The sequence below is a fragment of the Siphateles boraxobius genome, unplaced genomic scaffold (genome assembly GCF_051911475.1).
Source record: "Siphateles boraxobius isolate OS27281-9 unplaced genomic scaffold, OSU_SipBor_1 66, whole genome shotgun sequence".
NCBI lineage: Eukaryota > Metazoa > Chordata > Actinopteri > Cypriniformes > Leuciscidae > Siphateles > Siphateles boraxobius.
The window spans coordinates 9,316,614-9,384,197 of record NW_027509193.1 but is presented as its reverse complement, the minus strand read 5'-3'; the positions used below and the strand labels follow the sequence as shown (position 1 = coordinate 9,384,197).

The following is a 67,584-nucleotide window of genomic DNA, read 5'->3' as shown; positions in this document are numbered from 1 at the left end:
AATCGGCCTTCACTGGTCGCACTGCATTTTTCAGATGTAGGCCTACTAAAAAATAACCTGGCCCGTTCACTCCAAGAACGAGAACTATAAAGAAAATAATGATGACTATATTAGTGTCCACACTAGTGGGCGATATTATTCTGTTACTGTAACAAACAAGACCTGCTTAACCTTTCAGCTGAAATTGCAGTCAGCAGTGTTTGAAAGGCACAAGGCTGAAATCTATTCTGTTTTGAATGTGTGGTTCACGGTTTTGACAGCAGTGTGTTAGCATTTGAACAAAGTGCTGTAAATCCACAGTGTTGTGCAGGTTGTGGTTAAAGTCATGGGATAAGTGTGTAGAGTTTTGAAAACTGTGTTCAAGCAATGAAAAATGAACTAGAGTTTGGTCCACGTGAACTGCTGCTGTGCAGACTGTAGTTAGAGTTTTGCACATGTAGCTCCAGTTGTGCTCACTGTCGTTTAGCGATCGAAAAAAACTGTAATTATAAGCATGTGCTGCAGTTTTGTCATCTGCCGATAAATGCTCGACCTCTTTAAAGCAGGATGAATTCTGATTGGCTGTCACTGTTTTTATAGTTCATCAGCTGGAAAAAAATAACTGAACGGGATTCCAACCATATGGTTTCTCTGTGCCGTTATCGTTATAGATTTAACGTATAGTTGTTGTGGAGTCTGGTAGCGTCGCAAGAGTCATTCGTGCGAAAATCGTGGTAATTCACTAGTCTTGCTGAAGCCTATGTGTTTGATTCATAATAGAAAGGACTCATAAAAATAATTCGCCAGTGAATCTGATTGTACTTATCGAACTAGTAATCTAGGAAACTCTTTTACAGTATTTTAGTGTCTGCATTGGCGTAAGATGCATGTGCGCAAACTGTTAACGGAATCGAATGTCATAAAAAATCATTCGGTTCCGGAAGGGTAACAGCTTCTTATTTCCAAAACTAATAACAGCGTTTTTATTTTGGGGTGAGAACGGAGTGGGGGAAGATGGAAAGAGATGTATTGTAATCTGAGGTGAGACTTGCATCTCAAATGGTAACGCTAACTTCACATGAGAGAGTTAAAATGTTAATTTCCTTTGTTTTCTCAGAGAGTTGCCCTCTCTTCCAGTTCTTCCAGTCTTACAAGTAAAGTATTCCTTTTATAAACACGGATTAAATATAAAAAGAACATTATTTTTATGGTAGCCTTCTCTTTGAAAGAAAGAAGCAAAAAAGAGAGAGAGAAAACACAAGAGCCAGAAAGAGTGAGACTCCTTTCTTACACAACAATTGTGGAGAACAAGTGCATATTAGACACACACTCTCTTGCATTCAAGGGATGCATGCAGGTTAAAGCAATTTCCTTGGCTGTGATTTCACACCTCTGTGCTGCTCTCAGTTGTGAAGAGAATGTGAGAAAAAAGACATCATGAACAAAGAAAGTGAGGAAAACGAAAAGAGAAAAAATCAATCAAAAGAAATGACAGCGTGTATGGGTTTCAGATGCCTGAGTCACTTTTGATGTTTGTGTGAGTGAGCATCTTTACTTGAGCGTTATACAAATACACATCCACATCTCATTTCACATCATTTGTCTCAATGCATGGATGCTCCCTAAGTGCTCCCATGAATCATGTGAAAGTTTAATGACACATAAACACACTCTGTCCTGGCCCTTGCTGGGGGATGGGGACCCAAAATGACATCATCACCCTGAGAGACAGGGGGCTTTGTTTGGTTACTGTCACTCCACAAAGAGCCAGAGGGGGAGACCCCACCTCGGCCATGTGCATCTCTACTACAAAACAATGGATGAGAGAAGAGACACGTTAAATATGCAGAGACCACCAACTTAAAGCATTAAAAATGCACTGGTGACAAAAGCTCTAAAAGAAGGCTCACTAATTGTGCAGACTTCATGAGTTTTAAATGCGAGTCAGATTTCGGGCAATTCAACTTTTTCAAGGTTTTTCTGAGTTCTTCAGTTTGCCTGCATCTTTGAAATCCTAAAGTTTGGGTTCAGTTTAGGGCCATTTTCTATAGTTTACAAAGATTCATCCATGGCTAAGTTCTTCCATGAATACTAATAGGAAAGGTTTGTGCAGAAAATAAAATGCTATTGTAATTTATTCACCCTCATGTAGTTTTAAAACCATGTTTTTTTTCATAAACACAACATGACGATCTATCTATCTATCTAGACACACACACACACACACACACACACACACACACACACACACACACACACACACACACACACACACACACACACACACACACACACACACACACACACACACACACACACACACACACACACACACACACACACACACACACACACACACACACACACACATATCTATATATCTATCTATCTATATATATATATATATATATATACACACACACATACACATATACACATACATACATTATATATACACACATATATACATTATCTCACATAAGTCACTACACCCCTCACATTTCAGCAAACATTTTAGTATATCTTCTCAAGGGACAATACTATAGAAATGAAACTTGGATATATTTTAGAATAGTCAATGTGCTGCTTGTATAGAAGTATATTTACTGTCCTCTGAAAATAACTCAACATATATATACACATACATACATATACACACATATATATACACACAAACATATATATACACACACACACACACACACACACACACACACACACACACACACATATATATATATAGATATATATATATACACACACACACACACACATATATATTTACATACACAGTATACTAATTGTCTATAATATATACACTCATATATACATACATATATATAAATATTATATATATATATATATATATACACACACACACACACACACATATATACATACATATGTACAGTATAGTATATACTTATTGTCTATAATACACACATAAACAAACTTAATTTCGGTACCATTCAGTACATTCCAAAATATTTAACCTGAAATAAAAGTAAATGGATATTTTGATCTGTAGAAAAATAATAACATCTTTAAGCAAATATGGTCTTGCTTAATGTTTACCCCACGACAACTTGGAATGAGTTTGGGCTTGTGACTCTAAAAGAATCTGTGACGTGTGTCAGGTTTGTGCAGGTCATCTGCGGCCCGAAGCCAAAATCAGGCCACGTTTCAGTGAACTCAGATGCAGTGTACATACAAATTCAGCCACGTGATCAGCATCCTTCATGTGCTGTGGGAAAGCATTGGTCCGAGTGTGTTTGTAAACACTGCATCAGGGGCGGCAGTGGCTCAGTGGTTCATGTAGGTTGTCTACAAACCGAAAGGTTGGTGGTTCGATGTCCAAGACACCTAACTGTCGCTGCTCCCTATGAGCTGGATGGCGCCTTGCATGGCTGACACCGCCGTCGGTGTATGAATGGGTGAGTGGATGGGTGAATGTGTGGCAACATGTAAAGCGCTTTGGTGGCCATTGGGTCTATGAAAGCGCTATATAAATGCAGTCCATTTACCATTACCATTTACCATCAGTCCGGCAGGGAAATTATCAAGGCTTCTTGTTTGGCAAGAAAAAAAAAAGGGGAACCTTTCAGAACTTGAGGCCCCATCACATTTGGCTAGTCTGTGCAAGTCACTGCTGACAGAATGAGAGAGATTCCATACAGATGAGGAGAGAGGGAAATACGGTGAAATGCAGTGAATAACAGTGAAATACAGAAATGAGCGTGAAGGGAATGCACCGTTTCTAGATTTGGACCAGTGACCAGAAGATGAGACGGTGTCAACAACAAGGGGAGAATGAAATGGTGACAACACTGGCTGCGTTAAAAACAGGTAAGATGTATTTAGGAAAATGATAAATAAAAATAAAGCAGTGAAATTCAAAACATCATCACCACATAACACAAAAGAAAATAATAACCAGGATGGCAGTAAAGACTTGTTCCAAACAAATTAAATGTTACCTTCTTATAACCCTTATTTATATAGATTTATATTTAGTTTGAAACTATTATTAATTGTTTCTCTCTTTTTGACCTATTTAGATTCAAGCTAATACAGTTAATTGACCTTTACTATTAATATATGTATAAAATTAATTTTTACCTATTTATTCAAATTGTTTCTAGTTGGCTTATTTAATGTAGAGAATAATTTAAAATTTGAATACAATTCTTCCAAAAGATAACCATTTTGAAATACCCTTTTCACTCTTGTTCTCCAGGGGGGAAAAAACACATTCACGCATAATTCTTCCCATTTTAAAACAGAAGATATGCTGCGTACACGCGTAATTTTTTCTCTTCTTTTTATTTTATTTTATTTAAGATTTTATTACAGTAATTATAACATTTCCTTACAATTGGATGGTACCTGGAATCTTAGTCAAGGCATTCAACAATTGGGTATATTGACTAAAAATAAATAAAATAAATAAATAAATAAAAAACAGCAAAACATATTTTGTGAAACAGATATTACATCCAAAATTGTAAGAGAAAGAAAAAAAGGGACATAAAAGTCATCAATTGTAACATAAAATATGTTGCAAGGCAATGTCAGCCAACCAAATATTACAGCTTTTTTGTAAATTCAGTAAGCTATAGTTATATATTTATTACTCTACCTGTAGTTTGGGTACCAGATCCGATCCGTTTTCAAATTTTTTTTATTTTATTAACTATATACAAAAGAAAACATTTGAGGATGATGCATTTTAATCCAGAAGTACTCTCATTCCCAATATGGGTATTTATTTTTATTCCTATCATTACTTCTTTCATTCCATATCCTTCGTATCTCTTATTCAATGATCCGTAAGATTTCCCTTCTTTTCGTAAAATGTTTCAAAATTTCTACACTAGGTCTGGTCTAAGTGGGAGAATGTAGTCTATCCATTTTCTCCATAGCTTAATACATTTCTCGGACTGTAGCCGAAGATTCATTGTTAACCTCTCCATTGCGTAAATTTCATACACAATTCCCACCCAATCGTTGATTCCCGGTGATTCAGGTTGCAACCACTTTCTACTTATAGCTTTTTTGCAAGCAATCTTTTCTCTTCTTTTTAGGATTGCGCCAGCTGCTTCTATCTCTCTTGCAAGGAGTGTTGCATTGTCTGTGTCCTGTCTAATTGGACCAATCTTCATCTTATTAAATTAAATAACTTTTATAAATGAGTTTTATGGTTTTAATTTATGTATTTTCTTATTTTCTCTTCACAGATATTTAATCAAATAGAATAACTGTTTTACATATTCATGAGTGTTAGTCTTTTTCTTTTTCTTACATCAACAGGATTTTTAGTGACCTGGGTATATGTTTTATTCATACATGCACCTTGGTAAATTAAGAAATCTGGTTACTCAAAACCCTTGACTTCATGTTTTATCCTTTCAGCAGTGACAGGACTGTCACTCAGCAGTTCGTTTTGCAGCATGAGCCAATAAACAATGGCGTAAGTTCTACCCAGCATACATCGCAAAAGAGTGAATGCAGGCTAAACACTCTATAAGTAGGTCAGTGAGACTTCATTGTTACATTCAACTGCTGTGCATAATAATCACATTATGATTATTCACAAACATAAGGCAGAAGAGGGTATTTTCTGCTGGGGTGTTGCAGTCAAGATGATGCAGCAGCCATTGTTTCAACCAGTCGGATCATGATAATTTGATCGCTTTTAATATAATTGTTGCCTCAAACTGAGTCCCTTTGCAAGTGTGATTTGGTTTGGCGAGGTAGTGGTTTCAGAAAGCAGAGTGTGAATACAGGAGCTCCATGTGAGGTTGACACTCTGGTAAAGGCCATGGGTTATTCAGAAATGAGACTATATATAGACTTCTATTAATGATAACTTTGATGTAGAGTACAGGTCAAAAGTTCAAACCTACTCAGTTTTTCTGACATAGCCCTACACCTTGCAGAATCTGTGAAATGTTAATTATGTTAACAAAATAAGAGGGATCATTCAAAATGCATGTTATCAGGGGCCAAGCACTGAAAGTGCGTAGACACCTCTTGAAATCGTTGGCGTTCTTCTTCTTCTTCCGTTTCTTTTTCTTCTTCTTCTCCCGCCATGGAAGTCTATGGCAGCCTGTGGAACCTTTTGAGGGAAAGTTATGAGATTTGGCACACTGATAGAGGATAGTCTGAACTGTCACCATAGCAAATTTGGAGTCTCTAACTCAATCCCTTTAGCGCCACCAACTGTCCAAAGTTGCACACGTTTATGCTAATGACTTTTGAACCGTAAGGGCTATAAACAAAAATCTTGTTTCCTCTGATTCCTTAGCTCAAGCCGATTCGAATACTTTTCTCGAATACTCGTCTTAGACGGTTGCTCTGATTTTCACGAAAATTATACCAAATCATCTTCAGACCATGCCGACAAAAGTTATGGAATTCAAGATGATTCGTCAAACCGTTCTTGAAAACCGCGCAAAACAAACTAATTTTAAGTAGCGCTTGCAAAATCAGACTTAAGGCTGTATCTCCGCAACGCTTTATCGCATTCAGACCAAACTTGGTACATGTCCTCACAAGCATGACCTGAGGCGACATTCTGCGTTTCGGCACAGCGCCACCTACTGGTCCGAAGATACAACAAATGGCTACTTTTGCTTATAACTTCTGAACAATTTAACCAAAAATGTATTCAAAAGTGGTCTCGTTAGATTCAGGACGTCATGCCGAGTGGACTGATATCCAATTTTCCCATATCAGCCATTTTGAATTTTGTACTTAAATGCTGTATTTTATGAATGAATGAACATACCGTTACGAAACTCAGTATGGATCATCAGTACGATTCCCTGAAGGAGCCTGAGAAGTTTTGAACCAGCGCCACCTAGTGGTAAAATAAAAATGTCAAATACTTATAACTCTGGGTGTGGTTGATTTATTTTCACGGGAGTCATCTCCTTGCATTCCTGAATCATTGCCGATGCGGAGGCCAACGATACCAAACATGCAAGGTTTCGCCTTACGGTTTGTGTAGCGTTGTGATTTACTGCTTAAAAACATTTGCCAATATTTTCGAAACCGTTGGACCGATCGAGACGAAACCACTGTAAGAAGTTTGGAAACATCATTGGCTTATAATGCCCAAATGTCAAAATTTTAATAGTAAGTGGCATGAAAATGCAAACAATGTGAGGTGTGAGTCATTTTTAATGTGTTTATACATATAAATGTCTATAACTCGAAAAACGAAATTAGATATTTTCACCAAATTCGACACACATGTATGGGCTCACTGTGAGGACACATTAAAAAAATAGTGTGATTGTGTCTCTTTTTTGAACTCCTCCTAGACTGTTTGTCCAATTTTCAACAAAATCAAATCGTATCATCTCCAGACCGTGTCGACAAAAAGTTGTCGATAGACAAAACTGTTTTCGTATACCGCATCAGTAAAGTTGAGGCATGCTGCCAAAATGACTTCTCAGGCTTTATCTCTGCAATGCCTTGACATACTGACACCAAACTTTGTATGTGTAGTTGTCACCTCACTCTGACCACACCACATCAATTTCGTAACTGCGCCACCTTTTGGTCGAAAGTGATAATGCATTAAATCTTAGTTTTACTTAATGTATTTGATTGTTCATCCATTTTGCCTAAAATCATCTTTAAATGTTTTTAATTGCTCATTGTTGCAGTTGGTCTGACACTCCTTGCCATGTTGGCATGTCTTATAGTCTTCTTTGTGCTTGGCCCCGATAATTGCTGCTTGCAGCTATATATTTTTATTTAGTACTGTCCTGAATAAGATATTTTGGATAAAAGATGTAGTGGGTTACATGTAGCCACAAGACAAAAAATAGCTGAATTCATAAAAAATAATAATAATAATTACCGTTCAAAGGTTTACATATAGCCTACCCTTGATTCTTAATACTGTGTCTCGTTACCTGGATGATCCATGACTTTTTTTGTTTTATGATGGTTGTTCTTGAGTCCCTTTGTTGGGCCTGAGCAGTTAAACTGCCCAATGTTCTTCAGATAAATCCTTCAGGTCCTGCAAATTCTTCAGTTTTCCAGCAGTCACTATGATTTTGAGATCTAGATTTTCATATTGAGGACAATTGAGGGACTCAAACACAACTTTTAAAAAAGTTCAAACATTCACTGATGCTCCAGAAGGAAACACTATGCATTAAGAGCCAGGGGGATGAAAACCTTTTTCAATTTGAAGATCAAGGTAAATTGTACTCAATTTTTTTCCCGGGAGAATCTATGCAGATTCTGCAAGATATATGTATACTTTTGATCACAACTATTTTTACTAACTCACATTTAGAAAGATCAATAAATGCTTTAAAAATGTATACTCATTTTTACTTAATTCATAACATTTTACAATAAGGTGTCATTTGTTAACATGAGTTAAATACACTAAATTAAATGTAAATTTAATGCAAAGAAGAATATCAAACATACACCAAGAACCCGGCTTTAGATGAATAGATTGTTAGGAGCATTGACAGCAGTGTTATTTTAGTATTGATTAATATAATCATATAGTATTCATATTTTGAATTAGCTTTTATTTTATATATTTTTTTATTTAGATAAAACTTAAGTTCATTAATTTTTGCTTTTGTCATTTTTATTCATTTCTTAATATTTCTTATTAGCTTATTTCAGTTTTTAGTGATTTGAGTTCTTCAACTTAATTTGATTTCAGTTAGTTGCTTTTACGAGTTAGTTGTTTTTTCCCATTTTATATGTATATCATTTCAGGTTCATTTTCGAATAATGACAATTTTGAATATTTTGGTTGACAATTTCAACTTTCCATTTCATTGACAGACGGGACATTCTGACTATACACTACCTTACAAAAACTTATTGAATTAAGATTAACATTCTACAAAATTAATAAATAGAAAGTTATTATAGGCAAATATGGTAAAATATATAGGATTGTCTGAAGAGGATTGGATTTGAGAGGGAAAAGGGAGAGGCAGACTGCAGTATTTATTGTAGGTCTGATCTGAAGACTGCTGTGAGAGTGCGGTTTGTTTGTGTGTGGAGAAGTGTGACAGAAGCACTGAAGAATAAAGCCATTAGTTCCCTCAAGTGGACATTCTGAAGCACTGACTACGACACCACTCAACTTTTTCTGTTGGGGCAAAACTTCGGTTTGGTTTCACATTCTTCTGCTGAAATGGTCTATGATTAAGTCTTTCTCGTATATTTAAAAAAAAAAAAGCCTATGCATGTTTACTGGTCAACAGTCTAGGCAGTCTGATTTCGCACAGGCCTGAGGAAAACAAGTTTTATATTGTATTTCTCTAAACAACAGTTGCAAACGCGACAATGGCAAGTTAAATACAATAAATCCAGTGTAAAACGTCAAATGAACTCAACGAATATTAAAATTACTGTCCGACTATGGCTGAAGTGTAGTTTTAAGGCGCGCTGTTCTAGAAGTGTTTAAGCGGCGGCGGCGGCAGCGTCATTAACTCACTCACTCTCTCTTCTCTTGGCAGGGTTGGATGCGGCAGAAGGCGACGCTTCGCTTTTGGCAAAGTCAGAGTTTAGCACACAACCACAAGCGGGAACGCAGACAAACGCAGGGTCCACCATTCTCTGCATTTACAAACTAGAATGCTTTATACCACTAATAATATTGCTCATATTTGATTTTGGTTACACTTCATTTCAGGGTGTCATTGTTACATTATAATTAACTAGATACTTACTTATAGGATTCATAAGGATTAGGGTTCGGTTGGGGGTTAGTTGCATAATTTACCGTTATTACTATGGTGAGTACATGTAATAAGGACACTAAAATAATGTTACCTTGTTTTTTTAAATGCCGTTGAAAATTTAATGCAAAACGGAGACATTTGTCAGATGGGAGAATTTAACAGAAGCTGCATAAAGGAACAACTAGGCAAAACTATGTAGGCTACATTGATAATTATGGCCAAAACAAATAAACGGCTGATATTAAAATTGTAAAATGATTGTCCAAATAAATAAAGCAAGTGACCTTGTAATATTTAAAAATGATTGGTTTCTAATCTTTTTTAAATGCTACATGTGGATTTAGCTATTATACAATTTCAGACACTGCTTAAATTAAACCCTAAAAAAGCCAATATGGTATACAATATATTGTGCACCCCGAGCTACAAACAAATAAATCACGGTTAAACCAAATAGTCAGGACAAGTTGAATGTTATATTGAGTTCTTATTTAATTTCATCTCCTGACATTGCTCCACAAAACAAATTGAAAAAAATTCAAACATCTATGAAACATACAAGCCCTCACAGTGTTGTCAGGTCTAATCAAACAAAAACAGATATGTTAAACCAATGAACTCTTTAAGGCATAGAAAGTAATACAATATCTTCTAATAGTCTTTACAAGCCATGTCTAAACAACGCTGGGAACGACAACATCTCAGTTATACTGTTAGGTTTAATTTGGGAAACAATCATAAAGGGGACGACTGAAAAAGATGCATCCATAGCACTCCCACAGTGGGGCAAAGAATAACAGCTCACAGCCAAACTCATCATCTAGAGTTGCTTTCACAAAGAAATATATCTATAAAACCATGCATGCCTGTACAGTGTGCCTCAAAGGAAACAATTGCAAACATAACTATTTATAAAAAAAAAAAAAAAAATAACTACAAATTCATTTAAAAAAAAAATGAAATTCAAAGTCAAAGAGGCTTGGCTAGGTTTCCCTGCTTGCTTTGTTCATATTGACAGCATTTCACAAATGACTAGTTCTTAGTATTATTCACTAAACGACTGGCTTTAATATACTTTATTATGTACACTTACAATAGAAAGCTAATCAAGCAAGTTCCACCGTCAAATAGGTCAGTATCTGGCAAGGTCAACGGTTCGCTTCAATAGAATTACAGTAATGAATTCAACAGTACAATGTTAAAGATAAAAGGGACAGCCAGACAGATGGGGAAAGAGGAGGTTTGAGGGGTTCAGGCCCAGATGGAGTGGGACTAGCACCATCACAGCAAGTTAAGCAGTCAGAATGATACAGCAGTCTTAAACTGACATGCAAAAAGGGATTTAATTTGACCCAAAAAGGTCTTTATTTGTGCATTTGAAGGTGTATGACAGATGTCCGCTGGCTGATTTCAAACTCTCTTTATTAAAAGAATTAAAAATGCGGGTCCATCTTTTCACATACTCACCATACGTAGTTTGGTGTAGTGCTTTTCTCCTTATTTAATAAAAACATTTGCACAACAGAGCAAATGGCAATTTAAAAGTAAGAGAACCAACTTAACCACTCGATTCAAAAGTCCAGCCGCCTAGTACAATTTCAATTAGTCTGTCAGCATAGACATCAGCGATACAGGGGCTAATGAAAAATAAAAGGTCTCGCTGTTTAAGACTGCATATTTCATTCCTAGCTGAACTACGGTAAAACACTTTGCTGGTCATGAATGGAAGTACAACAGGAAGGAACCACTTGCAAACAGAACCTTGGATGAAGACAGTGAAACTAAGCAAGGCGGAAAAAAATAAAATAAAACAACTAAAGGTAAAACCTAAATGATGAATTCAATTTATACAAAAGCGGTGCTGGTCCTGACACGTTGCCTCCTCACCCCCTGGCAGCTAGGAGTGGATTTCCTCAGCGGGATTTCTGCTCTGGTCCTGATGGATGGAACATCAGCCGTTAATGTAATACTCTACAGAAATACAATGTAAAACTGGCAACCCTTACAATCACACTAATAAAAAACAGATTAGTAATTAATAAACATACATGGCATGTATAAATTGTTATTTTTTTTATTATTATTAGTCGCAGTAGTTTATATTTGTGCATGCAAACACAATTGTATTTTGTGACTGAAATGAACAGTATGAAAAACGTATATTCATTTTAGTTCACCTAAGCAAAGTAAATAATCATTAATGAATATTCAATACATAAACTATAATACATACAGCAGGCAACCAATATGGTAGCAATGTGCATCATTAGAAATCACCTGATTGAGCTCTCCTTGCTGAATGTAATATGCTGTTACCTCAGGAGGGGGAGGTCTGACTGTAACAGGATGAGAGGAACGTCGCGGCGGCGAGCGTTTGGGTTGAGCTTGCTGCTGCATCGTGTCGTAGTACGTCACACCACCGTATACCTGTGACTGTGCCTGAAGAGAGAGACGCACAGAAGGAAGCAGAGATATAGTGACACTAGGAGTATCACAGACAGTGCTGAGTAGTGACTGATTATATGCGATCAGATTACAAAAGAAAATACTTGTAATTAGTCTACGTTTTAAAATGATCATAAGACTAGTTACTTTATTGATTTAATATTCACAAATTGAAGTAAATTATTCAACTGATTTTATCTCCCAATTTTTTTGGCTTTAATTTTTCCTTTATAAAAAAAAAAAAAAAAGAGAGAGATCTTACATGTCCAGATAAGTGTATATTTATGTTTGAAATGGCACACTCAGACCGCCTCTAGTCAGACGGCTATAATTACACAATTGAGAAGCCACAGCATAAATAAAATATTTCATACTTTTAGTAAAGCATTTCAGGTAACGCTTCATTTTACAGTACGTTAACTTACGTAAACTTACCTAAGAAAATACTGGGTAATAATGCTTAATTTTACAGTGTGTTAACTTACATGTACTTAGTGTACTTGCCTAAGAAAGTACTGGGTAATATAAGGTAAGTACATGGGTTAAGCTTAGGTTTAGGGGTAGGTTCAGGGTTAGTAATTACTATAATAAGTACATAGTATGTACATGGGGAACAGGACTGTAAAACGAAGCGTTACCACATTTCATTTTGATGGTCTTATTCTAATTTATCATTTAAGATTTCATTTATAATAAGATTTACATCAATTTACAAACCCCCTGCTGTTCCTTCACAAATCCCAGTTTGGAAACCTGATGTTGTTAAAGAATGGAATAAATGTTCTGTCTCGTATTTTTATATGACAGTTTTTCTGAAATGCTAAAACACATCTCTCAAAACCTTAAACACAAAACCAAATCTTCAAACTACATCTGATTCTTCAGGCAAAATAAAACAATTGCCTCAAAACCATTTTATCTGTGCTCAAAATCAAATGATGCTTTCAGATCTTACACACAGCCAGTCAAAACTAAACACGACAGATCACTCCCTAGTCACTACATAAAATTTTAGAACAGCATCCAAAGCATGCAGTTACAGAAAAAAGTATATTATAACAGTAAACAAAATTTGCAATTTCGTAAACAACATAGTAAATCGCAACTTACAGTAGTAATGATAATAAATTGTATACTGCATGTACTGCAAGTAGTATTGTACTGAATGTCTGTATATTCAGCACTTGCATACTGTAAAAATATAGTAGTCAAACTGCAAAAACTCAATGAAAAGCATGTTACAGTACACTTAAAAGAATTATGCAACTACAAAATCAAAATCAGTGAGATTCATTCTGCCTTATGTGATAAGTTAGGTTAAAAGTAATATAAAATCAATCCAAAAGTAGTCAGATTATATTACCTAAAATGTGTTATAGATTACTCCAATTTGTCATCATGTAATTTGTATTCAGTAATGGACTACAATTTGTAAGTAATTCACCCAGCACTGATCACAGGAAGCAAATAACACTTATTTATAGTCTAACAGGCTCACCTGGGGGTTGGGGTACATTGGAGGTAGCGTAGCACCGGCTGGGTACGGGTAGTTGGTGTTCCCAAAGGTCATGACACCTGGTGGGGGGTAGAAGGGTGGGGGTAGCAGCTGCTGTGGAGGCGGTTGCCCGGGTGACATAGAAACGGGTGGGGCAGCATAAAGAGCCGGGTTGGGAATGGGCCCTCCCGACTGGTGCGGATGCAAGCCTGAAACAGAAAATATTCGAAACGTTAATGTTGAAATTACATCAAAGCTTCCTTTTGGGGTATTAAAATCAACACAAATGAGGAATCATACATAAATGACGGAGACAGACAAAACTAAATGAACTGGGTGAGGTGGGGCTTTAGTTCTTTGGTTGTATTCATTTGCTACGGTATGTTTAACATTTTTCTGTCAACTCTGCATATATCCTTCGCGATCGATATCGCACATTTGTCGATGGAGCGGGTTCTGACCATACTAAATGTTCTGACCACATTTGTGCAGGACAAAGCTCTGAGGACATCAGAAGTTACAGGGACTGATGGCAGCTGTACAAAGTACACAGGCTACTTTCAATTTGTATGGAGAGTAAAACAAAATGAAGAACACCGTACAATCTGATAGGTAGCATTATTTGACAGAACGCCGGCACAGTAACTTCATATTGACGACGGCTCAACAAAGGCAGTGTACTGTAGGCTTGGGCGGTATCCAAATTTTGATACCGTCAAACCTCCTCCCTATTTTACCGGGGTATACGGTAGTACCTTGACTAATTAAAAATTATGACATAAGGCTCAGACAGCGTCACCAAACTATTGGCTTGTGCCTACACCGTTCAGAAACTGAATACCAGATCGGGCACAAAAAAACCCCACAAAAAAATCAAGGCCAACCCGTGCACGTTGTGTCTGATCCCTGTTGACGGCATTAAATGTAATTATGAGCCGGAGCCCTATTTAGACTCGACTATTTTTAATACGTGGGCCGTTATAATATGGTGGCGCCAAATAATTGCTTATCCCAGGTGCTGAGGGGGTGGTAGATATAAATACTATTTATAAATGAGCAAAAATGGGACAATTAATAATATTTAATTATTTTAATTATGACAATTGTATTCATTTTATTAATTCATTTAAATTAAATTAACAAGCAACAAGCCAGAAGTGCATTTGTAAATCCGGTGACACGCGTCCATAGATTTTTATTAATACAACTTTTCTGTCAGTGCTGCAAAGATTAAGTTCTCCTAGTGAACGCGCATATATAGAGAGAAATGCAAATCATGGATTACATAATCAGAAGATATAGGCTAGCCTTTTTCTTTTCGTTTTGAATTGTTTCGTTTAAAGAAATTGACGATTGATATCTCCGTGGTGAACGCGCGTATAGAGAGAAATGCACATCCTGGATTAATCAGAGAGTATGCTGCCTATATTTCTTTTCCTTTTGAATTGTTTCGTTTAAAGACATTGATGAATCGCCATCTCCATAGTGAACGATAGAGAGAAATGCACATCATGGATTAAATAATCAGAGAGTAGGCTAGCCGATTTCTTTTCGTTTGGAATAGTTTTGTTTAATTTGATGATCGCCATTTCCGTATGAACGCGCATAGAGAGAAATGCACATCATGGATTAAATATTCAGCGAGTGGCCTATTTCTTTTCGTTTTGAATTGTTTCGTTTAATGAAATTTCAAGCTTTATTTAGATATCTGTCATGTCTGTGAGACATACACTGAGTTTCGGTTAATTTATGATGAGATTTCAATGCAAGTGACCGCGGCGCGCCAGCGCACGATCATGTCATGATTATGTTGTCTGCTATATTTGATTCTTATTTATTATTGGTTGATAAAAAAAAATTGTTAAAATTAGGATACAATTTATACAAAACGAAATTCACTTTAAAGAAAGGCCTTTTACAAAACTAAACTTAATTAAGTGGTCAATGTCTGACTCCCGATGCATCCCATCTTACTCGTGCTGTTCAGTTTTCATCATCAACGTAAAAAAAATAACATTATAATATTTTAACAAATATAAACTAATGCGCTTATTTAATGAACTCGGGCAAAATGCCTCCTCGCAGCAGTGAGTGGGTGGTTGTTTCGGAGATGCGACATTAGGTTAGAGGTGTTTCCATCTCTCGCGGTCACCTTTTTTATTGCAACATTTACAAATTGCCTAGTCAGTATTTACCGCCTCTCCCTTCTCTCTCTCTCTCTTTCTCCTCCACACTGTCACTTGATGACAACTACATAAGCATTTTTAGGCATTGCATAAATTATATTTATTTATTATATATAAGTGCCGGTAATGACGGTATTGAAACTGATACCGTTGCTATTTTAAGACCCCGCGGTATACGATATTACCGAAATACCGCCCAACCCTAGTGTACTGTAACTCAATATGAGCGTTCCAAAACAAAGCCAAAGAGCGGTAACTGGTGTTACGGTGTTCTGCCTTGGTTTCTCATGGGCTTTTGGAAGTTACGGTTAAGACAACCCATTATTTTCTCGAAAAAACAACAGAATTGACTCAAGATACTTATCCACATGATAAAGGAGGTCTTGAATGTGCCAAACATATCAATAACTAATTTCCAACCAAAAAACGAAGTTACGGTCTTTTGCCTTTGCACGGTAGTATAAACCAGATTAAAAAAAAAAAAAACTTGATTTTCACCACAGGGGAAAATTATCAAGAAATAACTTGGAAGGACGAATTGTTCCCAAAAAGATCAGTAACATGCATTTAGCAAAGAGTCAACTTCAAGCAGATGTTCACATCTCTCACCTGGGTGTCCTGGGTGAGTGGGGTGTGGCAGGTGCATTTCAGGTTGAACAAGCATGCTTTGAGGGGGCAAGGCTGCTGGACTCTCCCCATGTGTGTAGATTGGTCCCTGGAAAGACACTGAACGAAGACATGATAGTTATCTTGCTTGTATGATCATCATAAAAATAAAACAATTAATATTACTACATTCAGTAGGTGAATTTAGGACACACGTGTGACCCATTTAACTTAGAACTGCAGGAGTACTGCACTCACTGGGTTCATAATAATGACCCTCCATGACTCCTATGTGCATGGGCGCAGGCTCAGGAACTGGCCTCTGGCGCTGTGATGAATACCGCTTAGCCCGGCCACCACCAACACCCTGAGAACAAGAAATAACTGATGAAATGCAAGGCTGTATCTTATCTCTCTAATCAGCTTCCGTTTTTATTTTATAAAAATTATATTTGAATGAATCCCTCTGGACACACCACATTCAAAGTGTGCACTCACCCTGCGACATTCTTTTAATTGCACTATAATTTAGGTCCTTTGTACATTTCAGCTGTGCATTAAGCTAGGTGCGAATCATTTATGCACTTTGAATTTGCTAAACACATTTGCTGAATTGGCCTTTACAGAGGAACATCTAGGATCAGTGTTAAAGTGGTGATGAAACGGAAACCGAGACCGATCTTTTCTTCCGTATTGTGATGTTCATTTGAGTGCAACAGACATTTTGAAAAATAAACTAATTTTGAGATGTAGGCGTTGCACATTCAAAGCATAAATAGATTTATTTGCATTGAAACAAATCCAACTGTGTGCGCTTTGCACATGTTTTGTGTACTTGACATTAATTAGTAAACAAGTATTGGAATGCAAGTTGCAGCACCTTTAGATGATATGCAACTTATATTCCAGAAAATAAGACTAAATAGGATTAAAAATCCATGTACCATAATTAGGCAATTATTGATGGACCAGCTAACTCACTATATCCTCCATGTTTCCGTACTGTTGAGGGCCTCCTGCCATGTGCATGGGACCACGGATGCCTGTTAGGGACAACAACAAAAAAATGCAGGAAATGTAGAACCACTCTTCTTAAAAAATGGTTGTAAAACAATTATAGAAAAAGTAATTATTACCTCTCATCTCAGCCTGCAGGTAGGAGGGTTGGCTCTGGGCCCAGTTCTGCCCTGCCAGGCTGAGGCGGGCCAGGTCCTGGTCGAGCCCTGTTAGTCCACCTTGTGTTCCTGCTTCACTTTGCTCTTGCCACGACTCAGTCTTCGCTGGCACTGGGGTTTGCTGGACCGTGGGCGAAGAGTCGTCTAACGATGCCTGCTTGCTGAGATCAGACGGTCGCGTTCGCGTCGCCCTCCGCCCAAGCGAGTACGATTTCTTCTCCACCGGCCTCTCCTGAGGCGGAGATGTTTCTCGCACCTGACCGGCTGCACTGCCCCCGTCCATCACTGGGCCTGGATCTTGCTTTCGTGATGACGGAACCCTTTCTCTCTCCGTCTTGTAGTGGTGAGCAGTGTACGTAGTCGTGGCTGTTGGAATCTCACCCTCTTCATCTTCTTCCTCACTGCGGATGTCCTCCACCACCACGGCTGGGCTACGGTCAGCATGAACAGCATGTGAGCCGCGGCCCCTGAGCCTCGGGCCCCTTTCACCCTCCACAGGCTGTGCCCGCACACCTCGAGGTGGCGGGCCGTCTAGACTGGGCTTCGGGTATCCTCGTCCTTCTGTCCTGTGGGGGGCCGACGAGGCTCGACTGCCCTGGAAGCTGCGCTGCGGAGGTTGAGTCGAGGGTCGCCCGGAGGGTTTGGGTGCTGCATGGGGAGCAGGAGGTGGACCTGACTGTAGGGTAACAGACTGAGGGCTATTGCGGTGGCCAGGTGGAGGCCCCTGCCATGTTGTACGCAAAGACTTCTCTCCGTCACGGTGGCGCCTAGGCTCCCGACTGGGTGAAACAGAATATCTGCAATGAAAAAAGAAAAAGTTATATTGTGAAATTATTACAATTTAAAACAACTGTTTTTGTATACATTTTAAAATGTAACACATTCCTGTGATGTCACAGCTGAATTTTCAGCATCATTACTCTTCAGTGTTACATGATCCTTCAGAAATCATTCTAATATGCTGAAAACAGTTATGCTGCTTAATTTTTTCTTCTTTTTTTAAACCCTGATAGGTTTTAGGACAGAATAGAAAGTTTAAAAGAACACCTTTGAAATAGAAATCTTTTTCTAACATTATAAATGTTACTGCCACTTTACTTGAACAATTTAATGCATATTAAGTATTAGTAAGTTATAAAAAAAAGTAAAAAGTAATAAAAGTTACTTCATATTTATTTTTATAAAAATCTTACTGACCTAATTTTTGAATGGTAGTGTATGTACAAATGATATGTTTATACAATTGAAATATTAGTATATAAATATTAGGGGTGTAACAATATTCAAACTAAAACCGAAAAAACGCAATGCACCACCCACGGTACGCATCGCGATTCTCTCATGGCGTACCAAACGCAACCCTCCCGCCGCTGCCCCGCCCAGCCCTGGCCCATTAGGGGCTTTCGCACCAGATAGTTCTAGGAACTAGCCAACCGGGTGCTTTCCCGAGAACTAATGGTCCCCTAGAACGTTTTCCTGTTGCATTCACACCACCAGTAGGAACTTTAAAGTGACGCAAGCACCGCTCGTTGTTGTGACTTATTTTGATGGCGCTGAGAATGCCAGAGCGTAAGCAAACCAACAGTGCTCGCATTCTCCGTGTTCATTAGTTTACGATCTGTCTAACAGTCCTGTCTAACACGTCATTGGATAGAACTGTTATACATTAAAAAAAAAGTAGACAGTTTATGAAAAGTTATTAGCATATGGCGTGCGGTTGATGTCCAGTGTCACTAGCTGAGCAGAAATACATGATCATGCTTCGCTTGGTCCCCAAGTTGCATTGGGTTAAAGGTATAGGCCCATCTATCAGCGTAAAAGGTATAGACCCATCTATCACTGTTTTCCATGTTCGTATAGTTCGTTTCTGGAGTAAACATATAGGCTATAATCTGTGTTTACATAGCTTTTTTAAAAATGGCAGGTGCTGGCATTTCACGGTTTTGCAATCCTCGTACACTAACGTCACTGATAGTTCCTATTGTGCTGGTTTAGACCCCACTAGGACCTAAATTAGTTCCTCCAAAAGAGTTCCTAGTTCCTGCGTGCAAACGCGCCGACATCCAGGTACTTTCGCTAATAGTTCTAGGAACTATGAAAAGGTTCCTCCGGTGCGAAAGCCCCTATAGTTGAGGTTGACCTCACTTATGTCACAAAATGAATTTTTCCTCCTTGACATTTTATTACATTTTCGTGTCTTATGTACAAGACAAATACAGTGTTTAAGCCAAACCAACGCGCTTTATTAATTTCGTTAAGAAACAAATACAGCGTTTAAGCCAAACCACCGCGCTTTATTAATTTCGTTAAGAAACAATGTCACTTTTCAAATCATGTAAATTTTATTACAAAATTCAAACAAATGGTCTTTTGATGCTCTTTAATGTGGCATGACAGATCACTATATAGGCGCCTCAGTTTAAGCAGCAGCGCGAGTGAACGCGATCATCTCTTCCTAATAAACATGAATGAACATCTGAAGGTATGTTGAAAGATACAGTACATCTTACTGAAATGTATATCTTGCGTAATCGCTCAGTGTTTCAACTGCAGAAAGACATCAGTGAAACAGCTTGTAAACAATATCCCACGTATAATTATATTTACCTCAGGCAACTCATTCAGTGTCCACAGCTTGTTATTCAGCTAGAGAAATGAACTCTTTCGCTAAATACGCCCTCTATTAGCCCAAATATTTTACTTAACCTGTAAGTCATGTCTTTATTATTTAATGTACGTTTAAAATATCTGTCATAAAAATGACAGCCAGTGTGAATATGATTATATTTCAACAACAAATTGGAGCAAAAACATAAAATTTTTGCATTAATGCAAAAACTGCCTTATGTGCAGTTCACATGTTTGCATACAATTTGTTTTTTGAGTGATTAATTTATCTAAAAATAAACAGCAACTGAAGCAAGTAAGGGCTCTCTATATAGTTTAATGCATTAGCAGAGAATTTTTTTATCCTTAAGAAACTTTTAATTATAACTGAATTAATTTAAAGACAGAGGCACAATTTGTTCAGTAAACCACTGTTTAATAATAATAATAATAATAAAAAAGAAATTTTACCACCACATACCAAACGGCAAAGAAATAACCATGACCTAACCTGGGTTTTCGGGAGCGGTACGATCGTCCATCACTCTGCCCTGAACCGTTGCGGATGTCATAACCGTAAAGAGCGATAAGTTCTTCGCGTGATTTTGGCGCCTGCTCCTCTTCGCGGAACTTGTCGTGTTCCCATCGGCCCTCGTCCTTCCACAACTTCCTGTGTCTGCCTTTTGGCCTAGTGACAGATGAGTGCATAGAAAAAGAGAGAATTACCAACCATTTGTGTCAGATTCAACACTTGAAACTCATCTTAAACAAATTCCAATCATTAAAATATGATTTTATAGTAGCAAGGGTATATTTTCCCGGAGAGAAAATCCATCTGGTCTCTCACCTCTCCTCCTCTGTAGCCTGGCCTCTCACGTCATGCTCAAAGAAAAGGCCTTTTCGGGGGATGTAGGCTGGATTCTTCCGGTCCTCATCATCATCCAGCTTCAGGCCTTGACTTCCTGATTTATTCTCAGGGTCCTCTGTGCTTTCCTGTAATCATTTAGGAGTCTTAAGTAATTTACAATTAAGAACATCAGTGTGGCAGTGAGATTTAACATCATCTTGGTCCAGCCTGTGGATTTAGTTTGAAACAAATTAAAACAGTTCTTGCACACAGAGCCAGAGGTTCTTGCTAATACAGAGAGTTTAAATGTCATTCCTACCACAAAAACTGAAACTGGACCCTGCCAGATATTTAGTCTAGAAAAAGATAGGGCTGGACACCATGGCCCAAAAAAAACGTGTATCTCTGTATTTTTGTAGTTGATATACGGTATATCTCGCTATATATTCTCTAGGGGTGTAACAATACTCTCATGTCACGATTCGATATTGCGACATTCCAAGACATATGGTAAACGGTTAAAAAAATGTACAGTTGATTAAAATGCTAAATTTGGTATTACATTGGCAGTGGAAATGAATAGGCTTGCACTTGGTGATGGAAACCCAATGCACAGACAATAGTGACACCACAATAAAATCATTCATGATTCTGAAGCTGAAAATACAGAATTATTGTAGACGAATATGCTTGCACTCTGCCACTGACTAGATATATTTAAAATAATATAGGCCACTTTTTACAGGTAACAAGACATTTGGCATTATCAGGACCCTCAAATATTAACGCATGGCATTATATATAGTAGTTAAATGTAGTGCAGACATAAAAAAATGATAATAAAAAAAATTCCCACAACGCAAGTTTTCATTTTGGGTGAACTATATAATACAGATTCTCACTATCCACAGTACATGTTGCATTTTTGCATTGCTTTAAATTGTGACAATATATTGTTACACCCCTAATATTCTCCTTTTTCCTATTATTCAGATTAAAATAAAAACTATTTAAAAAAAAAAAAAAGTTATTTGACATTCTGCCCAATATTGTCTTACAAACAAGGTTTATATTGAAGGCTATATGTGAAAAAAGGGGTTAAAATCACATTACATTCTATTGTAACAACATTACAATCTAAAAACAAAAATATTGCATTTTAAAGCAGAAGTTAATCACTAAATTAAAATTGAAACTAAACAAAAACACAGACTAAAAGTTAACAGATAAGAGGAATACATTCACTCATCTGAGCTTAGTAATATTAGCCTAGTAATATTTCATTACATTAGTTACTTTACAGTTACTGCGGTCATAAAAATACACTTACTTGTAGGTTTACAATTCTACATATTGCACATTTAAATGTCTAATAACAAATATGGTGCTGGTTCACTAAAGTCTGTGAAGTTTAGTGGAGACTTTTACATTTAAAGATGGAGAATCTACATGTGAAATGCAAGTTATGCACCGAGGAAAACACCACATCTCAAACGCTTTGCACATGTATCTGTCAGAGAATCTGACGGGGCAAGCCACGTTCAACTATATACATTAACTACTAATTATTTTGAAGGCCTTGATATAAGGCATGTTTCATGTTAAGGACAATTGGATTGTGCACTTTCCCCGCAGCAGCTCACTCTGTGTCTTTCACTAGGCCACTGTATATCAACATAAACGGTATGCCTCATCCTATATCGGTCATAAAAAATGCAATGTTCTGTTCTTCCATACCTGTCCATCCCCACTCTGTCGCTCCCCGGCTAGATTCTCCTTCTCATCTGTTTTAACTTCCTTGACCCCTTCATCTCTTTCCTCCGCCTCAACAAGCTCTTCTGTCGGGGCATCTGCAGCGGGCTTCGGTTCTGCAGCAGGACGTGAGGCTTCGTCGTCACTAAAATGCTCTCCTTCCTCCTCATCCTCTCCTCCCTGAGAGGAACAACACCAAATAACAGCAAATTCCCAGGTCAGGAAAGACAAGCCAAAATGCTCACACTGCACATCAATCTCCATTAAAGTACAATCACAATTTTTAGAACCGCAAAGCTATAAAACTACAAGAACAAATGGTAACAGTATTTCACAGTGTGCTTGTCACACGTTACATGTACTTGAAAGAGAAACAACAGTAAATGATCCATAATTAAAAGCAACTAAACCTAAAAGAACACATTGTCAATTATATTACTCCCTACTTAGTGCAATTACACTGTAACAAGCGCAACCTTAAAATAAAGTATAACCAGAAAAATATCAGCATATTTGAACCAGAAACAAAATGCAAAAAAATTCCATTAGAAAAATGAAAACCTGTTTTTTGTTAACTGAACAAGGCTGAAATAAAATATAAATATAAAAAAACTCAATTAGAAAGATAAACAGATAGATAGATGTTTTTATTTTTCAGGAATTTAGTAAATTAAATACTTAAAACATTCTTGACATTCATAAAACATTCATGCGTTTATTTTCACTATTTATATAGTATCTGCACCACAAGACATGGTACACCGTATATTTACGAAACAAAATCATTCCCAACTTAAGAAAAAAAAAAGAAAAATAAATGAATCCACATTTTACATGGTTGTGCCAGTTTTGAAATCTCTCCTAAACACAGCATTCTGAAACCGTGAGCAGTCTGTGTTTGTGTGCAGTGAATTAAAGCCAGCTTTACGTAGGTCTGAACGAGCGGGTTGCTAGGACACCAAACAAAGTGGAGCAAACATCAGCATCCAAGACTGAACCCGATGAGCCGAGATCTACAACCCCATCCAAGTGCACTCGGCAGGTGCCACAAGCAATAAACTAGCGCTCTCTAATATGCCTAAATTACCTGATGACAAGTCCTGCAATCAGGGCCGTAGCTAGAGGATTCGGGGCCCCCTGAAAATATATTGATGTATATATCCACAAATAACTGAAGATGGTGATGTTGTTGTAAAACCTTTATTTTAAAAGTTAAATGTGCATATATAAATTACAGCTAATAAAAACTAACAAAAAGCAAGAAATTGTTAAATAATAATAAAACCAATTATAAAAAAGTAACAGCAAAATAATGTTCTTTTTCCCCATCAGTCTGTTATAATTCATAAATCAAAAAGTAAACATTTAGAAATTGACAAGAAAATAAAGAAATAAAGCTAATACATTTATTCATTCACGTGCAGTGTGTTGTATTTGTGTTTTCTTGATGTAATAAAATACATCGTCAGCCGGAAGGTCATGTGCATTATGCAATGCGTCGCGACTCGTGTCTTTTTTTTTTTAAAACTCTATTTACAATAGTGTAAAAAGACAGGGATTTTGAACACGTAATTATTCGGTCGATTGTGGTGCTCACCGATAATGAAAAGCGACAGTAGTACCAGGCGAGGCTGTAGACGGTAGTGTTCTTATTCCCAGCGAAATAACAGTACAACCCGTCTTTAAGAACGTCTTGATCGACTGGGATACAACAACTGTCCTGGCCTTCCTCTCCTTCTTTTCATGGCGTTTCTGTTACCCTGATTTAAGTTTTCTTTTCTCCGACATTTTTCAGTCAGTCAGTCACCTGCTCTTCCACTAAGTTCATCGTTAACTTCAGGCAGCTGCCGCCTCAACTCTGATTGGTTCTTTTCACGAGCTGGGGTGGCACTTACAATTGTATTGGGTCAATCTGATGTCTGTCACTGACTGAATAATTAATAAATACTTTAGATCAGACTATACCATTTTTAGGGAGGTAAGAGAAGCAGATATTTGGAAAAATATATTTAACCAAATTGCGTGTTTTTGTGGTTTGCATTTAAATCTCAGGCATACAACTAAGATAAATATTAGAATTATTTATACAACAGGGGCCTATATAGTATAACTGCTGGATTTTGTGGGGCCCCCTATAATTGTCACCACCTTTCACCCCACTAGCGATGGCCCTGCCTGCAATCATCAAAATGCTACTTGCATAAGGAGGAAGAGTAGCAAAAAGTGAGGATGGTGCATCATTCCAAGTCTACTAAAATTAGACGAGGACTACAGATGCACTAACAGCGTGGGACTCGGTATTGGCAGCACTCATAATGCCCGAGAGGAGCAAACCACATTTAATGCTTACGAAAATCTCCCCAGCTGAGTCTCTTCTAAATCAGTCCTTTCTAAATCATAAATTAGGCAGGTCCATTTCAAGCTTGACATTTAAAGCGACTAAATTAAACCATAATTACACTCTCAAATCCAAATTCTCCACAAAGAAAGGGTAGTGCTCTCACAACGACTGAGCAAAAAAACAGATTGCCTGTAATGTAGACATTCTGTACCCCCACACACACCCCAGCAAGCACCAGTCTGGATCTGTACGGATTCATCGCGGCATTGTCTTTTACAGAACTGATTTAGCCCCCCCCCTAAAACTGTGTTGCCATAGAGACTTACCTCCGTGTGCGATCCATTCTCCTCCAGATCAGCACTGTCATAGTCTGATAGCACTGCTGAAGAAAAGAAGTCAGCCATTTCAGCAAGTCTGTTCATTTCTGAGAGCATGAAATCACACATCCACACACTAAAGTGGTAGCAGTTCATGAACCTATTGGACTACAGGAATAATTTTGAAAGCAGATACTTGCGAGCTTGTGGTCACAAAAAACAAAACAAAAAATAACAGTGAAAGATATACACTCACCTTCACCAACGCCATCTTCACTTTCCTTAATAGAAAGAGATCAGAATCAAATAACCAGCCAAACAAAGCACACTTAATCAACAAAAGCCTTGTCTACATCTCCAACCCAAGAATTAGCAACAACGGCAAACTTGATAGTTCATAACATCCGGTTTAAAAACAATAATGAACTTCCTCTTGACGGTCAGCAGATCTTTCTCTTCCCATTGCGGACTGGCACAGTCAGAGTGACAGACCAGATCAGAAGCCAAATGTCATCTGGTTTGCTTATCAAAAAGCTAAATGTCTTATGCAGCATCTTCAAGCCAACCAGATGTATTTGCCATTACTCGCAAGTAGTATCAGGTTAGATCAGTGTTTCTCCTGGAGGTCCTAGACATCTCAGGGGTCTCCTTAACCTGACACACCCAATTCTGTTCAGGGAGCCTACTGAGCTGATGAGTTAAGTTAGGGGTGTAAGATCAAATGAGGAGAGACATCTAAAACATGCAGGGCCAGGGAACCTCCAGGACCAGGATGGAGAACCGCTGGGTTAAATCATGGAACGCTGGTCATTTTAAGGTCAAAAGAGCTCAGCACTAAATATACATTTAAACAGAACCACAGACACATCAGGGATAGTACAGGATCCCTGTAAAATTACTATGAATAGGCGACTGTTACACACTTGAACATCTAACGTTAACGTCCCATCAAGGGCTGAAGACGAATACCCTAAAGCTAACGTTACATCATGAAATGTCTACGGTTATATCACGTCTTAACCCACGTTTAAAAGTGTTTAGAGCGATTGAAACATTATAGCCCGCACACACTCAGATCGGCCCTGATTATAAAAGCAGATTTATAGCCACACACTCACACACTCCGACTCATCGTCTCTTTTGGTGGCGACGCGCTCCACTGGCACTTCGACCGGCTCGGGGTCTCTTCCGCGAGGCTTCCGGCTGGCCGAGGAAGATCTCCCGCTCTCGGAGCCCGAGGCGGACTCGTCCTCCTCCTCGCTGTCCTGAGAGGCGCGCCGTCTCCGTCGCCGCCGGTCCGCCATCTTAACTCTCAAGGAAGGGAAAGCGGATCTGCGCGGGGAATTGTGGGTGCTCGTAAGTTCGTCATATCCTCTTGTGAGTCATAGGAGGACACGCGCGCAAGTGGGTAGTTCCAGGGTAGTTCGGTCTGTGACGTGACGAATGAGAAATTAATTTCTGCGCGGTTTCGTTTCTGTGAACTCACGGGCTGTAATATAATAACCTAAACCTGGTAATAACAAACACAATGCGACATGTTAAATCACTGTTTTCCTTTCATTGTAAAAAATGTATTCACTCATTGCGCTTTTTTGAGGTAAGTACATGATAACAGTAAAGTACCATCTATTTTCAGTATCTTGAAGTATCAAGGTCAAAAATTATGATAATTCAGTAGCTAGTAGTAGTTTTTTTTTTGAGACAAGAAAATACGAACAAAATACACCACGGCAGTGCCTTGATTTGGACTATTGACATATAGTTCAGTACGTAGCACATGATTTTAAATACCATTGTAGCCAGCTTTAGAAATAAAAATCATAAAATACTATTTTGGAAAGATTCCATTGTGCTCTTTGAAGTTCATTGGAGCACCACAGTACACAAATATGGTTACCATTTAGTATGGTATATTTTATCATGCATCATGGCGGTACTTTGTTTTTTACATTTACAGAACTTTTACATTTATGAAAAACTGACCTATTATTTCCAAATTTCTCATACAAGGTATAGGTTAATACTTTTAAAACTGATGACTGCAGTAATGTAATTTGTTTGCATCAGTTTTGTATTTTTAACCAAGACACTGCAGCTGAGCATATGAAATTTATGGAAAAAATGTAACATTTTCTTCCACATAATTTATTGCCTAAAGAACAGCAATCGTTTAAAAATAAATTCAGTGGGTGTCTGGAGTCTCTTAAACTACAAGAATGTCTCTAAAAAGAGGAAACCGCATTGCACCCTTTCTGATCTCATTCCACTGGCTTCTAGTTGCATCCCCTTCCAGTACACTTTGCTCTAGCAAAACATAAAGGTCAATTAGAATTCTGTAATTTAGCAATCAGAACAATGAGTCATTAAAAACAAAAGACATGAAGACACAGCACATCCATATGACATTTTAATATTTGAAATAATTTCTTTAGCTACAAGTATCTTACACATTTTCTTAGAACAAAACCTTATATTACAACAAATGCTTCAGTAACCAGTTTCGCAATTTTCCCTCTTTCATTCTCTTTTTGGGACTGAGAGAGCTCACACACAATCAACAAAAATGCAGCATCTACAGTTTTGATATGTTTTACGGTAGCTCTTGATGTGTTAGGGTAAGCTTTGGTCATGAACGTGAAACACTGAAGTGCTTCATTCAGCATCATGATCAAGGGTGTGTGGTTGGGAGAGCTTGTTTCTCAGGCATTATAGAGCAAAACACATTTTCTCATAGATACCAAGCAGAGGATTTTAGGAAGACCTCCAGAAGATCCAAAGTGCAATCTAGGTGAGTATGAGAAATGAGAGCACAAGGGCAAGATTTTGCTTCAGTGCACAGGACGGTACGAATGACGCAGCTTCCTTGTGATGTTTCATTTGCGACATGTCCGATGAGGCGTCCGTTTCTTGGTCATCTCTGCTCGACATCGACTACGCTCATCCAACCAGGGCAAGTCAAAGTTTCTGTTGAAACACAGCCAAATAATTACTTTTATGTATTGCAATTAAATCAAGATATCAAAATAAACATCATTAGCATTATGCAAAACAAAAACAATTTTTAACTTACTGCTGTTTCAGGTTGGGAAGAGGTCTTCCAAAAGCCACCACTGGCAAAAAGGGTGTCACCATAACAGACTCCACTGAGGAAATACACAAAAAATAAGCACATTAAAAGAGAGGACCAAATACTTTCAAGGCACATGGGCGGGGGGATCCATCTGCTGAAATACCATCTTCAAGGTCTGGATAGAAGGAGAGCAGCTCTGGTTCCCTTTCCTGAATGACCTTCCTCCTGTTCATCCTCTGTTGCAGGCGCTGAAACATCCTCTGCTCCCGAATACGCTGGATATCCCACCTGAAAAAGAGAAATGAGATTAAAGGATAAATAGATTCACAGTGCTCTTGTCTACTGGACGCTACACATAAGAACAAAAAAAAACCGAAACAAAAAAACAAGCATCACCTCTTCCTCCTCTTCTCATCAAGTTCAAGCCTTGAATGTCTCTTCAGAAAGACGTTATCATCCAGACACTGCACAGAAGAAAGGTATGAGTATTTAGATGCATTACTAGGGCTGAATGATTAATTGAAAAAAATGAAACTTGATGATTTGGTGTTTTCAGAATCTCACAGCGGATTGGTTCACAGAAAATGCAGCTCCATTTTCATCTGCTCTGAGTTTGGGTTGCTTACAATGTGCATTTGGGAACACAGTGCCACAAACTAAAGCGAGTGAAAACATGAACACACTGGAGAGCTGCTTTATAGTGGAAAAGGAAGTTGTACTTTGGTCAAATGAGACACTGACACTGATTAAAATCAAGCTGCTTTACCATATTAAACATGAAAAACAATCTATAGTATATAAAGTGCTATATAAATAAACATGATTTTACTAGAGTGCCGATTTGCAGAGCTCGTGCAACACATCCATATTGCTATGATCAGATGCTTTTCTAATGCTTTATAAAAAAAATGCTTGCTGGCAAAAATTTTGTTGTGTGTTTATTTTGTTATTGAGAGGAAAGCGTGCAGCATATATTTACATATTAATCTAAACGTCGCTCTCAGCAGAGTAGGTGGCGTTGGATGTTCGCTAACAGTGTATCACTGATCATGTGTTTCTAACTTTGTTTAACCCCTAAGCGAAGAATGAAAAAGAACTTTGCCGTGAGTATATCTCAGCGTCAATGTTTAAAGTTTGAAAATTTAAAGTCTGGGACAGCCATACCTATTAGTATTGTAATTTTACAGTTGTGCTGTAAAATATAAAAACTGCTGTAACCATTATTAAACGCATTATTATATTATTATTTTTAACATTGAAATAGCATTATTGCAATAGTATTCTACTTTTTTTTTTTCTTTTGATGTACAGTATATATATATATATATATATATATTTTTTTTTTTTTATCGAATAGTAGTGATGATGATGATAATAATAATAAATCTTTATTATTTTATAGTCATATTGATATATAATTTTAAAAAATCTGGACAAATTATGCAGCCCTATAAACAAGTAATTATACCCCCCCCCCCTCCCCAATTTGTGCGGCCACTGAATAAAACATTGCATATTGGGGTGCTCACAGTTCTAACTAACCTCAGGGATGTCTGACGACTCTTTCTGTCCTAAAGGCTCTAAGATACTCTCCCGCCAGGATGGAACTACATACAGAGAATGATACATTTGAACATCTTTAATATACTTTAATTTCAACATATAATTCAAATCATTTACAGAGAGATTACATAAATTTCTCCCCACCTGCAACTGTGTCCTCGTGTACAGGTGAGGATTCTCGCCACGGCGATGGTGGCGGCTGATGCCAGCAGCAGAGGTACATCTCTGTGGTAGCCAGATAGGGCAGTTCCTCCGAATGAGACAATTCAAGCCCCATCTCTTCCTGGGGTTCCTCCTTCAGATCTGGGCCCTCCTGTGGTGGTGGTGGTGGTTGTGGTGACCTGGGCTGCCCACGTCGTGACCTACCCATCCGAAAGTCTTGGAAAAGAAACCTCCTTCAAGAGGGGGAAAAATTAGGATGTATTTAGTTTTATCAATTAAATGCTAAGAACTTAATTAGGTACAGCACATTAGTTTGAACAAATGTTAAAGAAATAGTTAACCCAAAAATGAAAATTCTGTCATAATTTACTCACCCTCATGTAAAATAAGATATTTTGAGTAATATCTCAGTGTTTTTTTGTCCATACAATTGAAGTCTATGGTACCCAAAACTGTTTGGTTACCAATATTCCTCAAAATATCTTCTTTTGTGTTCTGCAGAAGAAAGAAAGTCATACAGGTTTGGAACTTATTCAAATATTTCAAAAAAAAAAATGCATGATCATACCTTTTCAGGCTTTTTCCTCCTCTTCCAAAGTGCATTTGCTTTGGAGTTTGGACCCGCCCCTCAGAATGCTGGACGTCGTCTGAGGCAGTGACCTCAGCCTCAGGTTCCCTACGACGAGGAGTCTGAGAAGGACGGGATTCTGCTCCATCTTTTTTCACCATCTGCAGCCGGCGCTCCATGCGTTCGATTCGTGCCATTAGCTACAAACACACACCTGTGTTAGGCTGTGTATTAAACATTGGGTTTAGCTTAACAAGTGTTACAAAACTATGAACATGCCCACTTTAACATTTAAATATGCACATGATTTAAGCATTTATTTCATAAAAGGAGAAGAAAAAGTGCAATACTATTAGCATACCATCTCTTTTTCAGCTTTAAGGTCATCAATCTCTTTGCTCTTGTTGTGCAGTTGCTTCTGCTGCTGTTCAATCAATTCCAGTTGCAGCAGCAGGATCTGTCGGATGCAGCTGGTCTGCGTGTCCACAAGGCCTGAGCCTTTCCTCACATTCCTACGCTTCCCATCGGGACTGCTCTCTGGTGAGGGGATCCCCACGACCATCCCCACTTGCCCTCGATCTCTCCGCTGATTGCTGCCATTTGATTCCATAGGATCCATATTCCCTACGTGGTTGTGTTTGCCCTGACAAAACAGTGATTTGTTCTTGACCGGGGAACCTTCGGCCCCCATCTGCTTGGTTGACGCGAGTGTCAAGGCCTCCGGCTTCTCCCAGTTCTCCTCCTGCCCGAGGTTCCCTGCTGGAGATTGGTCAGGGCAGCTCAACACGCTCTGACGACTGATCTTTGCTTGGCTGTGTAGGTGATGCTTTTGATTTACACTGTTGTGGTTTGTGCTCAACACATTGGTGGCAATGTTGCGGCTTTCCTTCTCCGGGCCAGCCAGGGATTCGTGGGCTCCAGGAGGTTTCTTGCTGAGGCTTGTGTCCAGTCTGTGTCCTCCACTTGTGAACGCACTGGATTGCATAGTCTTTTCGACTTGCTCCAGTTGGAGATATTTTACCAACACCCACCTCTACAGATGAGGAGGATTTGTGACAGGCTTGATATGTGTCTTTGAGGCCCTTTTTCTATAGCCATTCTAGGGGAAAATAACAAAATAAGGTATTTTATTGCAGAATTTGACCATGCATTTAACTCAACAAGGTAAGACATCATATTGAATAAGATAAATAGGCTGCAAAGCAAAATGGAAAGATAGGCTTACAGTGAGTGATAAAGGGCTGACGTATTGCTTGAATGTGCTTTAATGGTTCTGATAACTTGACATCCAAGAGTAAAAATGTAATTTAAAGAAACATTATTTCTGATCATATTTTCAAAAAAGGAAATGCATACTGTTAGGATAAGCTATCCTTCTGCACCATCTCTTAAATGTGCATTGGTGTCTGTAAATTCATCCCATGCATTCTGTTTACTGTTTAGGGGAGGGCATTTTCCAGAGTCATGCATGAGCAATTATTTGGGCACAGGCACTGTCCAACATTTTATATCTAACGTTACATACAGCAAAAAAATTACAATCAATTTCAGCTGTTCCTTTCGTCTGCTCTTGAGGGACGGTGACGCCATTTTAAGTCATGCAATCATGCTGCATATTTAAATATAGGGAGCTTATCGCAACCACCGACCAAATAGTTCCTTATCATTTTGCATCGATGTTATTTAAATTGTCCCGACCCCGCCCGAACTCACCTATCGCCTTCCTTTGGCCCACTGGCACTTTCCGATTTGTTTGAATGTACGCACTCAGCGCATGCGCGGTGCGTTTGGAATCTGATTGGACGCCGGACGCGTGGAGAACAACATTTCGTGGCGCGCGGGTCGGGATGATAGACTGTCGGGTTGGGTTTGAGCAGAGCCGTTAAATATGAGGTTTGCATTATGACATCATGCAGAGATTCTCTATAGATTTACATGCCAGTTGCAGAATTACGGAAAATATGAAAGTATGAACCGAGAGACTATAATGAATTCACAGACAAGATATAACAAATGTTTGTTTATAAGCTCATAGTTACATTTTCAAACAGTTTTTAAAAATAAAATAAATATACAGTACTACCTGATTAGATAAATATTGATGAGTTCTGGTGGCTGATTAGCTGGCAATACATTCTGGCAAACAGTCATGCTAAATAGCAAAGTTACATTGCATATACATGCAGTTATTAACATAAATCACATGCATAATTTTGTAAAACTTACAAACATTGTAAAAAATACTGAAGTATTCAATACTATAACCGACAAAATCTGGGTGTGATAAGAATACTGTGAAAATATGTTTTAAACAAAAAACAACCTTGCAAACCTAAATTAATAATTAAAACGTATGTAATAAATAAATATTAAAAAACATTCTCTCAAAATCAGTCTTATTTTCTTGTAAAATTTAATCAATGTTCTTCTCTGGATGCTAATGGATGTTTAGGGTGTTTTTTTTATAAATACTTTTTTTATTTCAGGTCAGTCAGTTTATCAATACAAAATGTGTCCATTCTGTAAATGTGAACAGATAATGTTGTGCCTCTTCAGATGTCACATCTGCGGTTGTTCTATTGTTTGGTCTGCTGCTGAGGAGGAGGAGGAGGGGGGGGGGGATCACACATTCATAAATGTATTTAATATTTAACTCACTTAATAACAAATAAGTATACTTCAGCAGATCACAACACAAACCTGAAGCTTGTATGTAGATGACCTGCAATATAGAGACAGATATACAATTATGAAGTATGGCCAGCAGATGTTATGCTTTATAAATACAATCTTATGTATTAGTGAAACAGTGTCAGTGATTCTGTACCTGCTCAGGCTGAGTATATCTCTTCCTCCATATTTTAAAGGCAGCCAGAGCTCCAAACACACACAGCAAAACAAGTAGTACAGAGGGAACCACAATTACAGCATCAGGAACAGGTTCTGCAATCAATCAATCAATCAATCAGTGTGTGTGTGTGTGTGTGTGTGTGTGTGTGTGTGTGTGTGTGTGTGTGTGTGTGTGTGTGTGTGTGTGTGTGTGTGTGTGTGTGTGTGTGTGTGTGTAAGTTTGCCCTATCAATTTAATACCTATACTGATGTCAAGTTTGTTCTCCAGGCCAAGGTGAGTCACAGTACATGTGTAGGTGTGCCTTTCTCTTTGCTCTTTGACACTGAGTTCCACACTCTTCCTCATCTGGTATTTTCCATCAGCATTGGGCAGCAGTTCTCCTCCCGTGATCCTCTCCTCATTAACTGGCTGGTCGTCTTGAAGCAGGGTCAGATTAATGTGACGTGGGTAAAAACCAGTTGCCAGGCAGGTTATCTGAACTACGCCTGTCTCACTACAAAAGCGTTTAATCACTCTCACTCTGGGCTTTACTGTCAGGGAAAGAGTGAACACATTAAGCAGGAAACGCATAATTCATATTTTCCAATCCAAATAAATTAAGAGTGCATTTGTGAAAGTTAAATTAACTGCCAGTTACCTCTTGCCATCACACGCTTCTCCTTTTTTAGATATTTCCTAAGCTGGCTAATGCACAAAGGGCGGTAAAAGTGGGCATACAGCCATGCATCATACTCCAGCTGTGCTCTACTCTTTATGACAGGCCATTTCCAGTGAGTGTGTTGGTCTCCCTGAATGTTATAGCGTCGTTCAAAGCCACTCTCACCATTAAAGGCCTCCAGAGTCATCATTTGGCCGGGCTCATCGTGGAGAAGTTCACATCCAACCAGCCGCTGCTGCACGTGAAGGCCTTGGAAAGAATTAGTCTCAGATGCACATAAGAAAGGATTGAATTCACAATTCTTGCAACGCTTGTTATGACAATAAAACAAAATTCACAGTGCAAAAAAGCTTTACTTAATTTTTCTGACAACACTATATTTACTGATAGAACAATAAGGTTTTCTACCAATCTTACCAATCAAAAGTTTAAGGTGAAAAATATTTGTAAATGTTTTTGAAAGAAGTCTCCTATGCTAACCAATGCTGATTTGATCAAAAATACAGCTAAAAACAGTAATATTACAAAATATTATTAAAATTGAAAATAAATTGTATATATATTTATATATAAACCAATGTTGAAAAAGGTTGTACTGCTTAATGTTTTTGCGGAAACCGTGATACAGCTTGTCAGGATTCTACCAAATTATTTGACCTCTTCCACTTTTAATCCGTTTAACACAAGAATGAATAAAAGTAGGCCTACTGGCTAATTAATTAGGTTAAAATCCAACTGACTACTTTTGAATGGTAGTGTATGAACATAATGGACAGATCTGAATGAAAATATTTATTTTCCAAGCAGTCTCAAGAGAATAAAACACAAGACCATTAGAGAATAATTACCTCTTGTATAATTTAAGTGATCAATTAAGTGGTATGCTTTGGTTTTCATGCCCTCCTGTATGCCTTTACAGACTGTTGATATAGTAATTTGCTCTGTGACATTAACAGATTCTTGCGCTGATTCCGAGACAAAACTTCTTTCATCTGCGTTATAGTGGCCGATGACAATATCATCCAGCATAATAACTGCAGTGAACTCTGGGAACTGGACTGAACTGTCTCCAGTCAAAAATGTAGCAAAGACCCATAGCGAATGTGACCCTGGGAGAGAGTAGAGATACGAGATTTTGGTTACACTTTAAGGTTAGCCTAGCTTGTTACAGTGTAATTAATTATACATTTAAGTACTGAGTAATAATAATTAATTACAAGCAGGCCCATTTACTTAAGGGTTAGATTGGTTTAAGGTTAGTTTAATTATGCATAATTTGTAGTTATTACTTTAGTAACTTGTAACAAGGACAATGTAAAAAAAATTGAAGGTGAGAGTGCAGAGCATACAATTTAGAAGCTTCAGATGATAATTATTAGACAATAAGGAACTAGAAAACGTGCTTCTTGGGTTAGTGCTGTAAAACTGTGCGAGTGATCTTGCTTACCCGATTCAGAAAATACTGGGGCTGACAGTATACACGCTGCAAAGATTAAATAAAACATGCCTTTTACAAGGTGTTAAGAACGGTTAAATATTTCCTTATTACAAAATTAGAAGACTTAGACATATCTAAGTTTCAGTCTGACTCTAAAGGCAACATTCGGGTAAATCTATGCTATAATTCAGCACGTCCCGTACTGACACTTCCTCATTGTTGTGCACGTCAGTTCATTCACTGTAGGCGTGGTTTCAACACACTAAAAAAAAAAAAAACTCCGGCCACTAGGGGGCGCAAATCAAGTGCCTCTAAACTGAATGTGGGACCTTGGAAGGCAGATTTAAAATATTGAGTGTAATATGGTTAAAAACTGGGAGTTTGAGATCTTGATGACAAAAATAGAACTGTAATTTTTATTATTCTAGAAACAACAATTCTAAAAAGGTGCCACGCAAAAAAAAATATGACCAGTCCTAACTTGATCTTGGTTTTATTGCCTGCGGACTCCAGACGCTGAGGAAGTCCCTCAATGTCTTTTATGCTTAGAAAGGTTGGCCAGTGCTAGCATGAAACCCTCAAAACTTAAACGGCACCTCACAACACGTCTATAACGTGAATACAGTATGCTGTATACTATATAAATAGTTAGAATGTGAACTGGGAGTTTGAGATCTTGATGACAAAAATAGAACTGTAATTTTTATTATTCTCCACTAGATCGCACTCTTTGCCAGGTTAATGCTATTGTCATTCACAGGTCTACATCAAGTTCCTCACCTCACACGTGTACTCAATAGGACTCTTTAATATCGTGTAAACAGCAAGATTATGATTCATTAGTGTAAAGATTTGTAAAAATGTTAATAAACAAGGTGTTTTTACTTCATAGGACCGTGCTTTTTTGTAACTTCCCACAGGGTAATTAAGTAGTGGATAGAAATCCCTGGAGCAGCAGCTACCAGTATATCATGATAAGACTTATCAATATTAATGGTGAATACAAAACAAGCAATGTCAAGGCCATACGGGTTTAGTTAGGCCCGTGTGATATAACTGACCGTGACAATAATAATATTACAACAAAACACCCTGCTTACGCCAACAAGGGGCGATCGTATTTTCTTCTTCAAAAAAAAAGAAGTTCGTCAGCAAAAACTGATTAAAGGTAGCCTACAGCCAGCATCCCTGAGAAAGTGATGGGAGCCAAACATCCCTCTCATAGCTTTAACATAACCATTAGGCTTCTGTTTTGACATCTGAATGGTTAGGCTATAACTTTCTGTATTTCTTTCAAGCCTTTTGGTATTGCAATCAATTATATATTTCATTCCTATGGAAATAAATTAAATTAATAGGAAAATAAAAACTGTTCTCTACTACTAAATGAAGATTTGTTTTTTTCCCATATTTCCATTTAAACACTTTATGTCTTGAGATTGATTATAGGCTACTTCTCTAGGTGGGCCCTAGAATGGAAAAGTTTGGGAACCCCTGGGCTAGCCTATCTTGTTGCCAATGACATGCATTATTCCACGAGTCCACTAAAGAAAAAATATTTTGGGAAAAATATTCTAGGCTACTAAGGATAGTAGCCTAAAGATTAATTTAAAAAGTCAAATTATGTCTATAATACTATACCGTATCGTGTCTGTATGAATGCACGTTTAAACAGATTGTTTTCCTCAGACCGCTGAGATGTTTACATGAATGGTTGACCGAGACTACCCGCTTTCCACGAAAACAGAGCGCCGGGTCAACGCCCACTTTACTGTTCCACTTTAGTCGTAACAGCACCCCCGCACGTGGACCAGCCTGGTGATCGCGCGCATCCGCAGCAGTACATTCGGTGACGACACACCCCTATCACGCTCCTGTACGTGCAGCGCTGTCCTAAGTGTGGGACAACTCACGGGGACCCTGCGACTGCAGCGAGCAGAAAAACAGGGAGGCATGCCTCTATGCGCATCGATGCATTCATCGATGCATTCAAGAGGTTTCGAATGTCGTTTAGACATTTGCTTGAGGATTGAACGGTCCAGCGCGAGCGTTTCCATCTTAAAGCCCAGGCACATGCCAGAGAAAACTGGAGAAGCAAATTACCAGTCGCTAGGCTATTTGAGTTAAGATATATGTACTTGCTGTTTGAAGACGTTCCTGTGGCTATTAAACTACTAAAAGTCGTTTAAAGTAGGACTATTAAAATATGTTTTCATCATGAAATGATATTTCGTTAGGAAATCATTTTTTACCTGCAGAACCAAAGAACTTCAGCCTTATGAGCCTCGTGAGAAAGGGATTTTGGCTACTCGAACACCGGATCATTCCAATTGAAGTCATTATTTAAGAATATGTGATTAAAGCAGCAACTGTGAGAAAGAAAGCATGCAGTCGCTTGAGCTTTATTGAGTCACGCGGACAGTAGGTTAGGAGGCGGCTCAAAGTGACCTACATTCATAACGCTGCAGTTTAGTCTTCGCGTTAAAACTTGATTGCAATGATGATATAGCCTTGTTATTATAGGTATATAAAGTATTTGTTTCCAGTAATTGTATTTATTGTTATAATTTTAAGAATTTATAACTGAATTTATATGATATTCTCGCTCAAGCAGGAACCTTTTTGGGGCCAATCCCCAAAATGGCTAAAAACTAAGCTTTTAATTGTCTTAACCACAAATTATTGCTCAGGAAATTAGACAAATTCAAGACATTATAAAGCCATTGTGGTCTCAGAGAAAAAAACATCAAATGACAGAATTGATTTTCGGGAGATTATGGGAAGTTGTTTGTGGGTGTGGAGTGATGAATCACAACGAAACACGAGTTGCATTTATGAGCGGTGTCTTCGAATAGGCTATCTTCTGAGAAATATGATAATAAAAGCATTGATTGTGTGGGGAGCCTTTTTAGCTGCTGTTATGAGTTATATAGCCTAGCCTAGCTATTTGTGCAATTAATGCTAATTTCCTGATTTGTGATTAAAATGGTTAAGATCATTAAAATCCCACTAAATATTTTCCCAGGACTGTTATTATATGCCTATAATGAAAGGAGTCTCTACCTAAAGGCTTTTTCATTAAATTCCAGTTAGATCCTGAGAGAAGTACACTAGCAGCCCACTGTTGCCATGGTTACCTCCTCATATGGACCCTTTGGCGAGTGTGTGTTTACCACGTGAAATAGGCTACGCGCTACTTTGCGAACGTTTGTGGTTATTTAAACGTTTAAAACCCCTGTTAAAATCTACTTATCTGTATTACATTATATGTAACATTAATTTTAAGAAATCAAACAGCTCTGTGTCAAGAATTCCTAAAACAGCTCTGAATGAATTGGTTGTGTGGCTGATTCGTGTTTGTATTCTCCGGGTTTGCTCACTCTAAAGACATGATGCATCAATATTTTACCAACACATTTAAACAGTCTTGGCTCTGCTGCCGCCTTTGGTGTTCCCAGATGGAGGGAAAGTGCAATGTTGAGAGGCTAATGAGTGTGACTTCCTCACGTGGTGGAGCACGAGCTTGCGCCAGAGTCAGACAACACGGAGAGGACGAATATCACACAGGGATAAAACTACAGTTGTGAGTCCAATGGTGATTATCATGCTGCGCGTTGTAAATCGTCATTGCTAAAAATATGCACGGCTAACAAGGTGTGGTGTTTTCTGGAGAGTCGAGATTAGGGCCTATTATTAAGGGTTTGACGGGTCACCTTCATTTTAACGAACGTAAATAATGTTCTTATTGCATAAATATTATTTCTTTATTTATTCTTAATCACTAGGAATAAATAAAATAGGCTATTAAATAAATATTAAGGAAAGTTGCTGCAATCGTTTTTGGCAGGCCTGCAATTCAATATGCCACCCACGGGTTTTGGACATCGAAAAGCCTATCTTTGAAGATTGTAGTAGCAGGTAAACCATGTAAATAGGACACCACCCTACAAAACGTGCTGTGACAGACAGTAGCCTACCAAGCTAATAATATAGCAGGCCTACTGAAATTCATCTGTTACGCTACGCATTCAGCACTTAATGCGTTTATCATTCAGTACCAGAATAAGAATGAGCTTTATTGCCAAATATGCTTACACAGACAGGGGATTTGTCTTGGTGAAAGAAGAGTCCAGACAGAATGACAGCGACAAGACACAGATAATAAACGTACAATTTGTATGCGTGAATAAAATTAAATAAACAAAATACACAATGCTTAAATGTTATGCAAGGGAATGTGAATAGACTACACTGTAAACAATTTTTTAATAAAAAATTACTGCCTTAAATTAAGTTGGATGTTTGTTATTTCAACTTAAATTACGTTAAACTGACTTTAAAAACGAATGGAATCTTGTATTATAATTCATAAAAAAGTTTAAAATTGCTTAATTAATTTTGATAAGCTAAAGCAAATGTAAAAACATATGATGTCATAACATTGATCATATTTTTTTTTTACAGTAGGCTAAATATGATACAATATGATATGCTACAGTTGGCTTTGCTATACCATCATTATAGGAACATCATGACTTCATAAAAGCCAAAATCATCATAAAACATTTTAAACAGCAGCTAAATCTAAAAATTCTGCTGTATTCAAATGCAGTTGTGCTTCTGCTCAGCCTTTGGCTTTAAAATTCGAATTGGGTGTGCTATAACTTAAAAACTAAAAAAACAACTTCTAAAACTTTTAAGATAACTTCAAAATAACTCAATGTTAATTCATACTTTGCATTATGGCACAGCCTAAACTCGAAGGTCACAAAAACAATATTATTGATATAAGAGTTAGGCTAGCTGGTATCAGGTCAGTTTATTTATTTTTTAATCCAGTAGCACTGACCAAGATACAACAGACCTGCTGGTCGGAATATGGTACACCTGTACGTTGCATGTGAGTTGTGTGTGCGCGCGCTCACAGAACGGGCACGGTGGGCGGACGGAGTGGTTCTGCATGCGAACTCAGCGACTTGTCAAACTCAGTTGTGCCTTTGCTGTGAGACGCGGGAGTCTGCGTGCGCAGCTTTAAGTCTACTCGTGCGATTAAGTCGAGTGGGCGCCCGGTCTGGTGTTTGGTGCAGGTAACGTGATGTGCAAACGTGACGAAAACTTCATCATCTCGTCTTTGCAGTGGCACTGTTATTATCCCATCTTCGTGATAGGCTATAGGCTACACAAACCACCACACATATTCAGAAAATTGGCATAAAGCTATATGGTCCAAGAATAGAAGCAACAGGCGTGGTCAGTTCACTACATCAGGCAACTCTTGGTACAAACAGCTCTCCACACCAATGAATCATCTGTTTATGTTTTCCACTCGCTGCGTTTTTTGTCACGTGCAGTGTTGATATACAGGTGAGAATGATTAATCACACCTGCAATAAGGCGCTCAAGAGATTCACGTGAATGCAACAAGCTCGTGCAGTGCCATAAGTGATGTTACGAATGCGACTCAGCTTATTGCTGCGAGATGGTCTATTTCTAAGTAGCACGATTTTATTATAAAACGCCAGAGCCTTCCAAAAGCCTTCCAAAAGCTGGTCAGTTTTTCTCTAGGGGAGACGCTCAATCTGGGACACAGTGATAACTAATTTTGGGGGTGCATGTTGTTTTTTAAAGTAAACTTAAAATAGCCTCAAAAGCTGAAAAACACAGGAAGTGCCAAAATAACTCTTCTAAACACGACTTTAGACGTTATGATCGATCGTGCATCGTAAACGTGGTGAGCACAAGTGAATAATTAGTTTATAGTATATATACATTATATAGATTGTGTGTGTGTGTGTGTGTGTGTGTGTGTGTGTGTGTGTGTGTGCGTGTGTGTGTGTGTGTGTGTGTGTGAGTAGTTTACCCTACTTACCTAAAACTCAGTGGTTTAAAACCCTATTGTACTGTATATGTCCATATATGTCCACATTTATTTAATCTCCAATTAAAATGTTATTCCAGCATGACAATTCTGAAAATAAATAGGATACATTTGTCACGAAATTATTAGGTGCATTTTCTGATATTTCTATGTGTGACAGAGGCAAAAAAAGTATCCAACTAAGAAAAATGCAGTCCCCTGCAAAAAACAGGCCCAGTCCCAATTCGCCTATTTATACTACGCACTAAAAGTATTTACCCTTTTTGTAAAGAAAAAGTACATACTTTTGAGTGTGTAGCAAAAGAGCAAGCTTTGGGACATACTATCACGTCATCTTTAACGGACAGCTCTGTCACGTGCATCCTGTCACCGTAAACTGCCCTGTCAATCATCTCATCAGTTAAAACCCTCCATTCAATCTAATTTGATTTCCTACCATTTCGGAGAGCACGTTCATCTGCCAGTCATGGGTCTTTCATGCGGAGACTCTCCTTATGTGTTTGCAATTTGAATAATGATGCATTTAAAAGGTAATGGCTAAACATATTTTTACAAAAGTTCACAATGCTGCTGCAGATGCAATATAATAGACAACGTTGAATAAATACATTTTCGTCAGGTTAGATACTGATAATTAATCACTCAAACCCCTTTATCTAAACCTCTCTACATAACCGCCCGACTCACGGACTCGGACCTCCATGTCTGTAGTTTTTTAACACTTTTCATTCATCTTTGTAGTTCTAACCGAATAGAGAGCCTAAGTCCCTCCCCTCCGCTTCCGGCTCATGGGACCTTATTTCGTAAAAAATATGTATGGTAGTCAATGGTGAGAGACAACTTATCTTTTTATTCCGTCTGAACTGTGCCCTTAATTACACATATAATGTTTGTCAATTAAAAAAATAATTATGAAAGTCAAGAAAGTCACAGTTTGTCATAAAACAGAAGAGTAACATTTAGATTTATGTGAAAATCGCTAAATGGACTACATCTATCGTCTCGCACTACGTACGTCGCCAAGCTCGTATGTGTGCAGTCTGGTACAAAACACACAGGCATGACGGTGTAATGTTACGATTATAACGTTAGACTATAGAAAAAATGACAGACGTTAGCTTCAGTAAAGTTAGCTTCATTCATTGAGAGAAAAGGTATGGCGTCACATGCGCGCCTTTTGGGTTTGTAGTCTTTGTAATTACGTATTTTCAGTCTTATACCTCAACAGTTTTACAACAAACTGCGACTTTAAAATGTATCTTTTAAATTAACAAACATCATATGTGTAATTCAGGGCACAATTCAAACGGGATCCAAATATTTGCTGTCTCTCGCCATTATACAATATTTTTCCGAAATAAAGTCCCATGGTGGTCCACCGGAAGGGGAGGGACTTAGGCTCTCTATCCCCATTCAACGCGCGATGGGTTGTGGGCAATATTAGCCGTTAAGGTGATGATACACACGGCAAATTTTTGAGCAATTTTGCTGGGCAATGTTGCCGTCAACGGGCCACCAGATGAGACACAGGGCCCACGACCAATCTAAATTATCCAGATAGAAATTTATTGCCCATTTTCAATGGGAAAGTGCCCAAGCAACAATCGCTCTTCAAGATTGCCCAGCAACATTGCTCAAAAAGTTGCCCTGTGTATCATCACCTTTAGAGTGTGCATCGATCTGCACTTCGGATTCTGACAGGAAATGGTAGACCATCCGGGTATCTTTGGAACACTCATTTCAACATACTACGATTTGGGACGTACTAATTCTATTTTCGAATACTATTTAGGACGGATAGTATGCGAATTGAGACTGGGCCATGACAAAAAACACAAGCACATGGCCAGTAAAACAAATCACAAGACATGTGCTCACACAAAACAACACATGAACACGCAGCCAATGAGAACACTCATAAGAACCAATGAGAACACTAAACATGACAACATGAAAGCACACAGCTAGTGAAAACACAAGTTGCGTGCTACCCAGAACAAGACAGAACAGGAGTGTCAGAGCTCTGTCACAAGATATACACTAGACAGAAGTGACAGAACCCTGACAGTTCCTTGTTATTTCGAAATGAAGAAATCACCATCCCCTCTGAGAAGCAAAAGCCAAATTCGTGAACGCGTTGATTCTTTCTATTCTTTCCTGGTAGGTTCACAAATCACACTGCACTATTCATTTGACATGTCTGGATTTGAATTTCTACTAAGTCTTCGTAATAAAATAAAAACTTTGCCTATTTGCAGATAAATACAAATTAAATGTCTGCACTAATCTTTCTTATTAGTGTTGTTGACTAATGACTAGTGCTGGCTAAATAAATGATAAACATTGTTAATCGATCAGTACTTTTATTTTTAATACTTATCAGTAAAAGTAGGCTACAGATACATTATTAGTATGAGTAGTTTACTTAAGTGTATTTCATCCAACACTGAAATTTTGTCATGAATTCTTGCATTGTTTGAGTAGTGGGAGCAAAGATCTTTCCACTAAGACACTGACACATTCAAAAAAAAAAAAAACCTTTCCAAAAAGTCTATATCCCTCGAACTGAAAACTTCTCCATATACAAAAACACTTTCACGCGTAAAACGCAAGCAGATACAGTAATACAAACAATTCACATCAGGCGATTTCAAACTCTTTAACTTGAGGCAGCCACGTGCGCGGGGAGTTTTAAAATTCGCACTGAAATGTGTTCTGGAGAAAGTGTGTCACTGGGCCACGAGGTTTTCGCCGAGGTCACATGGACACATTTCGAGCCTCGTGCAGCGGCGGTGAAATGGGTGCGCCTGCGCTCGTCTCATCCAAGCATGCTCCTTAGAACGAGGCAGTCTTAGAAAAACCGGGCCGACTTGACAGAACAGTTCAGAGCTACACAGATTGGGCGAGTGACAGGACAGACGCACCGTGCGGCTTATGATACATTTTCATTTAATGATCCGCATTTCACTGACGTCTTTGCGCAGCCTTTAACATCTTTTATCAGCATATAGCAAACGCGCACCTATTTTATGCGATTTAAGGAGAGTCATTATTGGCAGTTATGACTTTATCGTAAAGAACTGAGAAGAAAAACAGAAGTGCATCTAAAGAGAGTGCATCTCCACTCTGTGTGTTGTCAAAAACTTGCATGACTTTACTGGACCTCAACATGACGACAGCAGTAGACACAAACAACACAGGTAAGACTCTCTGGATGCTTTAAGAATCAGCCTTGTTGATCAGTCTGATTCAGGGATTTGTTTCACCTCTCTGCTTAATCATTATCAACTTGCATGTTCATAAAATAGCTGCATTACGCACCATCGACTGTTGGGCAAACGGTCCACAAACTAAATGTAGGCTATAATCATTGCTTGGTGCGGTGAAACGTCACAGATATCTATAGGCTATAATATTTATTTCTGCCGGACTTGAAAGTAAATCGACGTATCAGGGCTCGCCGAACTATCTCAATATTGTATGGTTCTGAAACAAATAATCACGAAGGAATGTTTAATGACATAAAAAATATTTCGAATGTGATATTTAATTATTCCTTGATAAAAGTGCCTTCATATGTGTGAAACGAATGTTTAGATATGCGTAATTTCTAGCGTGAGACAGGTTCTTGATATAGATAGAATGTAAATGTCAGACGAAGGCAAGGACATCACCGATTAAGATACAGTGTTCTCGTGAATTTCGGGGAACTAGGTCATAACTGAAACATCAGGTGTACGGACATCCCTGTGATGCAGGCGAGCGTCTAATATCCTCACTAGATTCACATGGACCGCCGAGCCTAGCCATGTGCTTTTTGTTTTCATTCTTCTCTCTCCGCCTACAGCTATTGGTAAGCGTAGGTGCTCATTACATAATTCCGGGTTGCGATCCGTGTCTGTCCTCCCAGCGCGAACCCATGTGTGACGCTGCAGTGTGAGCCATGTGCGCGCTGCGATTGGCCCGAAGAGTGAGACGCGGGGATGGGCATCACGTTGACAACGTGTTCACTTCAAAACTGGGACATGAAATTGATCCAGTTTAACGTAACAGTCCCCCCCCTTCCTCTGACATGAATACGTCAGAAAATATCCCCGTGGCTGCCTATTTCCTCGAATTAGCCGAGTGTTTAAACATATTTATTAGATTTATCTTTGATTATGAACAGAATAGTATGGCTAACTTTTGTTTATGATACAACAAAGAGGAAAATGTGTCAGCGTATTTTTTAATTGGTTTTATGTCGCTATGACTCGGATGTTTAGTCTTTAATCCAGATTAATTGAATCAAATGTGCTTATCCTACATAGCTGTGCTTGCGTTCTTTTCTCGTATCTCCCCAGTAAACCAATAACAATTGTTTATTTATCAAAAATAGCAACTATTTATAATAATTCATCGCTGTGTTGGAAGGGGTAAGTGGGGGGGAATTCGGGTTCGACTCTCACTCTTTACATGTCGTAAATTCTCTGCAACGCCAAGTTTTGAGCTTTAAGCGACAAATATAATTAACCTAATGTAAACACTGACAGCAGTATTAATGTAGAGCAAAAAAGCTTGCTCATTGCATGTAGGCGTGAATGAATTGTGAAGCGTTTTAAAAAAGTGGCGCGAGTGTGTTTTTGAGAGGCGTGCCTAATGAACGGAGTCTCGTTGTAAGGCTGTCCTTGTTTGGCGCACGTGGAGGGGAGGCGTGCTCCCCCAATGATACGCCTGAACAGCTCACACGCGCCCCTGTTGTGCTTACAAAAGTATTTCCTTTGACTGAACGTTTAGGAAAGTCTTAAGTGTTTAGATTCAAAAACAATTAGGAGCCAGAGGAAGCACGTTTTTGAACATAAGCAGGGTGAAGAAGATCCTAAACCACTGTTGCTATGTTACTATAACAGAAACATCCACAATGAACTCACTAGGTTAAAGTCTAAAACCGTCTAGTGGATCTAATGTAATTTAATTTGTGACAGGAGCGTTTCCATGTTCTTGCTCCACCTGATAGTGTCTTGATGACCTTTTGTGCTAGTCCTCCCCTGTTATGTAACTTCTAATTGGTTTCCCTTTGACATTTAAAATGCTGTAAAGATTAAACTTGCAAAACACTTTGATATCCACAACTTAACACTGAAATAAAGGCACTTTACAGAGTGCTTAACTCTTGCATTGTCAACACAAGATCTTGACCAAAAATTGAAGCACCTCTTTCTGGAAATAAATGTTGTGATGTTATTTCCATCAAGAGGTGCATCAATTTTTGGTCAAGATCTAGCATTGACAATCCAAGAGTCAAGCACTCTGTAAAGTCTCCTCCAGCACATCCCAAAGACTTTCACTGAAATAAAGGTCTGGACTCAGAGGGGCCAATTCATGTATGAAAATGATTCTTCATGCTCCCTCCCAACCATTCTTTCACAGTTTGAACCTGATGAATCTTAATATTGTCATCATGGAATATGGTCATGATTTGTCTTCCTACATGTAGTTTCCTAAAATGTAGTTTCCATCAAGCGCAGTGATTTGGTGTGCAGGAGAAAACAGTAAAACATGAGCAATGAATACTGAGTTTAACTTCAAGGGACCAAAGGTTAGGAAAGGCAGTAGGAAGTATTGGACTCAAGAGCAAAGTTGACTAATCTTATCTGATTTGAGCTGATGTTGTAAACTAATGAGCAGGATATAAGTTGAACAAAAATAGAGTTGTAAATGTTATTTATCAATGCACATGTCTGGGCATGTGCTACCAACACATCATGCAGAGTTGTGCATTGATACACAGAAATGTCATGAGTCAAATGTGTCTGGCTCACATGGTTTACCGGTGCCAGTGAAAATATAAACCACAAAAAAGGCCCTCTGAGACACAAGCTCAGGAAAAAAGGGAGCGGCCGCAGGATTTTTTTAATGTCCCCATCCAGTTTACAATAACAATTCCTAGAAGGTATCCCTATTTCCCACCAGGACAGATTCTCTCAGCTTCCACATTTCATCAGCACCATCTGTTTCAGTGAAACTCCATGTGTAATGGAGAGAGGTATTTTATGGGAACATTTTTATAAGGATGTACCCACAAGACTGTTTTAGGGAGGAGAACAAAAAATACCTGAGAAACAACTCCCTCTCGGTGGGCCTCTCACTTTTTTTCTTCACACTGTGCAGCGAACAGGGAGCAATCTAGTAAGTGTGCTTTTCTTTTTCATCACTAGGTGGGGTGATATCATACATCGGATCGTGTGGAGGCTCTCCCAACCGCACCAGCCCCGTGTCCATGTACAGTGAGAATTCCAACAGCAGCCTGCAGTCCTTTACGCAACCCTGCTTTGGCTCTTCATTCCCACCATCCCCCAATGGATCCCATGATTCCTCACGGATGTACACCAGCAGCAGCAGCAGCAGCTCGAGTTCTGGATCAGGAGAGGAGGGAAGCTCATCATGCTTTGGTGGATCCCCAAGAGGCCGTGATGATGTTGGAAGTGCACGTAATTCACCCAACAAATCAGTTGCCACCCTTACTAGTAAGTGATATAAGAACCATGCTTTACCTGATCAATAGACAGTGTGGTATCCAGGAGAACGACTATAACATCTAACTTTCCTTTCAGAGCTGAATGGAATGGTGTTGCTGTGCAAAGTGTGTGGCGATGTGGCTTCTGGTTTTCACTATGGGGTCCATGCCTGTGAGGGCTGCAAGGTAAGAAAATAGCATCTGTTTACATATACAAAAGTTTAATAAACATTGCATTTTTAATTATAGCTTTTGTTTAAACAAAAAATTAACATTATCTGCATGGTCCGCAGGGATTCTTTCGACGCAGCATCCAGCAGAACATCCAGTACAAAAAGTGCCTGAAGAATGAAACTTGTACCATTATGAGGATCAACCGGAACCGGTGCCAGCAGTGCCGTTTCAAAAAGTGTCTGTCCGTGGGAATGTCCCGAGACGGTGAGTATCTAGACAACCAAGCTTGGAGAAATACAGAGAAACAATAACAGAAAAGTTTAGGGATGCACTGATATTAATTCTGACTGTTATTACATTTTTAAATGGGTGGAAATGAGCATATACAATTTCAGCAGATATCGATAAATTAAAAAATCTAAAATATCGCACAATATCAGATATAGTACCTACCTACATCCCTCGAAAGGTTTCTAAATAGAACACTGGCATACATGCATCAATATGACATTTTCTGTACTTTCTTTAACCCCCAGCTGTTCGTTTTGGTCGTATCCCAAAACGTGAGAAGCAGCGTATGCTGGCCGAGATGCAGAACGCCATGAACAACATGGTGAATAACCAGCTTCAGAATGAATTCCAGCTGGCGAGCATCACATCAAACACCCCCTGCTCTTCTTCGACACCTTCCACCACTTCCTCATCTCCTTGCCCAGGCCTTACAGTGGGGCCGCAAACCCAGCCCCCCTCAGTGGCCGTAGAACCAGCCTCATCCCCCCCGGCCACAACATCGCCATCGGTGCAACCGGCTCAGAGCCCCCCACCTCCTACCTCTTCTCCACCACTGTGCTCCAGCCCAGGTGTAGACAAAACCATCGCCGCCATAACCCGGGCACACCGCGAGACCTTCGTCTACCCTCATGATAAGTTAGGTTCAGCGCTAATACCTCACAACGGCGAGCAGGACAACCGAAGCAGCAACCGCTGCATGGCTGGATACCACCTCAATGGCCACAACACCATCTACCACCATGATAATAATGTCGCTCATCATTGCAACAACTTCGAGGTGCCAACAGAAAACGGCCTCCATTTTCAAGCCTCCCAAGCACCTGGACAACATCAGCAGCACAATAACAACGGCCAGCGATCTCCAAACAGTAACCTCTACGGCGTAAGCCACAGTCAGGAGTTAAACAGCAGCTCACAGGGTCAGAACTGTCCGTGGAAAAAACGCAAGGAGATTCTGCTGGTAAGGGCTTTGGTATTCGAATGATATGTTCTTCTTAGTACCAAGTAAAGAAGTCTTGGACTTTTGATTTTGAACGAATTTCTTTTTTCCAGGCTTGTCCAATGAACATGCATCCTTACTCAGACCCTAACAAAACACACCAGGAAATTTGGGAAGACTTCTCTCTTAGCTTCACCCCAGCAGTGCGAGAGGTGGTGGAGTTCGCCAAACACATCCCAGGGTTTAGCACTCTATCCCAAAACGATCAGGTCGCTTTGTTGAAGGCCGGAACATTTGAGGTAAGTCAATGGTTTTTAATTTAAAACATCAGACTTTCGTCAAGTATAAAAAAGGCCACAATGCCAAATTAGGTTTTACTAAGTATGTTTTATTTTTGAATCTCTCCTGCAGGTTCTCATGGTACGCTTCTCCTCGCTGTTTAACGTAAAAGAGAAGACTGTTACGTTCATCTCAGGCGCCACCTACAGATTGGAGGCCCTGAAAAGGATGGGCATGGGTGATTTGCTGGGAACCATGTTTGACTTCAGTGAGAAACTCAACTCATTAGAGCTCTCAGCAGAAGAACTGGGACTCTTCACTGCAGTGGTGCTGGTTTCTGCAGGTAGGTTGCATATTAGTGTTAAAGGGATAATTCACTCTGAAAATTTTGTCATCCTTTACCCAACTTTACGTTGTTTCAAACAAATTAGATTTCACGTAATCTTATAATGAAAAATTAAGATATTTTTAATGAAACCTGAGAGGTTTCTGTCCAAAAAGGTCATGAAGGTATTATAAACCTAATCCATAGGAATCAAGCTGTGAAGAGATATGATCACCTCATATGATGATTTATCTTTATTAAGTTTTGGTTAAACTTGGACTGCATGACTTCCTTCCTTCTGTGTAAAAAAAAATAATGTTTTGAAATATTGTTCATACAATTAAAGTCAATGGTGTCCAAAACAACATCGGACCCCATTGTCTTTCACTGTGTGAACATAAACACTGAGGTGTTTTTAAAAATATAATCCACAGAAGAAAGAAATGCATAAGCGATGACACAATTTAAATTTTTGGGTCAACCATCCCTTTAATGGCTTGATAGTACATATCATATAGTAATAAGTACATTAGTTTGTTTCACTAATTAATTTGGTCTCTCATCATTTGTTTCTGTTGTACAGACCGTTCTGGGACTGAAAATGTGAATTCAGTGGAGATGCTTCAGGAAAGTCTAATCCGGGCTCTCCGAACCCTCATCAGCAAGAACGCCCCTTGCGACGCCTCCCGATTCACCAAGCTGCTCCTCAAACTTCCTGACCTGCGCACGCTGAATAACATGCACTCGGAGAAACTGCTCTCTTTCCGCATTGACGTCTGAGGTCGCAAACCACAGGCATGAGAAGCCAGTTAAAGTGGGTCACCGCTGGTTGACTGCAAGACAAAAAAAGGGTACAAACATTAGAACCCGTTCCAAGAGAACAAACCAGAAAACAAACCAATGCATTTGGCACTTAAAAGCACTTGATGACACATTTGAAGGGATGCTTTGGTGTCTAATGGTCGGTCAGTAGCCTTTATGGCTAGCTAACCATATTTAGTGCAGTTAAAAGGGTCTTTGAGCCACATGTCATTGCTTACTTGAAATGGGTGGTAATGATGAAGCAGACAAAAACACACACATTCAGACTGCATCTGCATAAGGAACAAGTGCAAAATGTCTCCTGCAAGGCTTCACAGCCGGGCCAGAAGGATATCCAGGCCACTTCCAGAGAGGAGACGACAGCAGCAGATCAGAGCGTCTCCTCATACCCAGGCCTGGGTTCCCGCTACACCCACAATCAGAGATTAAATCATCATTTTAGCTATGATGCAAATGACAAGCTAACCGTGGTATGAACCTTCATGCATATTCAAATCCATGTGACACTGTAAAATATTTGTAAATATTATATACATACTTTAAATGTTTTCAAATGTATAATATATATATTTTTTGTAAAGTTCACATGCTCAACGCAGATGATATATAAATATATGAGCACAGACATATAAGTAGAGTGTATGCATATTATAGAACTTCCGACATGTATTTCAGTTGTCTTTTACTTCATAAAGCCATTTTATGAAACAAGTGCTGCGTGTTGTCTTTTTTTCCAAGAAGAAAAATCTAATTTGTGTCGAATAAATCTTGGTTTACCTGTGTATTGAATGCGCTTTTTGTAAAAGAATAAAAATGTTGTTATATAATATATAAATTATATATACACAGTATTTATGTATAATATAAAGTATTATAAATAGTATACTACAATATATACTAATAAGTTGCTTTGAATGTATCATTTCTGTCCTCAATAGTAAACTTAAAGGCAGTGTCCTCTAGTGGGAGCTGATGTGTGAACAAATACAGAAGACAGGAAATTATGCCAATTCTTTTCCATACCTGCTGCAATTGAATAGGACAGTAGAGTTCTCTGACAATAGGTAATTAAAGTACAATAATATATGCTGTTCAAAAGTTTGGTTAGTAGGACTTTTTAAGAATAATTTAATATATTTATTCAGCAAGGATGCATTAAATTAATCAAAAGGGACAGTAAAGACATTTATAATGTTACAAAATGTTACCATTTCACATAAATGCTGTTCTTTTGAACTTCCCATTCAAAGAATCCTGGAAAAACTATAATGACTTCAACAAAAATATTAAGCAGCACAACTGTTTTCAACATTAATTATAATAATATTTTTTTGAACACCAAATTATTTCTGAAGGATCATGTGACACTGAAGACTGGATTAATGATGCTCAAAATTCAGCTTTGACATCACAGGAATAAATTAAATAAATAAAACACATTTTAAAATGTTATATTTACAATATTACAGTGTTTACTGTATTTTTGATTACATAAATTCCTCCTTGGTGAGCATATTAGACTTAAATTAAATAATGGAATAACATTGGAAATATTAAATACTGGAAATTTACAACAATGAATATGACATTTAATAATACTGCAACCCTAACAGACAATGGTATTAAAATAGCTAAAGCATCTAAAGGTTCTTGCAAATGGTTATTATATTATTAAAATATTTAATTATAGTAAATCAACAAGTAGAAAATGATAAGCAAGTGGGAAAAAAATACCTCATTCATCGTAAATATAAATCAACGTAGTACACTAACATGAATTAAATTTAACAATAAATAATGTTTGTAACATATGAAAGAATATGGAAATAATGAGGGCACAATATGGTTCACCTAGCTATGGAAGCAAATACCACTGACAAGATCTTTGTCATTATTTGCCAAGACCCGTCTTAGTTTTCCCTATTAGACATGTAGTTTGATCTACAAAAACAATTGTCAAAGCACGTGACAGAGCCCAGGCCCCATCTCATTACAGACAGCAGAATGAGCAGAGAATATGTGGAGTGCTCTCTCCACACACATGGACCCAGAACTGGGTCATTGTGCACTCATAATCAGTTTCACAGCTCCCTATTGGCCAAATCCAGAACAAACCTCACATCTTATTTGGCCAATAAGAGCATCTCCTGTTGTGTAGTGCCAGAGGGCGGATAACTGGTACAGAAAGTGGAGTCATGCTCTAAATGCCAAGTAGAGTATATCAGAATAACCATGGGAAGAAAAAAAATGACTGAATTTGATCTCGTTTCATAACGAGCTCGGGGGTGGCCAGAGGCCAACGTGACAGGAGCTTTACACGTCTGAGGTGGAAATGTAGACACTTTAAAAGTGAAAAACGATTCTATACAACTCGGTGTAGTAACAAAGGGAGGATTCAATATCCAGGCACCAGAAGAACAAGCTTGAGTCTAACTTGTTACCTAACCTGTTATGTCAGACAACAGCATTTGGAATGTGCATGTGGTGCTACTTACATAAATTGCTGCCATCTAGTGTTAAAAACAAGAGTAGAAGTGCAAAAGTCAAACTAGATGCCATTTAATACATTTTATTTACACAAACATGACATTTAAACTTAAACTATGCTGCTGCTTATTGACAGAATAATGCAGACCTCCTTTTTACATGAAAATGTGTAATGAGCCTCAAATCTAAATGCTCAATCCTTTGATACGGGTGAAGGGCAATTTCATGCAAAATAATTAGAAAAGTAAAGACAGTCTGGGTTGGTTAGATAAAGACTGAAAGCACTTTATAACTCAATACGTACACAGACACAATACAAATATTAATTTATATATCAACAATGCAACTAGAACTGTACAATGCAGAGAGTGTATGCGTTATGTAATAGACTCAGAAAGGAAGATCTCCATCACGTATGTCATGTCCTGAGTCAGAGGCATTTTGACGTTCACATCAGATGTTCGGATTGGAGGAGAGAAACTCAAGCCACTCTGTCAGGACCGGATGTTGCACTGCGGTCTGAAAAGAGTCACTTATGAATGAACAAACTGAACTCAGTAATTAGGAAAAAATGTGTTGCATTTTGACCTCTTATAATAGTGGATTTACCAGGGAAACATTTAGAAAATGCAATTCATACACACTATGGGTCTCATTCATGAAACATTCGTAAATATACGAGTAAATATGCGAGTGATTTGTGCGTAAAGAGACCTTCCCGAAAACTCTTCTCCTGATTCACATACTTCGTAAACGTCAGATGTGATAGTGAAATGTGTGTGTGTGTTAATGAATTCCAATCAGTCGGAAATGGGATGCGCGTGTACGTTCATTCTCAATTACCATAAATCCCGGCCATTAAATCCGACTGACAACTATATATGGGCATCATATTATGACATGAATGCGAATGAAAAAGAAAAATTTCTCAGATGCAAAAATTAAAGTTTTATTATCAGAAGTTCATTCAAAACGCCACATTTTATTTTCAAGCGTACATAGTGGCGTATGGGGTCCTGAAAAAAATAGAAGCTTGGCAGCATATTACAGATGCAGTCAATGGAGTTTCATCTGTTAATCGAACATTCCCACAAGTGAGAAGAAAATAGTTCGACATTAAGCTTGAGAGTAAAAAACGAATTAGTTCACTTCGGAAAAATCGTATTAAAACTGGAGAAGGACCACCATCGCAGATGCTATTTACTGGCTCTCATAATAAGAAAAAACGTATGTAATTACTATATATAATATTTTTTTTTCAAAATGCTGTGTAAATATGTACCCGATTAAGGCGAATTAAAAAGCAGCCTTATTAATGAGCAAAACGTTCGGGTGTTAAGCGCACTATTTACGCGTGGCTGGGAGCAGGTGTAGATTTCTTGCGTAGCCCACCAACTAACATTTGGAAAATACGAACATTTTAATGAATCCGAAAATTTACGCCAGAACCACTTTACACACGATTTACACAAAAATTCGTTCTGCTCGTGTTTCATGAATGAGACCCAATGACTTCAATGCATCTCTTCTATGATGAGTAAATTATATATTAAAGTCTATTTTGATATTGGTTGGGGAGTATAAAGTATAAATATTTCACAATAAAACTATAGTAAAATAATAATTTCAAAAAAAATTCTACAGGACGGTTAAATTAAGGAAATTAATATAAACAACATTAAGTAGATTGGTGTAATTTTACACTTATTTATTTGGGAAATAATTTTTATGTTTTTACAAAGCACGGCTAGTTCAGGTTGTAAAATGTCATGTGGTGTGACTCCCCAAAAGTGTAATGATATCTATAAATTAAAAATATTTTAAAAATATATACACTTGAAACCCTTAAAAAAAAAAAAAAAAGGATTTCAAAGTGCAAAGAAAATTTAAATAACGGATTTTCAAAACCAGATCAAGCCAACATGAACACAAACACTTCTAAGAACACGGCACAATATTTATAAAGTTTGAATATGGCGCAAACATAAGGTCACTATGCAGCAAAAACAATGACAGATATTTGCATATCTTGATGCTTTGCATCGCAATTATTAAAAAAGCAACATGGATCAGCAAATTGAAACCGAACCTTTTCACTCTTCCTTACCTGTAGATTGGTGATATCAAACAGATTGCCGTCTTTTCTCACAGACAGGAGAGTAGCTCGACCGTGAGATGGGTAACCCTCCTCAACCCTCAGGTGACAAACGGTGGTCGCAGTCTTGAGAAAGATCAGAAGCTTTTCAGCAGGACACCAATCAATCGCAAACCTGATGAAACAAACGAAAAATTGCAAACGAGATACAGGGAGAAACATTATTAATCATGTAAGATGAGTTTCCCCTTTTAAAGTTGTAAAGTAGTAATGCTGAGTTCCGGCGTTGTGTAAGGGTGCCTTCACTACAGGGGTTCAGGCTGCAGGATTGCTGAATGACTAAAGAAACATTATCAGAAAGATGGTAGAAAAATATACACCCACCCACTGCTACTTATACCAACGTTGGAAATAAGTGTAGTTATAATAGCAAAATATGTGGGAGAGCATTGCTATAGTTTGACGATATTGTATTTCAATAGATAGCACATTAATGTTAATATCAAATCAAAGCTATTTAAAACATTTGTAAGTGAAAGGGTTTAACGAGAGTGAGTGAGTGAGTGAGTGAGTGAGTGAGAGAGAGAGAGAGTGAGAGAGAGAGAGAGAGAGAGAGAGAGAGAGAGAGAGGACCCAAGAAAAGAGAACCCAGAAGAAGAGTCAGGACAAGTTACAATCTTCCTTTATTCCTTCCTTGACCATGTGACAGAAACACTGACCAATCAGAACATAACAAGTGACAACTTCCCCCACATACTAAGGGTGTGACAATTAGCAGATCCTGAATTTAAACACATCTTGGCCTACAGGCCTTGATCACTGTCAGCACCTCTTTGCCTCTAGAAATTCCAAATGGACCTTGGAGGGGGTTGGAATGGGAAACCAAAAGTCTTTGTTGATTTTCATCCTTAAACAGTTGTTAACTTAAATTAGAACATTAGAGCAGCTGAGATTAGATAAAATCAAAAATAATGATGAATCTGAGCAAAGGTCGCGCTAACCGAATATTTTCCATCATTGACTGAATGTTTTTAGCAGTAACAAAAAAATCTGAAGGCTGTCTATCATTTTGCCAGATTACACTGAGGGTGATCTATTGTAACTTGTAACTGTAATTCCCACCCTGCGAGTGGGTTCAGCCTCTAGAACTACATTAAAACTGCTGCGAGAAGTCGTCTGTCCGAGGCAAAGATGAAAAATCTAATGACAATTGCCTGTGTATCAGTCAACCTTGTTGCGTTTTATTACACACAGGAGAGCACCCAGTTTAAGTCGATGTGGACCATGAGGAAGACATGAGTTTAGGCAGATACAGAACGTTGATTAAGTTTAGATCAGTTAATTTTTTTTTTCATGTTTTGTTCATATTTGAATCGTAATTGTATCTTGTAATATTGCAGTTCATATTAGCCAGATCAGGCACAAAAGGTTGCGTTTTAAGGCCCGTTCACACCAAGAACGATAACTGTAAAGACAATTATATTATCGTCCACACCAGCGGACGACGTCGTTTGTTTTTTCTAAAAGCGTGCTTGTCATTCACTTTAAATGCACAAGCTTGTTACAGCAGGATGGATTCTGATTGGCTGTCAATATTTTTATCGTTCATCAGCTGGATAAAATCCTTCTGAAACTGATTCCAATGATATCTTTCTGTGCCGCTATCGGTATAGCTGTGGTGTGGGCTATATTTTATTATTAAGAACGAATTTTAGAACTAGGTAATATCTTTACCGTTATCATCCTTGGAGTGAACGGGCTTTAGTGGCACTCCGCTGTCATTGCGGGGGGAAAAAACAAACATTCATCTGCTTCCTGTGGCGTTGAGCATGAAAAGTGACTCACAGTCTCTGCTATCTTCATAAATAAATGTATAATCTAGCCTATATGCATGTCTTGTCAGTTCATGATTAAAAATTAAAATGTGAACAAAATCAAAAGCTAATAAACATCTTATTATCTTTAAATATTAAAAGAGTTTTTAGGACCTTGTCCGTCAAATAGTGTCTGTTTATCAGTATTAGGGCACTTGTATTTTGAGCAAAATTTTTCAAAACATGCTGAATGACAACAAGACTATGCAGCTGCCGCACATTTCACAGGTTACAGTATGAGGATTTTCATTTTGAGGATGAGTTGATATTTTGTCTTTGGGTTTTTATTAACCTTCTTCTTTATCAGCGTATGATATGATTGATTATACTTTAAGAAAGTGTACCTGGAGTGAAGAGCCTGAATCTCAGACAGCATCTCTCCTTGACTTATGTACCGCTCCATCACCTCCACAAGGGCGGCGCTCACTTGCCTAAGTGGGCCGTTCACAGCCTCCTCTACCAGGCCAGCGGTTCCCTGAAACACCTACAGACAGGAAAGAGGTACAGTCACAATAATGTAAAGAAACAAAATGAAAACCATGTAAAACTTAAAAGAAATCTAGTTCTAGAGCAATGGTTCTCTTCTCAAACCTGTCCTTAGGACCCCTCACCACTGCACATTTTGTATGTCTCCCTGATCAGACATACCTAATTCAAGTCTTGCAGTCAGTACTAATGAGCTGATAAGTTGAATCAGGTGTGTTAGGTGAGGGAGACATGCAAAATGTGCAGTGGCGAGGGGTCCCTAGGACAGGTTTGAGAAGCATTGAATTGAATCTCAAATTTTATATAACATGTTCTGCTTCAGAATGTCACAGTACATGTTAGAATCCATGTTTCCCTCAATGAAGCTCGTCTCCCCAGTACCAGCAGCACTCATGCAGCCCCAGACCATGGCCACCACCATGCTTCACTGTTGGCAAGACACAATTTTCTTGGTACTCCTTACCAGGGCGTCGCCACACATGATGGACACCATCTGAGCCACACAAGTTGAACAGTAATTTCATGCTCTTGGATAGGTTGCTTTCAGCAAACTGTTTCCGGGCTTTCTTGTGAGCCAGCTTCAGAAGAGGCTTCCTTCTGGGACGACGGCCATGCAAACCGACTTGTTGCAGTGTGCGGCGTACGGTCTGAGCACTGACAAGCTGACCTTCCGCTTCTGCAACCTCTATAGCAATGCTGGCAGCACTCATGCGTCTGTTTTTTGAAGCCAGCTTCTGCACCTGACGCACAGCACGAGGACTCAACTTATTTGATTGACCCGTGCAAGGCCTGTTCCGAGTGGAACCCGTCTTGGAAAACCTCTGTATGACCCTGGCCTGTACTGTAACTCAGTTTCAGGGTGTTACCAATCTTCTTATAGCCTTGGCCATCTTTGTGGAGAGCAACAATTCTAATTCATAAATCCTTAGAGAGTTCTTTGCCATGAGGGGCCATGTTGAACATCCAGTGGTCAGTATGAGAGAATTGTACTCAAAACCACAAATTTTAACGGCTCTAATACAAGATACTCAAATTTGTATGGTCAAGCAGAAAAAAACATGAAAATTATGAATAGGACATGTGGCTTTACATGGTTAAAAGATGTACAGCTATTATCACTTATGGTGTACTCACTTTTGTTGCTAGCTATTTTGACAATAATGGCTGTGTTGAGTTTTTTTCAGAGGACAGTAAATATATACTCTATACAAGCAGCACATTGGCTATTCTAAAATATATCCAAGTTTCAGTTCTATAGTATTGTCCCTTGATAAAATATTCTAAAATGTTTACATATATACACGCACACACACACTTTACACATTTATAATGCTATATTAACTAGAACAAGAATACAAAAAAAGTATCTTCTGCACTATGTATGAGTGCATGAACAAAGTATATATGTTTTATGATAAGAAGCATGTTCCTCTTATGAAATCAGGCAGCCCATCTCTTACTTCACATTTCACCGCCCTCATCATCACTTAAGGGAAATATATGCTGAGACACAGTACCTGAAGTTGGAACTCGTCACTGGCTGTCATGGTGACAGAGACACGCAGCGGTTCAAGTGATTTTTCGGCAGCACGAGGCAAGAGCTCAAGGCACAGCTCAGAGGGACTGACTGAGAGCAGCCTATACTGCATATTTCTGTGAGTCACTGTGACCAAGGTTTGCAGCCTGAGAGATAAAGAAAATAAGAGGAGGAAAAAGGGGAGTTTATTGTGTTGATATATTTTTGCAGCAAGTGTTAAAAAAAAAAAAACTTCTGTGAAACCAGTCACAACAATCTTTATAATCTTTGATCAATTTAAAAAGAACATTATTTAATCGAAATAGACATCTTTTGTAACATTATAAAATGTTTTTGTCCTTTTTGATCAATTTAATGAATCCTCACTGAATAGTAGTATTCATTTCTGTAATTAAAAAAAACGGACCCCAACCTTTTCAACAGTAGTGTACAGTGATGTGAATAAGTTTGTACACCCATGCTAAAGTTGCCTAAAAAGAGTAATAAAAAATGATCTTTTGGAAATTGATCTTAATGCCTTAATTAGAAAAATCCAACCTTTAAGGACACCAATTTCTTTGTGAATGAATAATGTATCATAAATAAATAAATGTTCTTCCTTAAAATACAGGGTGCATAAGTCAGGACACCCCTATGTTAAATTCCCATAGAGCCCGGCAGATTTTTATTTTTAAAGGCCAGTTATTTCATGGATCCAGGATAATATGCATCCTGATAAAGTTCCCATGGCCTTTGGAATTAAAATAGACCCACATCATCACATTCCCTTCACCATACCTAGAGATTGGCATGGCTTTATTTCCTTTATTATTTAGCCTAATAGCTGGTTTGATTTGCATTGATAGATGATCTTATGGAAAGTGCCCCATGCCAGTCTTTAGGTATGGTGAAGGGAATGTGATGATGTGGGTCTATTTTAATTCCAAAGGCCATGGGAACTTTATCAGGATGCATATTATCCTGGATCCATGAAATAACTGGCCTTTAAAAATAAAAATCTGCCTGCCTCTATGGGAATTTAACATAGGGGTGTCCTGACTTATGCACCCTGTATTTTAAGGAAGAACATTTATTTATTTATGAATGATACATTATTCATACACAAAGAAAATTGGTGTCCTTAAAGGTTGGATTTTTCCTAATTTTTCTAATTAAGGCATTAAGATCAATTTCCAAAAGATGATTTTTTATTCCTCTTTTTAGGCAACTTTAGCATGGGTGTCCAAACTTATTCACATCACTGTATATACAGACTCACCGGTCTCTTAAGAGAGTCCAGTCACTAATTCGAGCCTGCTGTCTTTCAAACTCATCCTTGAGCTTAGACAGATGCACATCACACACATTCAAGGCGTTTTGGGCTGCCTGGAGAGAATCTTCCAACTGAAAGCTGATTTGTTTCTGTGCATGAGAGAAAGGAATGAGAATTTAATTGATTTGATTCTACCAGTTTGTCCCACAGCTGCATTTTGGTGAAGAAAAGTTTAAATTATTGGAGCTAACTAGCCAAACCAAGAAGTATAAAGTAAATGGATGACTTACCTCAGCTCTCTGATTTTGTTTAGCTGCGAGTCTCTCCTTCTCTTTGCACTCGTCCTTCTGAACGAGATTTAATGTACAATACAACTGTATGAGAATGCAAGTTTGAAGCTCCATAACACCACATCATAAAAGTGGTCTCTCATTCTATCATTGTTGGAGTGTTTTTGAGGGCAACAATAATCAGCCCAAAAATTGGCTTTTTATCAGATTAATCTAAAACATAAATCAAATTAGTTTGATAAATCAGATAAAAAGCCAAATTTTCTTCATGTATTGATAAAAGAAAAAAAGTCTGATTACCTTTGTCTGCAGAGTGGACAGTAGAGTCTCCAGTTTCTGCCGTTTACCCTGAAGCTCTTCCATTCTGACCTGGAATGCACCTATCAGTCCTTCCACCTCCTGAACTCTCTCCTGATATTCTGCTTTTAAAGCCTTCCATGCAGAACGAGCTTCATTACCTGTGCACCCAAATCAAGGCATCATTTCACTGCTTGGCTTAGCAATGAACAGTCATGTACAATAATCCATGATGTGTGTGTTACCTGGGTTTTGGGGACATGGCTCATTCAGCAGCTGATCCACTGACTCCAGACCTGCCAGCAGCTGGATCATGTCATGCACCACACACAGCTGCCTGAATATATGCTTCTGTTTTCGCCTGCAGTCCTACACAAACAAACAAATGCCTTGAAGTCGGCATGAAACGCAATTTGCGACAGTCTTTCCTGTCCTTGTTGTGATGCATATGTGAGTGATATGGCAAGAAAACAAGAAAAATTCAGGGAGAGACTTGATTTTGTCCATATGGAATTGATTGGATGGTTGTAGTTTATTGCTATGATGTCATTTGTCACAGGTTGCCCCTCCCTCACGCCAGTAAACACTTCATCAGAAATAAGAGAGGCAAGAGGAAGGGGAAGTTGTTTTGATTAAAGATTACAGGGGCGGATGAATTTAACAAAAAAGTGATGTGCATGAGTAAATCATTCAGAATAAATTTTACAATATTCCATAAAAAAAAAAAAGAATTGTCTATACTGATTTCATGGTGACTTTAAAAAATCAATATTTTATTCCTTCATTTGAAGGAAATTGTATATTATTGTTTTATAGTAGTGAGTTTTTAAATGGACATCGACGTCATAAACTGCAGTTACCTATATAACAAAACTCAAAATTTACCATCAGATAAGGAGCCATAATTTGTCCCTCTCCTGTCTCCTGCAGTTCGGTGGTGTTGCATGATTTCAAGAAGGAAGGGTCAGTCCTTTCCAGAAGTCTGAAATCAGAGACTATTATTTAGTGTTTATTTATGTTATTTATTCATATACTCTGTCTTTAAAAACTACCATGGTAAAAAAAAGGCTTTCAGAATCTTCAGATCATTTAGGATCACCCTCTTTTAATTAGTATTTAATTAATCAAATGACCTTGTGAAATTTTCTCAGTGTATTTCAAATAGTGACGTAGCCAGAATTTACGCTGTCACGAATATAGATGAGTTAATAACGTTACAGAGTTATGAGAACCGGTGTTTGGTTGCAACACCAAACCCTGAATGGCTAACAGTGATCTAAATATACACGTAATGACGGCAGCGGCTAATACTAAATGGCCATCGCTTCACTGTAACAAAAATACCTGAAAGCTACAATTACAACGGTGACTTTGTAAGAAAGACACATTTTCAGGCCTTTGTACGTTTCACCACACACAAAAAAACATTTTCAAGCGAATTCTTGATTCTTATAACATCAGCGCAACTTAAAAATTATAAAACACCGTAACATTAGTTCCAATAAACGCCGTTAACCTTTTTGTAAGAAAATATGGATAATACTCACGCTGCGCCTCTCACCGTCGCCATTTGTGTTTTGAAACTTACCCGCCTAACGCTGATTGGTCAGAACTGCGAGGCCTTCGTCACACACATCAACCAATCATTGTCCATGAATGAAACACGTACTTGAATTTGCCATGTAACTTATATAGGCTATATATCTATGGAATGTACAGTAAAAAAAACAAAACAATACATTAGTGCATTTACAATATAATCATAACATAACATGAAATACATGTTTTTCATTTTGTACATTATATTTAATCTATTTGTTTTAATAATCAGTAAAAAAACAAAACAAAAACGTTTCTGGGTTGTGTTACATCTTTTAAATTGATTTAGGTTATTTAAATAAAGCCTTAAAGAAATACAATTTGAATGTGTATATCAATAAGTAGAATATATAAAATGCGTTGTCATTTAGTAGCTAAAGAAAGTTAAGCAGTTCTATTTCAGTCGCTCATCATTAGCCTACGATTTTTTAGCTGAATAAAACTTGAAAAATTAATAGGCTAAAATGCATAGATGCTGGACAAAAATGTAGCTATAATGAATTCTACTCCACGATTAAACCGGGGGAGCGCACATTAGCGTTATTAGCTACTGGATTAAGGCTCAAGTCTTAATTGCAAGTAATTGCAAAACTTTCAAAAGGTATTATTATTATGAAGAATACTAGCCTATAGAAGTTTTCTAACGTCAATGCATGTCTAATTTTTCAGATTAATAGGCCATAGCTGTCAGACTCCTGATAGTGGGAACCCGTTATATTCTTTTCAACAACATTTATACAATAAAACAGTTCTTCAAAAAAAGTCAATCATGTAAAATTTAACTAATATTATTTTTAAAATATCAATTTCCCCTGATTTCTAAAAAAAATATCCTTTGACATAATTTGACAAATTTGACATAAATTTGCTGCATTTATGTCAATTTTACACCTCAACTTTAGCATTAACATTAATTGTAAAATGTCTGCTTTTTTGTAGTGTTCTTTTATAAATTGAAGTGTCAAACTTTTATGGACAAAACGGTGTCTACAGTCCATTAGGCTTTATAGCATACACATTATGTATATCAAACAGTATGTTTTTATGAAATATGACAGACAGAGCTGTGCCCAAGTGAACACAAACACACACAAACAGTCCAGACACAAGAGGACACCAGTTTACTCATCTTTTATTGTCACATTCATATCTATGCTCTGTATTCTTTACAAGGAGTTCAAAACAATAGTGGATAAGAATCAAAGAAAATCAGGTAGGCAGAGGCTGAAAGTCCCGATAATGACTGTGGCACCTGTGAGAAGGGTGAAGGGATAAAGTCTCCTTCCTCTCTCATCCTCCTAAAATGTGCCCTATTTATTTTTAACCAACCTTCACTCTCCTGTTGCATTATTACAGGTGAAATGAAACAATAAAAATGAAAACGATTTCAACATCATGCTGCTCTGTGTGGCCTGAAAAGATACTATGTTGCGGTTCACAGAGAAAAAGAAAGCAGTATCTATTGCGAACATAAGAGATACAATCCTATGTCATTTCTTAAAAAGCCATCAGAAATAAAAATCAAATAGAAAGATGAAGAATTTGTAAGTTAAAAAAGTCAGTTTAATAATAATGGGGGGAAAAAAGAGAATGGATAGTGAAATTGACATATTTTTATGTTATTTCCCCTCCCACATATCTATTCCATTTCCAAATTCATCCTGAACAATTTCAAAAACAACTGAAGAAAAATCATCTTTGGAAGTAAAAGACTCCTATCAGTATATGGAGATGTTGCTACCCAGTTGCTTAAGTCATTTATTATTATTATTGATTCATTAAGCCTAACATTTTCAAAATTAACTTTGTCCTTTTTTTTTTTTTTTTTGATTTATGTCATGTCCTATGTCTTTATTCTAAGAGGTAGATCAACCAAAAAAGAACTTAAAAACACATGGTTACAGGCCTTTTGATAAAGGCCTTGAAATCATAAAATGATTAGGAAAGTTAGTAGAAGCTCCGGGCAGAATTGCCATTTTATTGCTGATTTAAATCTAGTTTCAGCAAAAAAAAGAAAGTGAAGCCGTTTTTAAGACCAGCGAGAAAAGGGCTTTTAAACAGGAAGGATTGTTCTTGGGGTCAAGGCTGCATGGCGTGGAGGTAGTGGTGGTGCCATCGAGGTGGGAAAGGACACAGAGAAGATAGCGCAACAGGCACAATTGTGTATTTCGTCTACACCGGTATCCTCAGTCACTCTACGAATGCTGGCCGAATTACATCTGTGCCATGATGTGGGGAGAATTCTAATTGAGCTTAATTGTGCACTAACCGAATTCCACAGGTTCCTCCTCCTCCCGTGCAAACCATCACACCACACATCCGTTTCCCGTCCTGCCACCTCGCCCAACTCGAAGCTGGAGTATAGGCTATTCTATCCAAACGTCTACAGAAATGAAAAGCTCAAAATAAATTAAAAAACTCAACAGTAAAACGTAACATGCACTTTCGCTCTCGTCTGCTTGATAAAAACAATCTTATGGCTAAGTCTTGAGGTAGCGTTCCTAGTTATGTGAGGTTTGAGTCGTCATTTGTAGCACCCAAATGTTTTCCTTAAGGAGAGGCCAGAAACTAACACGGTGAGATACAATAGGGGCATGCAACGTCGATATGAAAAATCACACCCAACTATAAGCTGCGCTTCAACCTGTGGTCTACGTGTAAATCTATGCACTGCAATGCAACTTTGCCCGGTGGACACTGAACAGTCCGTGTGACAAACGACAGCAATTCGTTTGACTCGTCACAGAATTGCATAAGTTAACAACATACTATCTTTTTTCCCTAAGCTCAAGTATGCTAGCGAAACGGTTCTACTGCTTGTTCAAGCCCTCACCACCAACAACAACAACGTGTGGAGGACCTTGAAATAAAAAGGATAGAAGAAAACATTTCTAAGTGCCAAACAGGAAGTCGACTCGCGGTACTCAGGGAACCGTGTATCTCACATATAGCACTGCATCCGTTCCTGACTGCGTAGCCTACAGTCTTAATTAGTTCCTTTTTTCTGGAGTACAACAACAAAACACAAAGAGAACCCCAGTTTGGCACAGGTATTACATGAAGAATGAATCATTTGTTAGTATTTCAAATGAACTAGTAGCAGTGTAAGAGGTGTCTGTGCATAAAGAACTCTGATCGAGTTGAAACCTAGCTATAATCCAAACTACATAAATGGAGACAATTTGAGAGAAGAAAAACGAATGAGTAAAAATAACATTTCAAAGAAATTCAACATCAAACGACTGAACTGAACAGAGAAAACGGTCACAAACGAGGCCAGCGTGAGAGAGGGCGTTCTATTCCAGAACGAATGTCTCTTTTGAATCGGATACTACTAACGCAAAACAAAATGAGCGGATGAAGGTGGTGAGTGGGGGTGGGGGTTGAAGAAGAAGGGGACAAATGTGACATCTAAAACCTTTACAAAATGTCCACTGAATCTGTCCATCTCATCGCTTATACCTTTCACCCAAAGAATAATAATAAAAAAGACAAAATAATAAAAATGCAATTACAATAACATATCTACTATTTCGTTGCTTTTTTTTAAAACTATGTTAGTTCTTGAAGATCTGCGGTTATGTTAATAATTCTCGCTCACATATTTTTATTTTACTTTTTTTATTTTATTGATGAAACAGTTCGCAACCAGATGTCATGTCCAAATAAAGCTTGCCGTCTAAAAGAAGAACAAAAAGGTAAAAACAAAAAGGCTGCTGCAGTCTGAACAGAGCAGAAGTGTGTGAGTGTGTCTTGGTGTCTGACAGAAATCTATGGGCTGGAACAGGACAGATGCTTCTTTCCTGCCTGAAGAGCAGTATGTATTGACAAGTCATTGACAAGTTCAAACATCAAGCAGAAATCAGAAGACTAGTGTGAAAAAGGGAAGCTTTTGTAAAACAAAAACAAAAAACTAAATTAAAGACCTTGATCTGTTAAACCCTTCGCAGATGTCTGAATGGAACCTGAAAGAACGCGGTCTGGCAGTGTCCATCCATCTTTAACGGCTAAAAGTCTTTCCTTCCTTTATCCAATTAGTATTTTATTCTAAAAAAATACAAACAATTATTTCCCCCCGATTGTTCTGTTGAACAAATTATTTACAGGTTTAAATTTGAGAGATGTGAATGCTTTCATTTTATTGATTTACTTTTTTGTACTATTTTTTGGCTCCCGTTTTTCAAAAAGGTACCTTTTGTTCTCTGTCAGTTTAAAAAAAATGAGTATGATCGAGGCCATAGAGTGTTTTTCTATGTTTCTGCCTTTTTAAAACACCCAAACCACTTCCCCAACAAAAAAAGATTTAACACTCAAACTCAATTAGTAAACGCACTCACGCACACTTGCACAGGACAATGGAGAAGGACGAGACTCCATCCAAAAGAAAAAAAGAAAGATGTTAAATGGTTCACATTCAGTGTCTTAGGGCCGATGATGGTCGACATGCTTTAGTTTTTTTAAGCATGGCGAGTAAGTCAAGCCCTTTCAAGTAAGCCAACCAATGATGTCAAAGTCCTTCAGTGCAGAATGAACAAGATCACACCACAGGTGCAAAAATAAAATGGCACAAGTTAGGAAAAAGGCCATTGTTTTGTTCTCTACAGTCAGCTTGTACAACAAACATACGCATTAGCGTCAAAATTTAATTCCTGTGGTTTGGCAACG

General features: G+C 38.1%; 5 protein-coding genes and 1 long non-coding RNA gene across 15 annotated transcripts; 2 read left to right on the top strand and 4 right to left on the bottom strand.

The window, feature by feature from the left end:
* Nucleotides 1-10,188: 10,188 nt before the first annotated feature.
* casc3 (casc3 exon junction complex subunit) lies at nt 10,189-27,114 on the bottom strand. 3 transcript variants are annotated; one of them, XM_077212095.1, is made up of 13 exons: nt 26,606-27,114; nt 25,744-25,768; nt 25,497-25,552; nt 22,815-23,009; nt 21,078-21,223; nt 20,742-20,918; nt 17,585-18,420; nt 17,430-17,491; nt 16,707-16,815; nt 16,452-16,568; nt 13,660-13,865; nt 11,994-12,155; nt 10,189-11,652 (listed from the first exon to the last, which is right to left on the bottom strand). In XM_077212095.1, exons 1-13 carry the CDS (start codon nt 26,789-26,791, stop codon nt 11,614-11,616), a joined length of 2,316 nt encoding a protein of 771 aa, XP_077068210.1. In that variant the 5' UTR covers nt 26,792-27,114; the 3' UTR covers nt 10,189-11,613. The 3 variants fall into 3 exon arrangements, with proteins under 3 accessions (XP_077068210.1, XP_077068212.1, XP_077068211.1); XM_077212097.1 differs by having other exon boundaries at nt 12,033-12,155; nt 26,606-26,860; XM_077212096.1 differs by lacking the exon at nt 25,744-25,768 and having other exon boundaries at nt 25,497-25,565; nt 26,594-26,821.
* A 767-nt stretch (nt 27,115-27,881) lies between these two features.
* msl1a (MSL complex subunit 1a) lies at nt 27,882-32,702 on the bottom strand. Its single transcript, XM_077212100.1, has 9 exons — nt 32,564-32,702; nt 31,212-31,949; nt 30,851-31,050; nt 30,265-30,515; nt 30,100-30,164; nt 28,954-29,021; nt 28,721-28,845; nt 28,558-28,630; nt 27,882-28,451 (listed from the first exon to the last, which is right to left on the bottom strand). Exons 2-9 carry the CDS (start codon nt 31,833-31,835, stop codon nt 28,361-28,363), a joined length of 1,497 nt encoding a protein of 498 aa, XP_077068215.1. The 5' UTR covers nt 31,836-31,949; nt 32,564-32,702; the 3' UTR covers nt 27,882-28,360.
* LOC143721579 (uncharacterized) lies at nt 28,311-29,650 on the top strand. The gene is made up of 3 exons (XR_013196753.1): nt 28,311-28,437; nt 28,569-29,036; nt 29,114-29,650. It is a non-coding gene; the product is annotated as an uncharacterized LOC143721579 (long non-coding RNA).
* A 155-nt stretch (nt 32,703-32,857) lies between the features above and the next one.
* LOC143721578 (major histocompatibility complex class I-related protein 1) lies at nt 32,858-38,211 on the bottom strand. 6 transcript variants are annotated; one of them, XM_077212103.1, is made up of 8 exons: nt 38,050-38,170; nt 35,807-35,842; nt 35,208-35,468; nt 34,339-34,608; nt 33,941-34,231; nt 33,678-33,793; nt 33,551-33,572; nt 32,858-33,444 (listed from the first exon to the last, which is right to left on the bottom strand). In XM_077212103.1, exons 1-8 carry the CDS (start codon nt 38,135-38,137, stop codon nt 33,410-33,412), a joined length of 1,119 nt encoding a protein of 372 aa, XP_077068218.1. In that variant the 5' UTR covers nt 38,138-38,170; the 3' UTR covers nt 32,858-33,409. The 6 variants fall into 6 exon arrangements, with proteins under 6 accessions (XP_077068218.1, XP_077068219.1, XP_077068221.1 ...); XM_077212104.1 differs by lacking the exon at nt 33,551-33,572 and having other exon boundaries at nt 33,659-33,793; nt 38,050-38,211; XM_077212106.1 differs by lacking the exon at nt 33,551-33,572 and having other exon boundaries at nt 33,659-33,727; nt 38,050-38,152.
* Nucleotides 38,212-44,254: 6,043 nt separating this feature from the next.
* On the top strand, nt 44,255-51,713 carry nr1d1 (nuclear receptor subfamily 1, group d, member 1). Its single transcript, XM_077212094.1, has 8 exons — nt 44,255-44,875; nt 47,873-48,181; nt 48,269-48,357; nt 48,465-48,609; nt 48,882-49,597; nt 49,690-49,875; nt 49,988-50,198; nt 50,764-51,713. Exons 1-8 carry the CDS (start codon nt 44,824-44,826, stop codon nt 50,958-50,960), a joined length of 1,905 nt encoding a protein of 634 aa, XP_077068209.1. The 5' UTR covers nt 44,255-44,823; the 3' UTR covers nt 50,961-51,713.
* Nucleotides 51,714-53,545: 1,832 nt separating this feature from the next.
* Nucleotides 53,546-62,972, bottom strand: LOC143721568 (uncharacterized). 3 transcript variants are annotated; one of them, XM_077212089.1, is made up of 10 exons: nt 62,909-62,972; nt 62,206-62,302; nt 61,566-61,689; nt 61,324-61,481; nt 61,024-61,080; nt 60,740-60,882; nt 59,462-59,627; nt 57,803-57,942; nt 55,597-55,759; nt 53,546-54,008 (listed from the first exon to the last, which is right to left on the bottom strand). In XM_077212089.1, the coding sequence occupies exons 2-10, from the start codon at nt 62,221-62,223 to the stop codon at nt 53,943-53,945; spliced, it is 1,035 nt and encodes a 344-aa protein (XP_077068204.1). In that variant the 5' UTR covers nt 62,224-62,302; nt 62,909-62,972; the 3' UTR covers nt 53,546-53,942. The 3 variants fall into 3 exon arrangements, with proteins under 3 accessions (XP_077068204.1, XP_077068202.1, XP_077068201.1); XM_077212087.1 differs by having other exon boundaries at nt 62,868-62,920; XM_077212086.1 differs by lacking the exon at nt 62,909-62,972 and adding an exon at nt 62,665-62,837.
* Nucleotides 62,973-67,584: the final 4,612 nt, after the last annotated feature.

Bases quoted from the DNA above. Each gene is read 5' to 3' on its own strand.
- msl1a (XM_077212100.1), bottom strand. From the start codon at position 31,835: ATGCAATCCAGTGCGTTCACAAGTGGAGGACACAGACTGGACACAAGC. The intron at 31,051-31,211 runs GTATGCTAATAG...GTGTGTTTGTAG, and splicing joins TTAAAGCTGAAAAAGAGATG to CTAATGGCACGAATCGAACG. The intron at 28,452-28,557 runs GTAAGTTAAAAA...GTGTTTCAACAG, and splicing joins CTTCCCAACCTGAAACAGCA to AAACTTTGACTTGCCCTGGT.
- casc3 (XM_077212095.1), bottom strand. From the start codon at position 26,791: ATGGCGGACCGGCGGCGACGGAGACGGCGCGCCTCTCAGGACAGCGAG. The intron at 16,569-16,706 runs GTGAGTGCAGTA...GTCTTCGTTCAG, and splicing joins GGGTCATTATTATGAACCCA to TGTCTTTCCAGGGACCAATC. The intron at 12,156-13,659 runs GTGAGCCTGTTA...CTCTCTCTTCAG, and splicing joins CAATGTACCCCAACCCCCAG to GCACAGTCACAGGTATACGG.
- LOC143721568 (XM_077212086.1), bottom strand. From the start codon at position 62,708: ATGTGTCTTTCTTACAAAGTCACCGTTGTAATTGTAGCTTTCAG. The intron at 62,303-62,664 runs GTATTTTTGTTA...CTCTGATTTCAG, and splicing joins GTTGTAATTGTAGCTTTCAG to ACTTCTGGAAAGGACTGACC. The intron at 54,009-55,596 runs GTAAGGAAGAGT...GACTCTTTTCAG, and splicing joins TTGATATCACCAATCTACAG to ACCGCAGTGCAACATCCGGT.
- nr1d1 (XM_077212094.1), top strand. From the start codon at position 44,824: ATGACTTTACTGGACCTCAACATGACGACAGCAGTAGACACAAACAAC. The intron at 48,358-48,464 runs GTAAGAAAATAG...CATGGTCCGCAG, and splicing joins ATGCCTGTGAGGGCTGCAAG to GGATTCTTTCGACGCAGCAT. The intron at 48,610-48,881 runs GTGAGTATCTAG...TTTAACCCCCAG, and splicing joins CGTGGGAATGTCCCGAGACG to CTGTTCGTTTTGGTCGTATC.
- LOC143721578 (XM_077212101.1), bottom strand. From the start codon at position 35,864: ATGTTTTATTTAATCTTTGCAGCGTGTATACTGTCAGCCCCAGTATTT. The intron at 34,609-35,207 runs GTAATTATTCTC...ATTCTTTCCAAG, and splicing joins TCACTTAAATTATACAAGAG to GCCTTCACGTGCAGCAGCGG. The intron at 34,232-34,338 runs GTAACTGGCAGT...TTTCCCTGACAG, and splicing joins GAAGCGTGTGATGGCAAGAG to TAAAGCCCAGAGTGAGAGTG.